Genomic DNA, 72,089 nt, shown 5'->3' with positions numbered 1-72,089 from the left:
AATTATCTTTCATGGCCGGTGGGGGATGCATAACAGGTTTATATACAACTAATACAGCAAAACCGATAAACACAAAGAAGAGGAGGATGAGAAAAGAAGCCAAGACTTCAGCACAGTGTCACCAGATAGCTGAGAGACAAGTGGGTGATAATTGTTGTGGGAGCCACGGGAGCAATATGCTCTTTGAGAGAAAGGTAACAAACCAGCAAAACAATATAGATGAATCACAGTGGAGGAGCTGCTGCTGCAGTTTACCTTCCACTGAGGCCCTATTAGAGTCAGCTCACAAGTTTTATGTTTCAGCCACAGACTTCTAGTTTACAAGTCCAGGCTTTAAATGAAATGTATTTTTAAACAAATCCCGGTTTTTGAAAGTTTTAGGTTTGTTGCTTTTTCTGTGAAAGATTAAGAATGTATCTTTGCTGTTACTTATCAAATATTCAATCATTGATCTCCAGAGATGAGATCATTTGACCTGACACATTCTCTAACAGAACAAGTTTCTTGCGAAGTTCAACAGCAGGACAGGATGTTATTGCTTAGAAGTTTACTAAAAAAATGTGGGAGACAATTGAGCTTAATCTCAATTAGGGCACGAAGGGCTGTCTGTCAACAAAAAAATGTCATTGTTCAGTGGCTTCATCCAGCGAGAGAGCAATGTTTTTGTAAGGTGACCTGGGCAACTATGCTCTGTCAACTGGTGTCAGGCTACAAGTGCAATATACCAGCTTGCCCGCAGGCTAAACCCCAAACGGGGCCCCTTGTGTCCCAAACAACGCAACCAAAGATAAGGCTCCAAGCCCTCTCCTTGTAAAATATTTCTGGTTGAAAGCGTCAGAAAAGGTGACACGGCCACGCTGACTAGACAGGAAACCGGTAAGCGGCCCTCTGTTTGGTATATTAGCAGATCACAGTTGAACTATAGAGCGAGAATGGTGTAAGCAAAGGCACTTGAAGGGGTATCCTTATCAGGTGGTGCGAACAAGAGTTTAATCATCTAAATAGATAATTCTCTAATGTTCAATTTTGTTCTTTTGTTCCTTCAGGACAGAAGTCGAGAACTCTCCTCTAATGGGACCCTGCACCACAGAGGAAGCTTTGTCTCTCGTCAAAGAAGAGGAAGTCCTCTGCTGTACGCCGTGCCCCTCAGAGAGCATGTTACAGACGACGCAGCATCTTTCATGTTCCAGTTAAGGGGAAGAGGGACAAGTGAACAACCCAACCTTTAACCCTCATGTGACTTTTCAAAGCATGTGGTGATTTGTCTAAAGTTAGAGCCTCAGAAACAATGACCCATCATTGATTGAGCAGAGCAGCAGGCAATAAATACATATTTATATTCTTGAATTTGGAATTGAGTAGATATTCAGGGGGTCTAATTAATTTCACTTGAACAATGCAAGTTTTTGCCTTTCAGAAACAAACCAGGCCATCCAGTTCAGTGGTTCTCAAAATGGGATGCAGGAAAAACTCATTAGGTTTCCCTTCACCTCCCTCTGCTGCGGTTGAGCTACAGCAGGTTAAGTGTCACTCAGAAATTAGCGTTCTCCTGGTAGAGCAGTGGACGCCACATCAGCTGCTACCATTTTTGTAACTACATTAAACAAACCCTCTGAAGGCCTCAATGATGCATGCAATCTTAATTTTTATTACAGCAATTTATTATACACTCCCCAAGCTTATGACAGCCCCGACTGTCATTAACAGATTAATTATAATTTCCCCCCGCGCTGAGAGATGAAGAGAAACGTGAACACAGGCACCCCTTAAAAACAATGAGAGTTGGGTAACCGTGTTTCATCATTCCGGTGGCTTTACCCTTCACCCTTACTGAAAGTAAATGAAATGAAGTAATCGGGGGTCTGGCTCCTGAGGTCCTCCCTGCAGCCGCTGTGCATAACAAAGCGATCAGACACAACTAATGCACTTCAAAGAGGAGAGTTTCATCAATTGATATTCCTTTATCATGTGACACGGAACTCGTTGTGGGCCTTTCGGTTTCACCTCTTTTGTGCCATTGTTAAAAAAAATATGGCACATGTAGTGCTAGTTTCCATGAAGCCTGACTCAAAGTTTTGGCAAAAGGTAAGTTCCCCTAGCTTGAAATGACTCCCTGCTATTTGCTGCTCCTCAACTGCACCAAAGTCCAGTTCAGTTGTTAACCGCCATGGCCACAGCAGACAGGGCATTTTTGTTCATGACTTAACAGCCTGAAACAATAAACACAATCCAACACTCATAAAACATTTCCCAGCTCTGCTTAGGCCTAGTTATAGTATCAACTCAGGTTTCAATTAGAGAAAGTTGTGTTTAGACTACAGAGAAGGTGTGAGCACACATACTGACACTGAATTGTATTCCAGAGACAAACTCTTCAACAGCCACAGAGAAACAAGCTGCTTGTCTACATTTGTGAAGAATATTACGTTTCAAAAACTCTAAAAATAACGCATAGCTTGTCAGAAAAGTTGGGAGTACAGGAACATGTCACAAGCAAACAACGATGCTAGGAACCAGCTAATATTAGTGGCTGATCTAATATGACAAGCTACTCAATGAATGTCTGTCTCCAGCAAATTAAAGCAAGAGGACAGAGATATGAGGTCAGAGTAAGTTTAGCTAATTTGTACTAAAAGCTGTAAGGCAAGACCATTAAAAAGATAGTTGGGCGTAAGGTAATAGCCCAATATTGGACAAAGGTGGGGATTTAAACTCATTAGATCACACTTAATCATCTCTAATGACCTTCACCTATAATTTGCACGTCATAAAAGTTCTTCCATCTTAGAATTCATCGTCTTGGGTTACACTGATGAATTTAAAAACACAGTAAGATTGAGAGAGAGTAAGGGTTGGTTTATGAACGGTTGTACATTATATAATGGTCATGGAAAATAGTGACATCTCAAACTCAACCGTTAGAAGCACAGAAGCCGCCTCACACAAATAACACAACGAAATATAAGAGGCATTATCCTACATCGTATGTTCGCTCAAACAGGGATGCCTGCAAGGTTTGAAGGCGAAGCTTTGCTCATAACAAACTGTGTCAATAAAATATGTACCACATCTTATTTTTCAGACAAACAGGATCATCACAAGAGACTTTGCACAGCTGGTTGTGGATGTTTTCTGAAATGTTACAAGCGTAACAACATGATGTATTTTCCATCCAAAGCCATAAATCTGCCACCTCTTTCAACTGTCACCAAGTCACACACTGTACAACTCATCACCAACACATTGATCACTGAGCGTGATAGTCTTATATTAAGCAACCACAAACAGAGTAACGGTGTAAACTATTTTACCTTAAAACAGGAGTTTCTAGTCACCTATTTATGTGCATAACCATTTTGTCATAATCCAGGCCTCTATGCTAATATCTAGACATGCACTCTGAGCTAAAAGAGAAGTTTTCTTCGTGAGATATTGAACATGTCCCACATATTACTTTAGTGATTCATGCAGTTTGAGGCAATAAAAACATGTTCTCAAGATAGTCAGGAGGAGTAAGTCAGAGACCAGTATCAACATATTTATTGTCATCATTTGTACAACAATTATAGAGAAGCAGTTGTTGTTGTCAATTTAATTGCAAAATTAATAAACTGTATGGTAAACAGTGTGCATAATGAGAATTTATACAAACATATACACATAGATGTTGTGGCCTAAAACAGTGAAAATATAGACCGGTAAAATGCAGTAGGCAAAGAAACATCAATCCAAAGATCAGGCCGTCAGTCAGGCAGACAGGACCAGAGCTACAGATGCAAAACAAGTGGAGATGTGCTCGTGTTCTGCAAGGCTGAATCGGGAAGAGGGAAACAGGTGAGTAGTTGGGTAGTGATGGTCAGGTGAGGGGAAATCTGGGAGTCACACATGCACAGAATTAACATTAGCAAATATTCGCCACCCACTCACTGCCATTTCATGCAAGCGAAGGAGTTAATAAAACATTTGCTGAAGCAAATTTGCATCGCTTGGGATTCCACTTTGTGGTTAACCCCACTTGGCGCTGCCCACACACAGTATATATCCTTGGCAGGCAACGGTCACTAGCCTACATGTGTGAAGGTGCCCTTACTGCAGGGCAGGAGGGAGTGGCTGGATCTGAAATGACAGGAGAGTTAGTATGGAGGCAAGGAAAAAACAAAGCGCACAACTGAATAAAAAACTATAAGAGCTGGAGACAATCTATTTAAGAAAATAAAGATTTTTTTTCAGAAAGACAGATGAAAGAAATGCTCAATTTCTTTTTGAGTCATAGACGCTCGGGGAAAAGTGGCTGGCCAGAAGATGAGGTCAGGATAGCAGGTAATAAGGTTAGTCTGTGTCAGTCTGTTCCAGGCTACTTTCTACATAAATTATATCTTACATCAGGTCTTTCACCCTCAGATGCACATTTGAGGCAGCAAGAGTGGTTCTTAGAAGTTGCATACAGTAATTCCTCAAAATGCATAATGCATTACAATGCAGCACTTCTAAAAACGAATATCCCTTGACTTTGAAAACTTCATAAAATGCTCCAGCCGTGTTTTCAAAGGCACTGATTGGGACTATAATATACTGGCTTTACTAATTGTTGTAGCAAGCCTAAATATACAATGCATGGAGCACCGTGTGAGTAATGCTACAAAGTACAATGTTCAATTTATGAGCTGCAAGACACAATAGTAAAGAGAGACACATTTCATAACATTTTAATTAAGACAAATGATCTGAGAGGGCACACCATCTCTTAGGTGACTCTCCCACATCACACGACAACCAGATGGACACAACCAATGAAGAGAGGAGACACTGAGAGGAGGAGGAAATGATGGCAACCAATAAATAATAACCCTTATCCCTGAAGAATTTTGGTTTAGCCTCTCTCCAGGTCTGTTTGTTTATCTCAACTACATTAAATAAATGACGAGCTGATGTTGCCGGAGAAGAGTGGACTGACGGGAGCAGGCCGAACTTGCCGGGGTGCAGCTAAGGCACGTCCTTCTCTTTTTGGAAATCATTGCATTTTGTTTATGTTGTGGCCTTTTAGTTGCAAATACAGGCGAAAGGCTTCATGGTAATTAAATCTAACCACCCAACCACAAAACATTTCACCAATACTATCCATGGTGTGGACAGGTGTTTATGTTATACACCAAGCACAAACAGAGCAACTTTATAATTCATTTTGAGTCACATTCCTAGTCTCCTGATGATTGTAAGTATAATTCACTTTCTTTTTAGCTCCGTTTTTGGTCTCTACCAACATAGCCAGGTAGTGTCGAAACCTTTCCACTTGTTAGCCTCTCTTAGAGTGGCAGGTTTAAGGCAGGTCAGATTATAAATGCATGAGGCATGGTATAGGTATGCTCACTGAGACAAAATATGATGCGGTGCTGCACAGATTCAGCATGAAGAAACAACTCTACATTAGTAGAAAGCCACATTCCTCCAACCGTCGACTAAAGAAGTCTAATGTCAGCACTTTGCGAGAATAAAATCACTAAATGTATGTTCCTGTCAGTTAGACCTGACTAGTTCTGTCAGTCACCATAAGCAAAAGAGCCATGAACACACTGCTCTGCTACATACCATTAGGAAAGGAGCAGACACATTTTCAAGAGTTCCTGGTTGTCAGCAACACATTTTTCATGAGCGAGCCTTTTGGACTTAATCCAGCCCTCAACATGCTGCTTCAGAACAAGAGGTCTGAGGATGTAACGCCATGTGGGATCCTTATGCTTTGTACAAGACAGCACAGCTGGAAGAAGGAAGAGCTAGAAGCCTTTTACAGCAGTAAGTAAACTAACTAACTTAGTAAAAACCCGCTCTTGAGAAAATGTAATTTAACATTATATATACCCGTTTTTTTAAGTAACATTCCATTTTAAATCAGCAAATCTTGGAAAAGATAGTGTATGTTGTGTATGCAGTCATTAGAGGCCGTGGTGAACAGAGGAGAGATTGATGGACTCGTGTGCAGTCTGTGCTGCCTGGTCATACTAAGGCAAGCTCCACAGTGTTTTCCCCAGGGCTAGCAAGACTATTGGTCGAAGTTCAGATATAACTTCATTTTCTATGTGGATGAAATGCACCTTGAGGGCAGAGGCAGTGGGTGGAAGAGAGGAAGGGGCTGTGCAGAAACTGTGTTTCCAGCTCACACAGATGCTCGGTGAGAGTCAGAGGCTAGGGCATAAAAGAAATCCATTGTGGCTGTGGAGCCTGACTGCTGACAGAAATTAAATTGTGTCCACAGACTTTTCATATAACAACCCAAGGTCTATGTCAATAGTGCCAGAGTCTCAGTACCATTACTGAGCAGGCAAACAAGCTTTTTTGTTTGTACTCCAAATGTCAACCTTTCAGTTTCCTTTATTTTTCTCTGTGAGCCATTTTTAATGAAGCAAAAACATCACAATTGTTGTTGAATAATTTCAGGACAATCAACATAATGGCTTTTGAGTAGTTAATAATAAATCTGCTTGTGTATGTGTTCTGTGTTTTTGGTTTGAACTGACATTTTTTATTAAAAAAATAGACCATGTCATATATTTCCATTATGACCACCAGATGCTATTGACAAATTATATAAATAGAAATATAATTAAATATGAAAATGTCACATTGCCATTGCTTAAAAGGGCCATTGTACAGCTATAGTTTTATACTGTTCCCATCTTTTTTGACTCTCTTACTTTTTCTGTAAAAACACAACCATTCACATCCAGCCTCATATTGTAGCTTTGATATAATACAGCAGACCACCAGTAGACCAGCACGCTATTTAGGTCAACTCCCTCAGAAAATATGCATATTTTTGTTATGTATCCCAATCCCACAACAATATCATGTTAACAGCTAGTTGTAGATATCTAAGCTAGCTAATTCAGTACTCACCTAAACTAACTTAAAACATACTAATGCCGAAAGTTTTCATTTTACTTGTATCGCCAAAAGTTAGTTTGAAAGATTGATAACACTCTCATACTGGTCTGCTAAATAACAACTTCATTGTCTTCAAAAGAATTGTCTATGATGAAATAACAATTAATATTGATTGCAAATTACAGTATTTATATTATATATTTAGAATTACCAAAAAAAGCTTCAGTTTTAAATATAAAATAAATGCACAACTGTTTTCATGATCAAGGCACTGAAACCACTGCGTCTCACTGAAGCTATATTTTTAAATATATCCAGACTGTGCAGGGATATCTTGATTCAACAAGACAAGATAGTCACAAAATGCCCACCTTAGTCTTCGTCTCTATTAAATCTTTGAAGATGGATACAGTGCTCAAACGAATATCAGATTGACAGATTGATACATGAGGATGCCGGACGTGTTGATCGTTGCAATCTGTATGAAACACAGGCCAGAGCAGCGAGAAGAAATTACTTATTTTTTTGATGCATGGATCCCGCTGTTGAGCCTAGTTCACCCAAAGTTCAGTTGAGCAGCAGGCTCTGCTTTGGTCCTTTTGAATGGATTCACTCTCCACTATCTCTCTGGCAGACCGAGGGTAATGGATGAGGTGCAAGGTTCCAACAAAAAGCACATCTGCATCCACACGATAAAGTGTCTCACAAAGGAGAGGCAGGTTTCTTTGAACAGGGACCTTCATGGAGTTTCCCACACATGGTCCTCATAAACAGTTGAAGTCCACAAAGTAACCAAAATGTTGGTACTTTAAAACCCTTTATGCACGGTGGAACCAGTTTTGGTTCCAGACTATGTTTTCCGTTTGAGTCGTCGTAGGAACCCCAAATTAATAACAATACTTGTGTTTATTGTATTTATTTGTTCATCAATGTCCTGGGAAACAATGTATATCTGCAAAAAAAACACTTTTAAAAGATATTGTGATCAAAACTATGAACATCCAGCACGATATGAGCAAGATTTCCCAAAAAAGGGAACACAGCATTTGGGTGTTCAAAGGAGTTTCAGTTAAAAAACTGTGTCGTTCGGTTAAAAAATTGAGTTTGCGTAAATACTTAAACTAAACGGTTACTTGAATTACGTTTCACACCAGATGTATCTTCTCACAAGGGTTGCGGTATTGTAGCGATTTAAATGAAGTTAAACAACGATGTGGTTCCAGAGATAATATGTTGTTGTTTTTTGTCTGATAATAGGCGCAGGGGGATTTTCGCACCCTGTTTTTAAAGGGATTTATTAAGATTAGGCTGTTGAAGATACACGCAACTACGGCTTTAAAAAAACAAAACACGGACGCATTCACGCATTCTCACAACTGACCAAACCGTTAAATGACATAATGATAATATCTGACCAAGAATATTGCAGTAGTGGTGTGGTCATTGGTGCAAACTGTTCTGAAATGTGTTTTCTCTTTGCCTTTGGTCCATTATTGAGCACATGCCATTGCTCAGGGTAGACACTATTGTGTAATTGACTGGCTGGCCCTGAGGCAACTGGAGATGTTAGGCATCTCTGTGGTCACACCTCAGTGCATCACAGTTGGCAAGGCTGGGCTTGCAACAAATCACACTTCACTGACAGCCACGCTCCTCTTTTGCTGCTCGCATCCTGCGGAACTGCAGCAACAGCAACAAATCGGCCTGGAAGCCAAGGGCAGCACATTTAAATATTACTCAGCAACACAAAATTAGTCCAACTCTATCTGCAAAAAAGGACCAACTAGTTCCGATCAGAGAACTGTGAGCACAGGGTGGAAGCGCTTACCCTGCCTCTAACCTTAGAAATGGCTGAGAAACCTCTGCTCCAGCAAATGGGAAGGTCTGGTGGGGGAAATGTATTGTCTGGGCACTCCTGAGAGAGAACAGATGGGGACCTGCTCCTGTCGTTGGGCCAACAGGACACTTGAACAGGCAGATTGCACATTCACATTTACGCCTCAGAACTAGAAACATTGCGCGCCAGCACTTTACAGCGTAACATGCATCAATGCATCCAGCATATAGGAGCTGATACACATCGTCAGTGCATTAATGTATAGTTTCCAATGAAAATGAAAACAAATCAAATTGAAATGGTTGTATAACGCATGCAAAATGATCTATATAAAATCAGTTATTCTATCTGGGACAGACAAGAGGCAAGACAGACACGAGCACAAACAATTGCGGGCCCCGTTCCTGGGGACACAAATGTATTCAGATTATGCCGAGTGGTCAGAGTGCATCCCAAAAATCCTCTATTTTGATTTTATCCCATCTATCATGATTCTCTTTGGCAAACACAATGCCATTGGATCCCAGAAGAATTATAGGGCAGCACTGCAGAAGACAAACAATTTACTGGCACTTTGCCTCACTGAACAGCACTGTCAGCCTGCCAGGAACCATCCATTTTAAACAATACATGTTTTAGTCACCAAGCTGCACATTTTCTTGGACACATAACTCACAGTATTCATGGAACCACTGAAGTTAAGCCAACTACTTAAGATAATAGAAGCTATTCCAACACTGGAAATGTGTACTCTCATCACTCTGATTCAATTGTATGCTTAAAGAAATATTAATATCTTGAAATGAGCAGGCTGGATGTTCTGGAAATACACCATCACCATCCACACCTCTATTCAATACTGTGTGCTCTAACCTACCTCACCTTTAAAAGGGAAGAGCAAATAAGATTCTTCTTGGCAGGCTTTTCTGCATTAACTCCCTCTTCTACCCGAGTGTAAATTAAGAGGGGAGCTAGTGCGGTGTGCAGCAGGAATGTGGGCCTGAGGCAGAGCCGAGCCGAGCAGCGGGATGCTCCAGGGGAGCCGGGGGCCACATTATGCTGCAGCAGGGCCAGAGAGCTCAGCGTCTGACAGCCCTGTGCCCTCGGTGGACACGCCAGGACCACTGCCACCGTATTCTCAGGACATTTACATTATTCAAAGATAAATGCATTGTCAATTTTGTGTCTCCCAGCACTAGATATGTGTGCCGCTTCACTCCTCCCGCAGCCAAAGGTGGGCTCACCTCCGCCCGCTGAAAGACACGCTACAAATGAAATCAAATGTCTTTCTCAATGGTGCAGAATTACTTAACCCTGCATGTTGCCACTGTGCTCTAGATTGTGATGCAGAGGGCTGTAGGTAAGGAGAACAATAGAAGTAGGAAATGTGTCTTTGCGTTTGGGTCGTTAGAGGATGTAAGATACACATTGTGGAGCAACACACAGAGATGTAACACTTTTCCTGCATGTAATTTTTACATAATGAAACACATCATCTCGTCGAAGCCAGAAATGAGCGCCATCTATTAAGTCGTATCAGCCTGGATGAAAGGAAGACTTGATAAGGTGCACTTGAAAAATCATCATACAATTTGACCTTAATAACAATGTACTCAAATCTAACCACGTTATATGCTTTGAGGAAATAAAATACCTTCACTAAAGGCTACTCAACTGTCCACTACTTGGAATGTGATACTCAGAAGAGCTGTTTTAGAAAGACTGAATTGTTTCCAACAGTAAGGCATTATGGATTCTCAATTTTGTAATACATTTGTATCAAGTTGTAAATCTATGCGAAATATGTCAGATTATATCTAAATGTGACAGTCATCTTTCTGAAAAGGTTAAAGTCAAACATGAGTTGTGGTGCAAGGTTACCTTTTAGGATTAGATACATAGTGTTTGAACTTTGTCTGCTCGGAGCCAAGTGGATACAATATAATATGTCTTGTGATATTATGTATATATATTATTGTCCACAAATCCAAAAGACCAAACACAACTAATTGAACCTACTGATGAGTTGTCCCTTTTTTGCATGATATATCTTCCTCTGTTGTTGTCCATAAACCATTAAAAAAGCATCTGTGTGGCACACTATTGCACGGGGTGATGTGCTTGCTTCATTGTCTTGTTCATGGGCACTCTAGTTTATTTAAATATTTCCCACATACACCGTGCCGCTGCTGTAATACTTGATTGAGCAAATGTGGATTAATTCACTGCTGAAATTAGTCCCCAACAAATGTGCAGTTTACTCCTGTTTTGAATAACATTTATTAAAACACAGAGTGCCCAGCTGTTTTAGGAAATGATTTAGCATTCATGAAAATTAAAGTATATGTTTGTCATAGTTATTTAAAGCTTTACATCTTCAGTTGGAACAAATGGACTTTGGGCTTATTGCCAGTGGAAGTTAGACATGTTTGAGAGACATACTAACACATTATTGGTTGTTTGTTTGTTTTTTCATGGGATTTATAAAAAAGAAGAAGTGAAATAGAAAACATCTCCTGCCTCATCCTTTGGATGTGCATGTTAATTAATGTTTCTGATATATTTTTTCTGTAATGAATTTCCATTTTAATAGGATATTATTTCTGCTGTCCCCAGTAAAGCATAAAGGTCCAATGTGTCAGACTGATAGAGACCTTCCTCAGAGTCAGAGGTCAGACCTCAAATGAAGCTAAGATCCAGTTTGCGTCCACTTTGAAGGAAAAGTTACGCAGGACAGGATGTGGGAATGATTTTAAAACTTCCCTCCATGGATGAATTGTTAACTTTAATACTAAAACTTATGAATATACTTATTCATTCAACAATCCATCTCTCATATCTAAAAGTCACAGACAATTTTACTGAAATAATGTGTCCGCGATTACAAATGAAAACCATACAGGATCATTCTTTATCCAGCAGACAGATTAAATTCCAAACCCTGTTACTGTAATAGGCACACTTGTAGCTTGCCATGAATTAGAGCTCTAATTATATTAGGTACTATTTTAAACAAAATAACACATTTCTTATGATCCATAGGTGTAATTTATAGCAAAGCCAGGTTCATTTTCCTGGGCAATCAATTTCGTGGTGTAGCAGAAGACTAATATAATTATGTAAAGCGCTGAGAGCTGAGTATCGCAGTCAGCACAGAAGGGTTTTTCGAAGATAAATGAAGATGCAATTTATTCACTCATAATTTCATACAGAAAATGCCCTGAAAGAAATCCATATGAGCATCAGAAAAGGGCAGAGGCACTAATACTTTTTGATATAGACTACCAGAGCATTGTAGTCAAGGCTCGGGTAATGTATGACTTACTTCAGGTTTCCTCACATCAGTGAGCTATCTTTCACACGAGGAAGGAGGAGAAGAGCCTTTTGGCCAAGCCCTCTAAATCATACCCCGAGGAGCGAGTCATTTATTACAGTTACAATTATATCAATATCACTAACACATAAGAGCTGCGATAAATCCACGCACATCAGTTCTCTGTGACAACATGTGTGATCAATGTAGGGAGGCTCCTCAGCTACAGTTATTCTCAGCAGTTTGGTTGCAGTTTTATGAATCAGAAAGCCTACATGCTTAACTGAAATATGTGTTCAAATATGAAATTGAGATTTTCAGTTTTTATTCATTCTCATCAATCTGTGTGGTTCCTCCTCATATTTTACATGCACTAACCCAGAAGCCTGCTGCTTTGTTTTGTTTTTTCTACTGAGTCTGCAAAACAAAGGACCACCTAGACTTCACTGGAAATGCATTTCAGCCAACAGCAGAGGCCAGTTACAGGAGAGTGGGAGCTGTCAGGGTAAAGATTCATTCTAAATGTGTTTGAGATGTAGATTGTGCAAAAATGGGGAGAAACGCTACATCAGTCAGTTGTTATTCAGTGAATGGGGTCAAGGGCTGCAGTCTTATTTACGGCTCTTCCCCATTAACAAAGCATTAGTTGGCCATTTAAAGATGCTTTTACTTTGCTCCGTGTGTGTGGACTGACTTTTCCCATGCAATATGCCCTCTTTAATAATACAGTACAGATGGACAGATGTATCCGCCTGCAACCAATACACAGATAATTAGTATTCACAGGTATGTGATGTAACCCTGCAGTATTTGTATAATCTGTTTCCTTTCAGAAGAAAAATGCAGTGTAGGCTTTATGAGTTGGCAAACAGCACAGATGCCTCCACCATGAACAGAGTGTGTGCTCCTTTGCTCATTCACCTACACACACACACTGTGCACTGAATTCCTAACGACAGCAGAGGCCAGAGGACACGAAGGACTTCTGACAATGGTGTCCTCTAACATTCACATCCTCTGTCAGTATTTGCAGATGGTCAGGGCTTGTGATAAAAATCTGTTGTCCTTCCTCGCTGCATCTGATACCAAAGATTTACTGAACATGAACACAAACAAGGAAACACATTACGTCCTGTCTGTCAGTTTAATGGACTGACACAAAAATTGTGTTTAAAGCAGTTTATATAAACCCTTTATATCAAATGTGCAATGTGTAGGTGCAGACTGCAAAAAGATGATACCTTCTTTACATAATACAACTAATGTATTGTATATATCTTGTAACTTAAATGAATAGATAAGGTGAGTGAATGAGCGGCAGGTGAAATAACAAACAATTTTAAGGCAAATGAAATTCTTTATTTGAGGAAAAATGTGTATTTTAGATATCAACATATTTTTCTTTTATCAATATACATGATGGGGTCACTAGCAATTTCATTTAGAAACGTTTACATCACATCATTTTATAACAACATAGGCCCTATATTTATATTATTAATAGCATCCTGTTATGCTTAGAAACATGAGGAAATTAAATGAAATACACAAAATGTGTTATTTAGTTTACATTCAAATTATTTTGTCATTCAGACTGAAAGAGACATACAACTATGTAAATAAATAAACAAGTGCATATATATATATATATATATATATATATATATATATATATATATATATATATATATATATATATATATATATATATATATATATGTACACGGGTCCAAAGCAATGTATAACTTTTCCATCATATAAAAGTGTCAAAATATGTCAAAGCAAATCTCCCTGAAACTGGATCCTGCAATATTAGGATGTTAAGCTATGTATCGTGTCTAAACTGATCTGACTGGACTATTAAAGTCAACAACATTAATACATCCTACACTTTACAGTAAGATTCCACAAATCCACACAGTTCGAGTTTTTCGTCACAGTTTGAGAGAGCAGCTGATTTCACCGACGAAACACAAACCGTCGCCTCATTACAGGAAATAAATGTGCTGTGATGAAAGCAAAGCCAACGCGAAGACCTGCAGCCTCCTTTCCTCTCACGTCCTCTGCTCCTCTGCACTCTTTGGGTCTGCGCACAAACTACCAGTCCTTCTAGTCTTCGTCAGATTTTGTTGCGATAGAAATCCTTTCTCTGTTCACTTCCGTCAGCTGCTTTGTTGTGCTGTTTCAGTCTTGATCCGATGTTAATCCACAGTGACGTCGCTCGGCAGGACGCGTTTAATAAAAGTTTAAGAACGAGACACTTTCCTACTCATCTCACTTTTTTTCCACGACGTTTCCACAACTCCTGCTGCCTCCTGTCTCTCGAGCCGGCGCGTGGAGAAAAAAAAAAGCCCTCTTGGGGATGGAGATGAAAGCTACTGGCTTGCACAGAGGAACCATCGCGATATGTTCTGTGCACACCAACTTTCTTCGAGGTCTGATTAAAGAATTGTCTGGTGTCGGTTCCTGCACACCATAAATGAATAAGAAGAGGCTGGGACGACACTTTTTTAAAAATCTACTTCAAACACTTTGAATAAAAGGTTGGCTCTCTGCCCATAATATTTAAGATTTTTAAAAAAACCTATCAAAGTGTTTTAATTAGATGACTGCATCCAGTTAGGATGTCCTGTGTGAAGATGAGCCAATGGCTGTTAACACCTCTTGTTCTCATTAATACTTCGCCTACTGTAGGGTTACTTCCCACATGTAAATATTAGCCTCCATTGAGGGGGCGTGGTCTGCTCTGCTTTTATCCAATCAGGAACGCCAAATGAGTTCCCATGTGCACTGCCTGCTCCAGCAAAGCTGCTCTTCTTTTACTTATTTATGACTGTGATATACTTATTAAATTGCAAGTAAAAACGTAAGCATAACTTCAAAGAAGTGCATATTGACAGCAACTGAACTGTCAAATCGTATTCTGTTTACCTAAAATACAGACAACAAAATAATCTGTAAATGAATGAATGAATATATACTTTATTAATCCCCAAGGGGATTTTTTTTTGTCGTCATCAGTAAAGAAACATGATTTCATAAAGTTTTCTAACCAGACACCACTAAAGCAGGGTTGTGCTTTTGTTTTGTTTTGTTTGTTGTTGCAGTGCAGCTCTAATCAAAGGAATTATGCTATTTCCAAATGGGGTGAAGCTTCCTTTCTGCATGCCACATTGTTGGTCAAACCATGTCCACAGTCACGATGGAGAGGTTAACATCTGAAACTCCAATTATTCCATTTGGTACTGCAGCAGTGAGACTTCGACTTGTATACATTATTTCCTTGTTTAATCGCCAATGGTGCCCTATATTTTCGACATCAGTAATATTTAATAGTTTATAGTTTAATACAAATCCATAATTTTTTTTTATTTTTTATTTTACACTTTTTTTTTGCCTTTTCACCACAGAAAGAACACATATATACTGAAATAAAAAAATACAGAATAATAACAACAACAAAAAAAGGGTCTGGTTTGCTCTGTCCTCTCAAAAGATTTTGAGAAATTATTTATTTGTCATATTAGTATTGTGAATCCTTCTATTCTCATACCAGAAATATATTTTATTATATTGATTAAATCATTTAATAAATAATAATGAATCGTGTTATTAGCCTCATATTCAGCAGTTTTTTGGGAGGGGAAACTGTTTTGTTGAATGTTCTAAATGCTATCATATTAAAACTACTAGGGTCTCAATAATTGACTAGCAGTGCAGAAGCTGCAGTGGGGGAGCTGGAAGAAGAAAGAACTCACCCAGGGTCAAAATGGCCGCCGTCCACTGAATACTGAGGTGAGTTGTAGCCTATTGTTGCAGCTCAGAGCCAAAACCCAGGAATACATTCATTATGAAATAAAATCAATTAAACCTCAAACTCATGTTGTTTAAGACTCTAGGATGACAGTTGTGTGCTGAGTCACATTCATATGAAACTTTGTGGGACCACTGGGACTCACTGATGATGTAATTTACTTTGATGGGCATTTAAATCAGAGATATCTCAGAGACTGTGAACCCACAAGGTTTTTATAAAACTCTCCCCCACCATTAACGATTGGGGCTTCTCGGTTTGAAATGTGTTACTTGGATTTGGAATGCAAATGCTTTGTTCAGGAGGAGGAGGGATCAGCAAGGAGTCTGAAAGCGACGAGTTTTTGATTAATGAGCTTTGAAATGGCTCTCCAGGAGCAATAAAGGATGAACTGCTCTCTCTACCTCTCTCTCTCTCTCTCTCTCTCTCTCTCTCTCTCTCTCTCTCTCTCCCACACAGGCACGTACAAACACACGCATATCCATGTTGTATCATTTCCAATGTCAAATTGTTTATTTTTGCTTTTATTGTCACCAATCTGCTCTGCCTTACCCATCACATGGGCACATATCTTTACTTCCTATCCGCCAAATTTATGAAACATTATTGTGACGATGTGTACCAATCAATTAGACAGCAGCGATTAGACTGTAGTCTAGGAAAATGGAGCTTATTCTCTTGTCCCAGCAGATAATCATGTGGCCGGGTCTAAAAAAATGATAAGTGACATGTGAGAAATGCAATAAGCCCATAGACTCACTTCCATCATAACAGTGAAACATCAATAACCTCCAGAGCCCTTTATCCTGCTGAAATGCACTTTGCATTGGAAGCATAGAGCCGTCTGATGAGTTTTAGATATCCTGGTGTCTAATTATTGATTCGGACTGTACAGTAGAGTTGTGGAGTCAATACGCCTCCTCGGTACTCTTACCTGACAGTTTCACTGGGAGGAATTAAAATAATTAGATACATTGGACGACCAGTGCTGCAGGGTGTTTAAAAAAATGCAATAAAAAATACAAGTTTGAGCACTTTATTTACAAAATGTTAAACACAATAAAATATAACATTTCAATATCATTAGGGTTTCATAAATTTATGGATATCCAACTGAATGGAATAACAATGGAAGACAAATAAAAAATAGTAATGGACTACACAAAATGACATGCTGGTGTGTATAATATTTCATACTTCGATAGTCTACGTTTTGCTTTAGGTTTGACACAAGATTAACCATGGACATATAGTGGAGTTTATACACTATCAGATGTCCCATTTATCCCAGATTTACAATTAGAAATGCTCTTCTTTCAACAATACACTGCGAGTCATAGCATTTTTTTCAAACCCTGTTTTGCCAACACTTCCAAGTGCACTGATCTGTCCAATCTTACAAAAAACTCCACACTTATAAATACTCGCATATGAACGATAAATAATGTGCAATACAAAAAGTAATTAAATAATAAATAGGCTATATGCTAATACAAAAGATTATGCAAAATAATACAAAATCAATAAATAGGATGCCGGTGAGGAGAATGAGATCCTACAAACCAACAAAGATTTCCCTACAAAAGTCCCCCTAAAGATGAGCGTCTACTTTTGAGATACAAGACTTACCTTCAAGTAACGGCATGAAATATTCAGTCAAAATGTGCGCATTGCACTTGAGAAAGAAACAAAACAAAGAGAAGGAACAACTGACAACCAGGCTAGTCTGCCTCTACGCATCCCCAAATATTCAACAGAAATGGACAACGCTGCATTATTCGGAAAATAATTACACAATAGCATTAATAGTAATATCAATAATACTGTAATAATACACACGACTCTCTTGGAGTGTAGTTATTAGACTAGTGAGGTAATAAAAAGAGCGCGACATAATTTTGGCACACATACACGCATTCGCACACACGCACACGCACACAGAAACCACATATTACAAATGCGTGAGTTTAGGCGCTTCCTGAATCCTTCCCTGAGACGCTTGGTGAGAGGTGAGGTCTGTGTATGTGGGATGGGGATCACAGGGTCCATGGTGGTGGTTCCCTGGGATCTGGGCGGCACAGCTGTAGTCCACGCTGGTGGACGAGGGGTGGGGAAGGTGGCCGAGGTTGAACATGGGGCCAGAGGCTGGCATGGAATCAACAAAATTCCCACCCACATAAACGGGGCTGCCTTGCAAATTGGCGTTGGCAAAGCTGCCGTTGCTCTGCATGCCGTGGTGCTCGTATTCGGAGCCCGGGTACCTCTTCTGTTGCGGGATGCAGCCACCCAAGGGTGCCGTGTACGCGGCCAACCCGTACATGTTTTGCTGGGGCTTGGCGAAGGACGGGGGCGAGGGCGCGTCATAGCTCAGGCTGTTCACGTTTTGAAGCTGGCCAGAGTATCCAATGTGATTTGGGCCACTCAGCGGCGGGCTTCTATCCGGGGAGTGTCCCAGGGGAGAGTGCGCGAGCCCTTTAGACTTCTGGTCCTTTTTGTATTTCATCCTCCTGTTTTGAAACCAGATCTTTATTTGACGCTCGGTGAGATTCAACAGATTTGCCATTTCCACTCTCCGAGGGCGACACAGATAGCGGTTAAAGTGAAACTCCTTCTCCAGCTCCACAAGTTGTGCGCTGGTGTAAGCAGTTCTGACTCGTTTGGAGGCTGGACCCGGTGGGCTCTTCTCGTCACTCAGTTCTCCACCTGTAAAGGAACCACAGCATCATCTTAGCCACTTTTCAGCCATGTTATCACCAATGCACCCATAAACAAGGCCCAGTCCACCCCTTACCCCCTTTCCCATAGACACACGCACCATCACCTGCACTGGTGCAGTTGCTGCCCTTCTTTGCGTTCTGCCGGGTCTCCTTCATCCAGGGGAAGATCTGCTTTGTGAGGGTTGGTGTGGCAGTACTGGAAGCGCTGCTGGAAGGGGATTTCTTCTTCTGGGGTGCAGAGCTGTTGGAGCTGGGAGAGGATGCAGACAGTGGAGGTGCCTGCTGCTCCACAACACTCGTAGCTTGGCTGCTGCTGTTGCTTTGACTGCTGCTTTGTCGCATGCAGTCTCCGTTCAGGTCACTGTCTTTGAGGGCTGGAGGCCGGACAGCAGGGGTCTGGGTGGGACACACCGAGCCCTGGTAGTCATTCTCAATGCTGGAAGCAGCGTAGGGCTGATGAGCGGGGCCGTAGTTGTAAGAGTCTGGTTTGGGGAAGGTGTAGCCTCCAAAAAGTCCAGAGTTATCGTAGTATGTTGCTTTCTGCATCTTGTGGATTCAAAGCCAATAAGCCAGTGCAACTCTATCCAGTGGCATGGATGTTGTGTATTCACGTGATAGGTGTTTCCCACCGTTGCTCCAGTCTGTGACCTACAAAGAGAATGATATCAGACTCATGGTTCATATGTGTAAGGCCCAAAACCCTTATAGCTGCAACGACCTTAACATAGTGTAATGTTTGAATTCACAGTAAACCATGAAAAGTACACTGCTAGGCCCAAGACTTGTGCTGCAGCAGCTATTGAATTATAAATTACAAACTGTCTCTAACTGAGAGACATCTCCCAGCCCCAGATTAATTACTGGCACAAAACAGTTAAAGTTTAACTTGCGATGAAAGGACCCTTTGAGGGGCTTTGGAGTCCCTCAGAAAAAAAGCTGAATCAGCATTTGACACACACATACACACAATACCCTTTTCACTCATCACAGGGCTTAACAAAGCCCGTCATGCATTGTTCCCTGCAGTAGAAATATATGGCCCACCAAAGCCGTGCATTTGGATCACACACACACACACATACACACACACACACACACACACACACACACACACACACACACACACACACACACACACGAGAAGCTACATGCTAACCTCCTGCACTGTGTGTTATTAATGTCAATAAAAAAACTGCAGGTAAGTAAGTAAGGGTGCGTGTGTGTGTGTGTGTGTGTGTGTGTGTGTGTGTGTGTGTGTGTGTGTGTGTGAGTGTGTGTGTGTGTGTGTGTGTGGGTGTGTGTGGGTGTGTGTGTGTGTGTGTGTGTGTGTGTGTGTGTGTGTGTGTGTGTGTGGGTGTGTGTGTGAGAGAGGTGAGTTAGAGAGAGTTGTTGGGGGACAGTTATGATATTTCATCCGCTTTTATGCCTTCACCCACACATGTTAGCATGGTTTGTTGGTTTTCTGCCTCTGACCCATTCAAGCAAAAATGTACCTTTAATTGTAGAAAAGAAAAAAAATATATATTTCTAAGAAAATGTATTAAATATTCAGGATATTTTTGATAGCATCAACATTTTTTTTCCAGAATTTAGCAGAGAAAGGCAAGCAAGCATTCACGTGCAGTGTAAATTGAAACACACATATCAAAGGGCCTGTACTGTATGTTGGTGGCTTCAGGAGGTGCAGCCTGCGCCGTGCATAACAATTGCACCTGTCAGTGTGGACCGCGGCACAATTTATGACCGCGAATGTTATGGTTGTAAATGGCCTCAGAGAGGAATGAAAAGCAAAACAGTCCTCAAGACTCGCAGCCCTCAGAAGTGTAAAACTAAGCGTAGGAGGAAGGCAAGGGAAAGAATTTCATACTCGGCGACTTCTCCCATACAGAGGCTCGGTTTATAAACGACGCCTCCATTCTGCAGCCATGCACCGAGGAGAGAGACTGGAGAGAGTTTGATGGTTAGAAAGAGGCGATTTGGCGTCAATGCATCGGTTAACGTGGGAGGAAATGGTGAAATTATCTTTGATTTTACGTTTTATAATTTGCATGTTTTTGAGTATAGCGTTCCAGAAGAATTTAAAACTAAATAATGTAGTTTTATATTTTAATGTTTTGTGGGGAAAAAAAATGTATTAACTGCGCTGTTGTTTTTTTTTGATCATGCGGCGTGGAATGGGGCAAATAATGACCCGGACAGGGAAGTTAAAGCCATCCCTCATGTCTGTGCTCGTGATTTAAGCCTCCTGTGAAACACTGTGAGCGTTAATATGTAGTCTAAGAACAAATCACCCTTTCACCTTGTTAGCAGTTGGACTGTGCTGTCCACTCCCTTCATTAAAGAAATGTTACTCACCGAAATCTGCACAAATCTCTTTTATATCCCTCACGCATTCATCACTGCTCCCACCTCGACCTGCAAGAGAAATTAAATAAATGTTTATTTACATTAGATTTAATCACACATATGAGCTTCAAATTCGAGGCATATAATACAGCCATATGTTATACAATAATAAATATGAAAATCATCAAACCTAGTATTTATTTTGTTTATACATTACATTATATTAATTTAATTATAACAACTCCAATTAAAAATACATTTTAATTCAAACAATTCCCGGACAATTAATAAATACATTTTTGACCTGTTTAATTTTGCCTGAATTGCTTCTCTAAAGACCACAGATTACTTTGTTTTTTCAAGTCTCCGCTTGAGAGTAAAAAAGTCCTACACGTGCACTTTTTACACAAAGAGCCAGCCCAAATATTTAGCAGTCATAAGCTTTTTTCAGGTGACCTTTGGGTCATTCGGCATTAAGTCAAAGTTTAATGAACAACTAGCAGTTTGGCTACAAGTAGACTCAACTCTTAACTAAATTCAAAGCAGCTTTTCAGCGGGCACTGCAACGGAGGAGAAGATGCTCGACCGACGGCTAGAAATCAGAAATTAAACCTTTGGAGATTTCAGTGGATAGTTTTTTTTACTGAGTGTGAAACCACCTCTGTCTGTTCCCCTGCTTGCACTGGAGGATATACTTCAAATACTATCATGGAGATTTCGGATTCCTTCGATGTGGAATATGTGTTAATGCTGGTCGATAATCGCCTCAAGTGCTTTTTGAGCACACTGGGCTACTAGTAGCAGACATGCTCCTCTTTTCAGACAGCAGTGTTCTTCGCCTACGCGCTGTTACGGTAAGTTTGGTCCACACAATGGGCCGGACTCAATGTGGAGTGTTATTATCCCAGCTACTCGCTTCTCCTGCAGCGGCTCAAACTCTGTTCACATCCAGTTAAACAGCCCTTGAGGGGCGTTTTATGATGGTTTGAAATGTGTGTTACATGCAATAATTAACTAGCAGTGTGATATTATTGTTGTTCCTGGAGAACGCTGCTGAAATAACACGGAATCACCAGTTGCAGCAGAAGGTTTCGCTTATAATGCTGCTTTTTGTTGTTATACATTCAGCAGCTGTTCTGCACAGACGCACAAGAGTATAACGATGAAGTGCACATCAATTACACCTTAATCCACTGTAGAAAAACAATTAATCTTTTAGAAGAATATGGGAAATAGTCAACTAAAATAAACGATAAGTACGTTTATATTGTGAGATGGGTCTAATTTAAATTCCCAAAACAAAAGAAACAAATATAAATAATCACATGAGTTCGAATTAACCGCATGCAAGTGAGCCAAAAAAAGCATCCAAATAGTATGAAAATTAAGCATTTGCCTGAATCCCGGTTCCCTATCCAGGCCGGTAATCCTTCAAAACATCCAATATGAATCCATGTATAATATAACGTTGTAGGTTAACAAAGCCATATCGTTGAAACCACATAAATCACGGCAAACGCCACTGTGACGATAAGACAACAAATTAATGTGATTTACGATCCAAGAGTCAAAAAGAAAAGTTCCTCTCCTACTTCTTCCCTCCGAGCCGGTTTTCATCCAAACGTGAAAGCAGCTGAAAAGCAGCTGGGCAGCTCGAGCTCAATCTATCGATAATTTCTGAACGCACTTTCTCGAAAAAGAAAGAAAATAAAAGAATCTGCCTTGGAGGAGAAGCGGTGGACTCCATATCCGCACGGTCACCGGCCAGAGCGACATTAACAAGCATCCCCTCCTTGAGTGGAATAAATCATATATACTTCCACGCATTATATTAACCCGTGGTTAAAGGTTGCTTTCTGCCATGCGATTGCTTACCTGCGAATCAATTCATCATAAAACAGCTTCCCTCTCAGTCTCAGTTGCTTTCCATGCAGTCTCTAGAATAAATCCTTCACCCTTTGTCTGTAGACAATGCTGTCCTAAACCTGATCTTGCTGTTTTTCAGACATTTCCATATACCAATGGAGACAGTATTCCCGAAAGAATGGAAGGACTCGCATTCAACTACCAATAAAAAGCGAACAAGGTATCCATATTCCAGAAGAAGAAAAAAATCCCTGGCAATCAATCACCCATTGAAATATACATGAATTCAGAAACGATATAGGCCTGAACACATTTAGAGCTAAGATTTGAATTTTTGGGGCTGTTTCGGAAGCTTTGTGATGACAAATAAAGGCGCTGCCTTAAGATACAAGCATATTTGTTCACGTGATTGTTCTCTTCCACCACCGAGCCTTATACCTCACCAATCCATTTTGATAAAGGGTGGCGTTTATTTCCTCATCAGAACTGTGAGAAAATGTTCCACTGCCTTTTTCTTTTCATCTCCATCGAATTACAACTCGCCTGCACTTCAGTATTTAAACTCACGCATTATATTATATGCTGTTGTTAAGGTATTAATAATATAATAATAAAGTTGTGGACATTCTCCTGCTCCATCATAGCCATGTTTACAGCATATAGTAAAGTGGGACGTTATTTTTAATTCATTTCTAAGCATTGTATATGTTACAGCAGCTTTGGAATTTCCAGCCTTTTGTAGATTTTCTCTTCACATTAAAACCTTCAAAGTGGGCCATAAACGCATCACAGTTAAGTATTTTAGTGAATATTACGATTCCTATACTATTCTACTCCCTCTCGATGTCCTAGTTTAGTCGCCCAGTTACTGATGTGGGACATGCATTTTTAAAATGATTTATGAAACAAACGACATGTGGGGATTTTCTTCCAGCTGGGGCTGGATTGTCTTCAAATAAACCACATTATCATCTTTTGTTTGCCTTCACACACAAAGAGTGAGAGAGACATGTCTTCTTCTACATTGTTTTCAATATCAATCACAGAGAGATTTTATTTTTTTTTAAATCGCAGGGTTTGATAAGCAATAAATACTCATATTGGAAACAACTCGAATGGAAGAGGACGATTTGGAGCCGCAGAGAGCGCCGGCTGTTCAGCTGTAGGTTCTCTTTGCTGAGAAGAAGAAGAAGAAGAAGCAAAAGAAGAAGAGGAGATGTAGGACTGGTAGCGTCGCAGCATATGTTCAGAGGGCAATAAAAGTGAAAGATTTACAGTTTTCGCCCGGCCCCCAACAGCCTCGAACCCTTTCAGGAATTACTAAGAATGATTTACAAGGCGGCAGAACTGTCAGCCTGCCCAAACTTCCACGACTTCTTAGAAATGAAAATCAAATCACCAACAACCAAAACAGCAGAAACACACCTCGGTCCTCTCAAGCAAGAAGGAAATATAACCTTTTATTCATCTTATGATGAACACTACTCATATATAAATCATGACATGTTCAGTTCGACTTCGCAATTTATAATTGCATCTATTGTAGCTTCTTTTTTTTGCACTAAAGTGGTATAAATCTGAATAAGACATTGAATAAAGAGTCGGGGGCCCTGTGGAGGGGCCACTCTGAGCTATGTCCGAAAGAACATTTATTCAGAGCGAGCATCCATAAATACACGTCACTGCCCTTTAGTTTTTACCATTTATCCTATCAATCCAGCAAGCACAACCGTTCTACCTTTTCTAATATATGATATGAAAAAGAAGACATGCGTACAGCGACAAACCACAGCATGCAATCCTGCTCGGAGCGCACAGATCAAAGGCAACAATTGATCAAATATCCCGACATTTGATATCGTCATTTACCAGCTATGGCAACATGAAAAAATGCTGAAATATTTACCTACCCAAGCATCCATCGGTTAGGATGTGTTGCTAAAGTGCGGGGCTACGGTGGCGCCGGGTATCGGATATTATTTTCTTGGGGGATCTCTTCAGTTTTCAAGTCTGATAGAGTCCTTGCGATTAATGACGACGTCGTGTTTCTAGGGGGACGTGCTGCATTAATTATTTAGACAATCACGTGGTCGAGAATAGAGAGCGGAGCGCTATAGTCTCTGGATTATATCTCTGAATGCAGACAGCGCACTTTAATATATCTTAGGGGGTTGTCTGGCTAGGAGAGGCTTCTGCGAAAAACAGCTGGAAATCAAATATGGCCGGATGGAGAGCAACGACGTTGTATTCCTGCACTGGGTGCAGTGTCATTGAAAATGGCACTGCCTTTGGCTCCCATTTATTGCTGTTGAGACATGTAGGTCAGTGTGGCTGCACACTGTACGTGGTAGTAGGCTGCTCGCACCTGATCATTGCTGAAGGGAACTGCGCTGTGATATGTTTAATAAATACACGTTTCACCAGCAAGTCATGACTCCTGATGATTTGATATTCAAATGATTTTAAATAATACATTAACTTTAATGTAATACATACACAGCCATTACAAGTGATGTGAAATAGTTATGTATTATGTAGTTTTCCAATAGTAATGCCCCCCCCCCCCCCCCCTCCCCTCCCCCACCCACGCGCACACCCCTCCCCCTCTCTCGCTCATCCTCTCTTCAGCATCTATGTGCAGATCATTTATGGCAGGATGGTGGATCGGTGGTATCACTTTGTCTCAGCTTCTCTCTGAGTCTATATGACACGTGCGTGTATTTTTTACACATACACAGAGATATACACGCCATGCGCGTGCCAGTTGGCCCGGGTGCGCTCCGCGGGGATGAGACAGTGGTCACTGGGGATGAAAACACAGCTGAGTGACTGAAGATTGTCTTTCCACATGTCCGTTTATGACCACTTTGTTTGTATCAGCACTGAATTTTGCACTGTGGAGGGTTGGAGGTCAGTGTAGCAGTGGGTCATATTCAATAAAGGCACAGCCCGTGAAGCACGAAGGGGGTTCATATCAAATCCACAGGCCTGGTAGCCTATTTCATAAAGTAGTGCACTGTGTGTGTGTGTGTGTGTGTGTGTGTGTGTGTGTGTGTGTGTGTGTGTGTGTGTGTGTGTGTGTGTGTGTGTGTGTGTGTCTGTGTGTGTGTGTGTGTGTGTGTGTGTGTGTGTGTGTGTGTGTGTGTGTGTGTGTGTGTTTACTTCATGATAAATGTGGCGTTATCTGGATTTGCCTCGGAAAAAAGTTGTTATTTCTCAGTTTGAATCAGGCAAGTGTATCTGTGTGGTTCTCTTCTGTGATAAAGACTGATATAAATCACCACTTTGCAATAAAGGCACGTCAAAAAACCTTCTCAGAACCCAACTGCATGCCATTTTCTTTGAATATCACCTTGAAAAGCTCCATAAGAGCCACGAGTATGCTGCAGCGCGTGAATCGCCCCTTTCGATAAGAGCTCGTAAGAGGAAAACTAAGACAAACTCGTTCTTTAACATGTTTTTTTTAAAAGATATTTATGCTCGTTAATTTCATGCTTAACCAGAGAAGATGCTACATTTGCCCATGCAGCGAACATTTGGTGCATTTGTGGATGTTTTTTTAAAGGGTGTTAAATGTCCATATGGCTCCACACGCGTGTTACCACCGAAGAAAACCTCTGTGCATCAAACGTGATCCTTTTGAAACGAATGACACTAAATAACCCCATACAAATAGATACATTAAATAAAATAAACTTTTGAGCAATGAGAAACATTATAAAATACCCGTGTGTCCGGAAAAATGCATCTAAATAATTCTCAAATGGAGATTCTGTTATATAAATCGCGACAAAGTGCTCTCTCTGCAGTTATTTAAATGCATATTCAGTAGAAATCTTTATTTTTCCAATATACTTTTCGCAATCTCAATGCACAATACAAGGTAAAAAGCATGTACAAAAATAAAACCAAACGATTGCATATTGACATGAGGAGACAAATACACAAATCAGAAGCTTTTTAAATAGGCCTGCTGTTAAAACACGTGTAAAAACTATGGGATTCACGCACTGACTTTTTTGCTTTGAATGCTTTGGCTTTTAAACTGTGGAAAACTCCTCCAAAAGCAAAGCGAGCAGGGGGAGAAAATGCTGCTTGTCCGGCGGGTCAGGGGTGCTGGGGTCAGTCCTCGCGGCTGAAATGTGTCCCTTGGATGAACCTGCCACTGCTGCTTTGTCGACCTTCGGTTGAAATACCTTTTCAAAGCCTCCCATCGCAAAGGATTCACAGAGAAGACCTCTTCGGACTGGGAGAGCTTCTGTGCTTCTTTTTGTGTGTGTGTGTCCGAAGACAATGACGGTATAAAACAAGAAACCTGTGTCTTGAGACGTGACGTGAAAGCCCCCCTCGGTTAGCTCGGTGCAAATGAAAAACTAGAAGATTCCCACATTAACTAAAGACTAAAACGTTGCATAAAGCCATGCTAATAATCCACAAGAGTTCCAACATATTTTAGATGAATTAAAGTTGAACGAATACTTTTTAATTAAAATTGTATGTGTGCTATACGAAAATGTACATGTTTTTTAAACAAATAAATAATTACGTAAACAAATCATATCAAAAATGAAATAAACAATTATACTCCTAAATATTCTGAATTTGATTTTTTTTTTTTTGTCCGATGAGAAACATCCACTATCAATTCGATGCCATGCAGGAAGAAATGGTCTTTCATATAAGTCTTTCAATGGCACGAGAGAGCCTCTGAAATTGTACACTGTTTACAAAGTGAGAGATTTATAAGGGCACTCCGAATAGTATGCACACAGGAATGTCTTGCGTTTGGCAATAATATTTAGGCTAACACATTTTCTAAGCTTTATTGTACAAAATAAGTTAAAACATACTAGTCACAAATAAACGTAGAACTGAGAGATCCAACGGGGTTTTTGCAACTCACGAACGAACGTAGTTGTGTTTGGCGTGCTCTGAGCAAACATTGGTTCAAGTATAGATGTATAAATTGTGCATTAAAAGTGAGGCTTGAATAGTAAGATAAACTGAAATAACCTTTGTGTGTGCGTGTAATTTGAACCAAGGGCTTTCCTGCTCTGAATAAAGATGTCAGTCTTTAAACCAACGTGAATCCACGTGGGCAGAGCTGCAACACTTTGTTTAAATCCATGAAATCAGCCGAGGTTGGCCATTAAATGTCCTCAGGTGGGTCACGTCCAACAAAAAAAAAAAAGAAGAAAAGTTTCTTTCGATGTTCTTTGTGTCTCTTCGAAGAAATTAAAACAATGAAGAACTTTCAAACCTCTCACTCTTACAAAGACTGATTGGTTTTCTGACTCTTGAGTCAACACTGCTGGGGTCTTTGTTAAATAAAAAAAAGGCTAAAAACAACATCAGTCCATGCAAAAGTCAGATGCAACCCCTGTCTTTTATATGTACAGTTTATTTCTAAAGGTGTGCCAGCTTCCTCCTCGCTTATAACGACGTAATATCAGTCTGGTTATCCTTCTGGATGCTTTGCAGATGGCTGGCTGGTGCGGATCTGCCCTTGGTGTTGGGTAGTTTGTGGTCTTTCTTCCATTTCATCCGTCTGTTTTGGAACCAGATTTTAATCTGCCTTTCGGAGAGACAAAGAGTGTGGGCAATCTCAATCCGTCGCCGCCTGGTCAGATACCTGTTAAAATGAAACTCCTTTTCCAGCTCCAAAACCTGCTGCCGGGTGTAAGCTGTTCTGGACCGTTTGGGCTCAGGTCCCGTGTAGTCCGGGTTCACTAGGAGAAAGAAAACAAACAGGAGGAAAAGTCACCAAATGTGGCCAATGCAGCATGCAGGGGGGAGAGAAAAAAAACAATACAACAAGAGGAGTCTCTCTTTACCCGGGGCGCTCAAACTTTGGGAGCATTCACGTGGAAGCGAGAGCAGAAAATAAGGAGTGATTTCTAACTGGATTCCAGCAGATTTAACCACCATTACAACCGGTCAATATGCGTTTTCCGGAGCTTACAGGCGCTCACCTAGCGGCCTATTTCCTGGGCTATAAAAATTTATGACTTGTGTAATTGGCGAGGCCTCTCAAAGACTCCCATAAATATTACACTGAATGATTTCTAAAGCACAGGTCTCAGCTGGTCCATAAGATAAGAATAAGCTGAAAACTCACCATTCGTGATGTGGACTTTCTTCATCCAGGGGTAAACTACTGCAGGCTGCTTGGACTGTATCCCATTCTGGCTCTTTGTGTTTTGCTGCTGTCCACAAGTCCGGGGTCCGGCCACTTGGACCGGGGGCCCCTGCTCAGTCTGTGTGCGTAAAGGGCTCGCGCGGCTGGATCTCTCCTGCACATGACCCCGTGGCTGCTCTGTGGAGTCCTGCACAGTGTTGCAGCTGAAGGGCTCCTCCGTGTAGTTTGGCCGTGGGTAGATCCCTGGATGCTGAAAGTCTGTGTCCTGCGTTGGACTGAAGTAGTCCGAGCCCTGCTCAGGTATATAGTTATTTTGCGAATATTCCTCGCAGGGAGGAAATTGGGGATCCACATACTTAGAGTTCACCATATACGAACTCATGGCCATTAATTTCTGAAGGTAGAAAATACTAATTTTTCTCGAGTTGTCTTTTTTTTCCTCCCTCCATAAAGCCCTCCTACTTGGTGTCAACTGAATAAAGTTAGCGAACCATGTGACCAGATCGGCCAATAGAGGTGATGCTGGTCCATAAACGGGTAAACATACAACTAAAAGCAGATTGTATATGACTTAAGATGCTCCACAATTAGACCCCGGATGCAAAAAAAACAAAACAAATACTGCACAGAAAAATCGACGTGTACATTTTGATAATAAAAAGACATGCTGGAAAAAGAAGAAAAAAACACAACCATAATTCCAACCTTATATTTAACTTTAAGCTGATATATTGTGAAGACACAGGAAACACTGACTGTCGGGTATTTTCTATCCTCACAAATATAAAAAAATATATCTGTTTCTAAGGACTAACTTGAAGGCATGGTGCTCAACAGAGAAACCAACAAAAGATACAAAAAGCCCCTCGGCATAAAAGCAGCGAATAATGACTGAGGACAAGTGATGGACACTGTCTTTGTCAAGGAGGGGTCATCGAAAAGTTACACGAATCTCATCACTTCATCTGCTCCCATCCCTTTGAAAAAAAAAAGCCGTCCCGGGCGCCTATTGGCCAGCAGCAGCAGCCTTTGGGAATCAATAATGCAGAGACACAAGCGACCAAAAAGGAGGAAGAAGCTACAGCTGGAATGTGCTGTGGGTTTCTTGAGTAAATCCATGTGGTATTTCATTCCAACACACATACATGAGTATGATTATGTTTGTTTTCATGTGAAACACGTTGCGTCAGATTTCCTTGACGTCTCTAGAGTTTCAGTGTGCCCTGAGCGCTTCTCGTGAAGTATGTGGTGTTGTCAGATAGACTCTCATTCATAAACCAACACTGTCACTGTAGCATCTGAGAGCACGCCGGGCAACACGCGCGTGCTAATATGATGGGAAAAAAGTCGTTTTGTCGAAGTTTTTTCATCGACCATATACTCCCCTAGGATCGAATCTGTGATTGTGGTTTTATCACACAAATTCGGTTCTACAGGGTATATATAGACGACGGCGAGCGACTCCACTGTTAGCAAACCACAGCACTTTATTTATGGGGATTCAGCCAAACAACATGAACGAGGCTAAGGAATAATCACAACCACATGAGGTGAAACCCTGTGAAGAAGTTCTAATACAGGCTATAATAATAAAAGTGTCGAAATATAACTATTTTTTCTCTCTCAGTAAACCAGCTTTTTCTTTTGTTTCGATGTTTTTCTTTAAATGTGTTCATTTGGTACAATCATCTCCTTGAGTTCAGATCAAAAGTCATGTCATAGGCAGCTTCTGTAAACAAATAATTCAAAAAAAGAAAGGACGAAAGAACACCGTATAGGCCTACAGGCTACCTCTATCCAGGGGCATTCCTGTCCATTTAAGCGCCATGACAAGCAAAAGACACTGATAATAATATGAGGCAGCATCTCAGGTCAGCTGTCTTCTTCCCTCCATCACAGCCCAAGTTCATGATTAGAAAAAAACACCTCCTTTAAATAACATAAATAACGTTTCACTTTAGTAAGCTGTCGCCTCATAATCAAAGATAAGCATTGGTCAGATAAGGCAATATAAGCTCATCAACAGATAACCATTAGGCTAGAAAGAGCAACTTATCACCACTGCCTTTAAAGATGAGACTGGAGGCCACGGAGGTCAAACAAAATCATTTACAAACTTATCCAAAAGTTCAATTATTTTCGGTCCTGCTGACAGCTCAAAGGGAGCAAAAGTTTACCAATTCCCCGCCATCCATTAATTAAACCGCATAGGCAGCTACTGCAAGATATCTTACAAATGAATTAAAGCTGACAATGATGGAGATGGGCTTGTTATTTTCCTAAAAGACCAGAATCAGCAAAAACAAGAAATAAATAAAATAAAATCCAAGCACACTAAATCAATATTGTACGAATGAATTGCATTAAAATATTTGGCCTATATCAACCAGAGAATGTATAATGTTATGGCACCTGCACGTGACGCTTTTTCCAAACATTTAGATTATTATTAAATATTTGTTTTGAATAGTAGGTCAAACGTGACACTGGGAACACGTGACACTTCTCGAAAGGCTTGATTAAAGATTGGGCCAGACATTCACGGATTGGGCCTTTTTCCTGGATGAAGTCGTTTTGTTTAATGTAATGTTTTGGTCACGATTCCAGCTGGATTCATGTTGACAAGTTGAAAGTTGCAATACAGGCCTTCAAAATGTGGGAATAAAACCGATAAAGGAAGAAATGAGAAATTAACTCATTTCTACATCTCTTAATACGAAGTAAAGATGATTGTTATATCGCAGATATTACATATTCGTTTCAACCACAGTTAAAATGTACATTTTAAAATCTTTGAAAGATCGTTCTTGCACTTTACATTTCAGGATTAGTGAGACAGCCTGACCTGTCTTTCACCTTCCCTGCTATCCTTCAGACGGGTCAAAGCCGAGAATCACAACAAAAGGATGATAAAGTCAGCGTTTTCTGGCAGCTTGTGTTAAACGAAAGGCTAACTAGTTCAGCTGGGCTGGTTTTTACTGACAATAACACGGTTTTGATACTAAAAAGTTACATTTTAAGCGATTAATAGCAAGAGAAAACATAAGGGCCCATTAATCTAATTTCCGGGTGAAGTAAGGGAGCCTTTGTTCAATGATTAAAGAACAGAAAACACTTACATTTCCTGTCAACTTTGTATTAAATATTATTTAACCATTATTAGGTAAGTGTACAATGATTGAAGAAATTGTTAATTTGAAGGCCCGCATAAGAAAAGCATTAAGGCCTACAGTGAATAAAGCAGCAGACACATAATGTGAAAATGAAAAATTACAATTCGTATATAAAACGTTTTAAAAAAAGTGTATTGTCCTTGAAATTGTTTCCCAGTGGAATCTTTACAAACTTTGGTGACAACAGGTTGATCTCTCCGCCTCCAAGTGAATACGAATCCGAAAGCGATCAAATAACTATAACATGGCAGTGAATCAGACCAACAACATGAATAACACCATCCGAAAAAGCATCGATTGCGTCTTAAGAGGTTTAAACCCAAACCCAGCTCAGTAATAAGATTAAACACGATTTCCTCCCAGCATTATAGCTCTCATGGTCGTCTGAGCGCGCACTGCTGCCGCTTTTAGAGGCAGGAAACAGCACAGAGCATATGCGCGTGACATCACACGCCCATACCGAGCATAATGATAAAACAGCTTACCACAGAGACCGTAACACATGGCACACCGCGGAACAAACACATCCATGTTGGAGGGAAAAACCGCCTGTTACGAGCTCCCTTCCAATTCCAGCTCCAATCCAAACCATCTGCACGCTCTTTCTAATACACAATGAGAATTATATTTTGGCTTGTCAAGTCCCGGGCCATAAAACAAACTTTAATGGCATCACGTGTTTCCTCACAGCCACTCACAACACTGCGCAGGCCCATAAATAATCCTCAAAGTTGCACTTACTCAATAACGGCGATTACACTGATGTGCACTGAGGAAAAGTCGGAGAAAGGAGGAAGCTGGGAGGTTGGATACTAACCGCCATATTAGAAATGGGAACAGAGGTGCACTGCGACAAAAAATAAAATACTTTATTTTATATTGTAGCTATTTGCGGGCCTACAAGTCAGGTGTACATTTCTTAAACAATCAACAAAGTCTGATGATGGGTCTCTGACTATTCATTTTAATAATCGTATGACCTTTTCTCCACTTATTTAAGTCAAGAATGTCATGTTGTATCGCTCCTTTACCGAAAATACCTACTTTTACAGTTTTACTGAAACCTCTTGACCTCTAAAGTGTGAACAAAAACCTGCATCACTGATGTGCTCAAGTACACTTTTCTCCCAAATGAACCTGACAATATGTCTGATGTCATTCATTCTTCCGGGCCAATCCCAGAGTGCAGAGCGCTTTGCTCCTCCTCTCCTCTCCCTGTGCTGCAGAAAGCTTCAGGGCTGATGCTGCTGAGGTTTGGACGGCTGCCACTGTGGGGCAGGTATGATAAATGGAGGGGCATCAAATCAGAGGCTTGTCACTTTTTACATGCATGTCGTCATAAAAAGTTATTTCCCTGACGATAATTTAAAGGGTAACCCCGGTGTGACCTGCGTGTTCGAGCTGCACTCACATATTCCCTGCTGTTAGTTGGCACGATGCTTTCTGTGGTGTAATGGCGTGCGTGCAGTTTTATGCATATCAATTAAGTCATTTATTTACAGCTCCGTCAACTTCCTTAAAGACCGTTTCCTTCATCATCAGCATCAGCAGCATTACCATCATGGGGAGGATGCCATGCACACACTGTCGTGACGCTCAATGATCTGCGTGAAAGTGCTTAAACAGTTCCATCGACTCAAGTGGTCTCTGGTTACAAAGCATCACTGTGCTGTCTAATAAACTAATGGCAATAAACAAGTGGTTTGCTGTAATTCACTGCATGGCTCTATAACAATCATTCACAGCTCCAAATGCAGCATCAAAGCAGCAGATCTCAGTTAATAATACGGGCCAAAACAAAGGCACGTTTTCTGACATACAATTCTCCAAAACCACTTTCAAAAAATGAAACCACATCACGTGACCACGTGTCTGGTCCAATCAGCGAGCGCGGGAACCTGCTCTCGAGAGACTGCTGAACGGGCGCAGAGAGGCTGACTGTTGGGCAACAGCGCCTTCTGCTGGCATTTTATCGGCTGCCCTCTTTTCCACAGCAACACATATTCAATTAAACTGGCAAGGAAGTTCCCCTCATCATGTGTGGGTCAAATGTGCAAGAACGAGGACGAAATTGCACTTTGCAAATGCTAATTAGTTTATTCCAATTGTCGTCTCTTAAAACAAGTTGGCTGAAGCAACTTGATTCGAGACTTTGACTTGATTGAATTCTTCAAACAAACAAAATTGAATTTGGTAGAATTAGAATCGACCAAAAATCAGTGTCCTTGATTTTTGAAACATAAATGTAGACTGAAACGAGTGCCAAGCAAATAAAGGACCCGGTATGCAGTGTATAGCTGTTATTACTTATGAAGCAGGTACAACTAAATACACTTGCTGTTCATGATTACGGTGATAATTTTTTTTTTCTAGTGGAAAACCAAACAAAGAAAAGAAAAGTAATACAAAAAGTCTTTAGCTTGCATGTAACTTGATATAAAGAAGCGTTTGTTTTCACACAATAATCCCAAAAAATATTATATTGTAACCACGTGTCCTCGGGATTTAAACAAGGGTGAAAAGGGAAAACCACATCCATTCATGGAAACTGTTTTTGTTTAAATGCGTGCAGAGCTTGCAGTCAGACATTGTCCTACACAATTATATATAACTATCCCAGAAATCATGTAAGCTTTATGCCCATTGTCAAATTGGAAAACCCCAGAGTGAAGCCATGTCTCATTTGCAGGATTCTACTTGTGCTCGTCTTCCAGGGTCCATTTTGCCGCATTGCAGTAGGGCTGTAAATACTTTCGCAGCTGCCTGTCAGCCAACAGTGAAATACTGTCTTTGTTCACGTTGGCCCCATCTCCAGGCAGCTGAAGACGCCTCTGAAAACTCTACTTCTTCTGCAGGCTTGCATATGTGGAATAGCAAGGCAGATTTCTTCTGTGTCGCATTTTTAGCAAGTGACCAGCATGTGGAAATATGTCAGATCAATGCAGATGTTCTGGCAGCTAAAGATATTCAAAATGATAGAGCTTTGGCTTCATAAATAGAGGAATATGTATTTTTTTTTTGTAAAGGCAATACGCTACTTCCAACTGAAAACGAAATGTACAATGTTTGGTTCCATAAGCTTTTCTCTAAATCGGGGGACTGAACTCAGTGATGAGCATCAACACATACTGGCACATCATCATCATCATCATCATCATCATCATCATCACTGACTTTAAACACGAGCTGTATTTCTGCAGAATAATATTGAATTTGAAGGTGTGAAAACATTTAATAATCTGGGTGTTCATTTCTTAAAATATTACTCTTTGATTCGTGCAGTATAACAGCAGGATACTCACATATTCCATCAATACTAACACTATTAGCCACATTTTCTGCATTTAAAGTTCATACAAATATTTGTTCCAACATGTGAAATAAACAAATAGCATGAGAGCCATAACCCTGCTGCTAATTTACATGAATATTGACATCGAAAGCTGTCAAACTTCACATGCAGACATATGAACGTTATTAATAAAGCCATTATTATCACACAGAAGGCTTACCTATAGCCGGGAGGTAATCCATGTTTATTCTGAGAGGTTTACCTATGCAGAGCATTTCGATAGAGCAGTGAAGAGCCAGTGCTGCTTGCTGTGTGCATGAAGAGGTCAGACGTGTAGAAAGTTGAAACGCTCCTCGTGTCATCCTGGAGAATGAGCAGCCCCGTGCTGCAAATATGTTGATCAGACGTTTACGAATGCAATATTTTAGAAAGCCGACCGTGGCGTATCGGTTGGAGCGCCATTGACGCTGAATGCAGTGGGAAAAAAAATCGCCTGGGAAATCAGGAAAAGAGCCATGAAGACGTTTGCCTCTCACACATGACCAGTGGCATCCAATGACAGGCGATGGAGGCACATAAAAAGGTCTATTGCCAAGTTGTAAATTGTCCTCTCACAAAAAGGAATTTCGACTGCAGCAGTTCTCTCCATCTTTGTGCATAATAGCAGAAGCCCCTCCACAAACAAGCGGGTTTCTACGTGCTTTTTGCTTCTATCACTCAACCAGAAAATAGTGCAAAAGAGCAATTAGTCTAGTTTTAGCTTCATCATAATACATAATACATCATATAATATAATACATAATTCGTTCATTAAAAAAAAGAGGAAGAAAATACTATGTAAAACTAGTCCATTTTATTTGGATATATGGAAAATCATGTTGACGCAATGTTTGATTTGCTCAAGATGAATAATTTGATATACGTTTATATTGGAAATGAGTGAGGTAGTTTTTTTGCGCATTAAAAGACGATATCAAGAGTATTTTTTTGTCTTTAATTTTTTCTTTTTCAGTTAGGGGTCTATATATATTCACCAAATGTTAACACAATTCACGTTATAAAACCAGCTGTCTTATTATGCCTACTTATAACTAATTTTGGTTTCTAAATTAAGAAAAATACATGTAAATTAAAAGTATGCTTTTTAAAAATGGTCTATCACATTGGCCTTAAGGCTGCTAAATTATTGTTCTATACGACGAAATATGTTTTGAATTGTGTGGCTAAATATTAAAACCTCCCAACACTTCCATGTTTACAATTCTGCAGCAAAAGAGAATTTCTTTCATCTCAGTCTTGTTCTTCTGGCATGCCAGACTCTACTGTGCGATTTATAGTCAGGCTCGGCCTCTAGTTTCCTTTGTGTGTGTGTGTGTGTGTGTGTGTGTGTGTGTGTGTGTGTGTGTGTGTGTGTGTGTGTGTGTGTGTGTGTGTGTGTGTGTGTGTGTGTGTGTGTGTGTGTGTGTGTGTGTGTGTGTTGCACAACTAGACTTGGACATTATTGTAACTCTAGACCAGTATATAGTCCATTGGGAAAAGGTCAGTCAGATCCGGATTATCATCGCTTTAGTTTCGGAGATGCAGGACTCATCCTGCTTTTTTCCTCGAGGTCCCTGCTGGTAAGAGAGTCGCCTCGTTGGTGGTGGACCAATGCACACTAAATGAATGATGGAGAGCCAAAGACTAATCTAGCTCCCTCACATTGTCCATTTCCTTTGATTAGGGAAAACCAATGGTGTCTGCCACGTCCGTTAGTCTAAGAGCTGTGCACATCAAATAGTTAAACGTGCACATAAAAACACAAACCCGTGTAGTTAGTTGGTTGGTAGTTATTTAGATATTATATATGTGGTGTCATAATAAAGGAAACAAGACTTCAGCATTACCCTCCACTGCTTTAGCTTTAAAATCCTGACCTATTGAAAAAAAGGAACCTATAAATACATGGGGTCATCGTGGATGGTGATGTTGAGGTGGTGTGCTATACTTTACACACAGCTGACACATTGTTAGGAATAATAAAGATGTGTCAACCATGTCTCACGTCTCACATTAGCAGGTCTGCAGGCTGCAGATTAATTTAGTCTTTGCTTGCTTCCGGTTTTCTCTTAGTATTATTATAATGTATCCAGTTTAAGAATTGAAAGTCAATAAGCGTCCTTTTATATCAGTTCTAGGTTAAGAAAGCATCCAAGCAAATCGTCCAGCTCAGATAATTCGCTATATGCGAGTTGAAATTTTGAATTAAGAAATTAAAACAACTGATTGTTCAGAAAGCGATGGAAAAAAAGTGTGACACGTGTTTAAAGATAGAGGTTCAAAATAGGTTTTGCTATAATGTGACGTCATTCACTAAATGTATGGTCTACTTTGATGACACAACATTTAGGCCGTATGTCTAATTCATAGGAAATTAACCCAAATACGCAGAGGCTGTTCTATGTTGTTGGTTTCACTGACCATTTCAGTGTTGTGATGATCTGAGGCGGTGAACAAAATCAAAATCGGTCATAAAAACTGACATTATCATAGTCTGCTTAATAATGACACGTGGGCACGTGACCAAAGGCTCTGCACGCACATAGCCCATGATCCAACGCCACATTGTTGCATCGATGTTTCATTATGTGGTCCTCCTCTTTATCTCCAGAACATCACACACACACACATACGCACACACACCACACACACACACACACACACACACACACACACACACACACACACACACACACACACACACACACACACACACACACACACACACACACACAAAGTTCAACTATTGTTTTTGTTCGTGGATAGGAGACAATATGGCGTAGATTTGACGTATTGGCTGTGGTGGGACTTAGTAGATTTACTCGAGTACAAGTACAAATGTGAGGTACTTGTAACATATACTGTATTTGATGTCATGCTGCTTTAGAGGGAAATATGTTTATTTTTACTCCATTTATCTGACAGCTTTGATTATTTTGCAGCATCAGGTTTTATAAGTTAAATCATATGTTTTGTAGCCAATATGTTAAATAAAGGAAACAATATATAAATACATAAAATACTTAAAATCAGCTCCACCTCGGCCAACTGCAACAGTAAAGTGCGAATTATATGCATCAGTAATAATGACAATAATACAAGGTAATTAGTAAAATAATCACAAGGATAATTTTTTAACATTATGACTACTTTTACTTTTGATGCATATTGGTTATGTTGCCTACTTATATTTCCTTCCAGGACATTCTCAATACGTTCTATACCACTGTCTAGGTTTGACAAGAGATATAATGAAGGTCACACACACACACACACACACACACACACACACACACACACACACACACACACACACACACACACACACACACACACACACACACACACCCTTAAACTTGTACACGTTTTATACTTTCACATGTGACTTTGAGGAACTGTTTTGGAAGAATACGAACATAAGTGTGTTCCCAATCGGTCAGAAACAGCTCATTTCCATATAGCTCCTATACTCCACACTCCAGCATTGCATGTATATATATACGAAGCAACACGGCCTCTGCTCTAACATGACTGTAGCTAATGACAAGAGTGAAGTTGAGTTTAGCTGACCCTCACTATATATAACGGCAAAGCTTATTGCGTGTGAACAGCGTATAGTCACGGAGTCATATATGTTGTTTAACAAAGAAGCTGAACGTCGTCATTGTGGGGTCAAGTTTCCTGTTTCCAGCCGTGCAGTCTTCAGTCCACTGGACTCCTCACATTGTCACATGTGACACACAATATGTATGTTTATATATATATATATATATATATATATATATATATATATATATATATATATATATATATATATATATATATATATATATATATATATAAACATACATATTGTGTGTCATATATATATATATATATATATATATATATATATATATATATATATATATATATATATATATATATGACAGAAACAATTTGAGCATTGTTAGGGGAAAATATCGGGCAGTGTTGCGGTTATGCTGCAGTCATTGACTAATTCGCTGCTACGACGTAACGTGTTAAATTAGATGAAAGGGGGATATGGCCATTGAATGGGAAATGTATGGAATGCATTTCCTAAAGTGGGCTGTAGCTGTAGCTTTTTCTTCTGTTAATTATGAGGAACTAAGACTGCTCCTTTGCTCTATATCTATTAAAATGGTCTCCTCTTTTGAGCAAATAGGACGTGTTGCTGAGATATTGGGTCTTTCCGATATGCAACTGTAAAAAGAAGAATGCTATTTTCGTCTAAAAAGGACGAAACGTTGTATGTTCTATTATCAGTGATTCAAAACTGGACTTTCAGATGGCATGTGCTGTCTTGCCAACATGCTCTAGCTGGAGATGAATTCTGCATCTGACTCTGAGACTAAAAGACCAATATCGCCCTCTAGCGCTCTCATTACTTTTGCAATGAAGCACTGGTCCAGCAGAGGTAAACAGAGTGTGTTTAGTTCTGCATAATTCAGGGATATCCATTAGCTTTAAAACAAATAGTGAATTTAAAAAGAATGTTATTAATTTGCTAAAATTTAAGAACAATTTAAAACAATTAAGATGTATTTACTTTCAAGTGGTATAGAAGAAGAAATTGTCTTTTATTAATCCCCCTTGGGGAAATTCTTCTCTGCATTTGACCCATCCTTACTTCTGATGTCAAATTAGGACACGTTGGTTTTACATGTCAATATAGAATAAGAAGGTTAAACAGCATCGGACACCAGTAAAGTGGCGTCGTTTCCCATCAGTGGGAAGTGCACTATAGGAATAAACGTGACCATTAAGCTGGGGGTGATTTCCTCTAAAACAATTCATCGACCAGACACCCTGGAAAAGTGTCTACATTCTGTTGGTCAGCAACAGACACGAATGCCCCAGAAAAAGGGGATTTCAAAGGAGAGTATAATTACTGGCCAGGGCCATAAACTCATTTAGGCCAGACGTCTAGCCGTTTCTATAGCTTTATTGGACCGCGTCTCTTCCTGCTTTAAAGTCATTATTCGTACAAGTTGGACAATAAATTGGAAATCCGCCGCAACACCTCTCGTCGTATCGTAAACACTTTATGACTTGTTCTTCTATACGTTTCAAATCCACAGTTGAAAGTTAAATTCAACATACAAAATGTAACCTTTAAAGAATTAAATAGCGATTTTAATCAAATAAATGTAATGTGTTGGCTGCAAGAAAAGTGTATACACAGTGGCACACTATAAGGGTTTAAATTGTGTATCCTATTTGTTCAAATTGTGCGGCTAAAAAACATTATAGTGCAGTCGTTTGAAAATAAAAAAGCTCGGGGGGATATTTTCGATATTTAAAAAAAGCTAATTGCGGAAAGGAAATAAACCAGAGAAACGTGTTAAATGCATTAAATGAAAAGACTAATGTGTTAGACTAAATGGAACATTTGCAAAAGCAAAATGCACGCCTTTGTTTTTCCTTCACACATATTAAGGCGACAATTTCAAGGTAGACGTCTCGGAGGGTTTAGTGACGCTGTATGTGTGCCAACCGACAACAGACAGCAGTCATGCAGCTGTGAAAATGTTTTATATACAACTCCAAATTCTTAACAACTACACGCATTACACAGACACGTTTCCTACTGACAAGGGAGGCTCAACAAATCTGACAAACTTGCTCTTGCGTTTCAGAGAAATGCAAAACAGAGGAAAATATCAGATGCATCAGTATTTGACGGATCCAGCAATATTACTACAGGGTCTAAAAAAAATGGCTACCGATGCTCCTAAAATGAATTTAATTGTTCAGATGGCTTCCTGTGTACAAATGTGTCAAAGGGCAGCGATTTCAAAGCAGCTCTCTGCCGCTCCTCTCTCTGTTCATCTTCTTCATCTTCATCCTCCTGTTCTGGAACCAGATCTTCACTTGTCTCTCGGTTAAGCTGAGTATGCGGGCCACTTCGTAGCGTCGGTCTCTTGTCAGATACATGTTGTAGAGGAACTCCTTCTCCAGCTCTAAAGTCTGATATTTGGTGTACGGGCATCGCTTCTTTCTCGTGGAGCGCGCGTGAATCCAGTTTGCTGCAGGGTTGTCTGAAACACAGATACAAGGAAATACACAGTTTTATCCTTTTAACCTGCACTATATTATTATCACATTGGGGTTTGCGAAGCTGTGAGGACACATGCTGTTTATAGGAAGTAAAAAGCAAAATGACAAATTGTTTAATTTGATAAACAAGCCACACATATTGCTATTTAAGGCCATATATGCTTTCTATTATTACTGGTAGGAAAGAACATAACATCATTATATATCCCTAAAGTCCAACTCGGGTAAAATCTCATTAAAAAGGAGCAACGTGTTTGTATTTGGGGTGTCCTGTGACATTCACATACACTTCAGGATCCTCTGTAATAATAGCAGGGCGGGTTTTTCCCCTTCCCGAGCCGAGCTATAGTAGCCTACGAGACACTTTTATAGGTTAGTAAAACCTCCATCTTCACTCCCAGCTCGCTCAGTTCTTACGGTTGTAAATCAGGTTCGGCTATTTCGTTTACTTACTTGGGTCAAGTTGTGGTTTCTCCTCTTTGGGCTCGCTGTGGATCGAAAGTTCACTTCCACTGAGCTCTTTGGTCGCTTTTTCCTGACACTCCGATACTCCACACGCGAACTCCCCGGCGAGCGGCCGAGCATCTGCCTCCAGCGCGCCGTCCTCTGCGGCTTTCGGCGGCAGGACCTCCGGTTTTGTTCCGTACGAGGAGCGGCTGCTGGAGTGAAATCCGGCGAACGAAACGTGGTTGGAGATGGGGTCCATCCAGGAGCGGACGCCCACATATCTGCCGTCCGAGGCGGGGAGATGCGGCTGGTGGTGGTGGTGGTGGTGCATGTACGGGTGGTAAATCCCCTGCGGGTGAACCGAGGACCAAGACGAGGAGAAAACGGCGGACTTTGGTGCAAAATGGCAAGAGGAGAAGTCGGCGTTGTCCCCGGCACCTGGCGGCCTCGGGGTCACCGTGTGCGGAGCCGGAATAAAGCGAGCCCCGTACGCGTCCTCCGGCTCCTGCCCCATGATAGCGTCCACATAGCAGTTACTGAGAGTGCCACTGGAAGACATTTTTGATCTCTTCCTACTCATATAATAAGGGTTGAACTGTTACGGGAAGCGTCCCTCTATGAACAATCATAGTATTTTTGCTGGCCTGCATCTACGGGGATTGGTTACATGGATCACGTGGTCATATTTACCAATACAGCGAGTAAATCAATCCCTGCCCTTGCTCTCTTTTCTCCGTCAGGTTTAATTTAGCTTTTCGTTTCACATATAATAAAAAAAGAATCATCAGAGGTGAATGAGGGAGGAAATCGCTCAGATGAATGCAAATATCTTGTTTTTTTGTGTGTTTTTCTTTTCTTTTCGTGCAACAATAAGCATCTGAAAAATGGGAATAAGACATATTCATCTACAAACAGTCTTAATGTTGGAGAAAACTCTCCTAATATCATCCTGATACCCCCAATGCTTGTAAAATGCTTTATAGACTTACAGAGTCCTCGTAAAATAGATGTAATAACATGTTGTAAAATAACAGAAGCCATTTCCGTTCACAATGCGGTGTATCCTTGCTTGTTATTCGGCGACTAAACATTTTTCTGGGTTAGCCTATATTTGAAACGCTAAACCGGAAACGGCAGTTGTGAAATTATTGTATTCATTCAAAGGAGGGTAATAATGTCTTTATGCATCAATAAATGTTTTATGAGGTGCGTGTGATTATACATGCCGTCAATAAAAGAAACAGAAAAACAGGCTTGGAGAAGTCCGTCTGTGTGTTGCTGTCTGAAAGGTGTGAGATCATTCTAAATATCTACACTTTTTTAGCAGAATTTAACATTTTAACTTCTTTAAAAAAAGAGAGAGTTAAGGTTGACCTTCAAAAGTGTTCAAGATCTAGGTCAGATCCGAAGACTGGATCAGACTGACAGTGGCATGTGATTTCATCACCGATAATCATAAAATAGTTATTCTGGACAATGAAAATGTATTCTCACTACAGTTAAAAGTTATTCTGGCCAATTAAAATACATCCAACGCTACTGGGGCCTGTGTGGCACAGAAGGAAGGAAGAGCCGAATCGTGTCAGTGAAACTGTGCTTGACCATAACAAAGCACGTCTTAGTGCTTGTATCCTGGTAGTTTAGTCAAAAAGTGAAGTGAGAATATAAATGTTTATTTCATTACATGACCTCCGCCTCTCTGCGTCGCTCTGCTGCACTGGTTGTGGGACATTTTGTGTTATCTTGGTTTGATTTTATGTTTTGTGCTTACTTTCACAAATATCAGTCTCTAGTTTTCAGTTTGTCTTCGGGGAGCTGGAATGCCATTAAAGACATGTAATAACAGGCAAACTATTGTTTAATAACAACTACAATCCGCATGTATTAAAATCCACGAACTACATGTTTGAATTTAAGCTTGTTGGTTCATCGTCTGCTGCAGTACAACAATGCAGTAATTTAGTCAACTTGAAAACGCATGTGAAACATTTTTGGAACACAAATTATTTTTTGCAGTAAAGTGCAACAGTCTCGTTTAGAAAATGTCTTATTTTTTCCTTTTTGAAGCAGTTTACAGCAAACTAATCGCTGCGTCAGTGCAACAATAGTGCATTTCGACAGTGATATCGCAATGTAGCTGAAGTAATAGTAGACAAGATACTTTAGATTGCACATTTAGAAAAGATAAACAAACACAAAACAAGATTGTTTGACAATTTATTGCAATATACATGCACACACATGCAATAAATTCACAGGTTGACATTGTTTTCCGCCATAGAAACATTTCACTGTTGAGCAAATTGCTAACTGTAAAACAAATGTTGCACTACACTACAATACATGTGCTCTCATGACTGAAAATAACAACTCTTTTCCAAACGCAACACACAAGAACACACACGTCTACTTGCTAAAGGGAAGACATCTATACTTCTCCAATAATTTAAGACCAAAAAGTGTTACCCTGTGATGGAATAAAACAAAATACACGACGAATTGGCTTATATATGGTCACAGTTTCGTTGAAATTACAGATAAACGTCTGATGCCACTGAAGCATCAAACTGAATGTGAGAGGAAATAAAAAGACAGCTATCCACGGACACATGCACGCGCTCACGAAAAGGTGAGGTTTGAGGTCAGTTCTCGGATGCGGTTTTCTCTGTTCATTTTCTTCAGCTTCATCCTGCGGTTCTGGAACCAGATCTTGACCTGCCTGTCGCTCAGGTTGACACCTCTGCTGATCTCTAGGCGGCGCTCTCGGGTCAGATACATATTGAAGAGGAACTCCTTCTCCAACTCCAAGGTCTGGTGCTTCGTGTAGGGACATCTTTTCTTTCTCCCACTTTTTGCATTTAACCAGTTGCTTGTCGGCGGGTTGCACGCTGCAAAAGATTCAAACCATTGACAGCGTTCAGTATTTCAGATTCAGCTTGGACCAACTCACCTGCTGCTTTGGATTTCACCTCTGGGAAATTACACATATTATAAATGTTTTCCCAGAATAAATAACATGCAGGGGATGTTATTAGTCACGTACTAGACACCGCTAATAAAATAGAAATAAAATGAAACCCCCAACCGATCAAACCACGCACAGAAACACATCTTTACACAGCTTGACATGAGATGAAAGACTATTCATTTTCATCACAGTTTTACATGTATTAACATGTTTGATTACATTGTTAAAATTATCAACTTTAAATTAAATAGCAAACACATGTTTGTCATGTTTTAAAGACATGAGACTCAAATATCCTGAATTACTGCAAATGCACCAATTTGAGCAGTTCCTGCAGTGATTACACTTCGCATTTATGCAACCAATATGGCCACGATTTCAGGTTCTGAACCCCGTGCAAGATGCCCAAATATAAGACAACAAAGTGAAATGTTTTTTTTTGATGCACCATACTATAATTTAAATATCTGAGGAAAGAGGGACACAGTCTGCATGCTGCATGGTGAAACCACTCTGTTGCCCATTACTGCAACCTGAGAAAGACTGTCATTAAACATTACGACTTTAGGGTTGTTTGTGTTTTATACTTGGTTTTATGATGCTGGAGCCTTCTCAGCACTGCAGCGACACGAGATAAAAGCTTTCATTGTAGCCAACCCACCTTTCCCTTCCTTCTGCTGCAGCTCCGGGCTGGACACAGAGCCGTCCATATTGCACTTTTTCTCCCCGAAGCTGGACTTGAGGTCCGGGCTTTCTACGGGGACCGGGGTCCTTGAGGTCTCGTGGTTTTGTGGGACGTCCTCGCTTTTCTTTTCCACCTCTGCGAAATGTGAAGGCGCCGATGAGGGCTGCGGTTTCGGGGTGACCCGGCTGAGCTGCGTCAGTGTTTGGGTTGGACTCGGCGGCGCAGGGCAGTAGCTTTCCTGATGTTTCCCATTCGCATAAGTTTGACTCAGTCTGAAATAGCCCGGAACCGGGATCTCAGGACCGTCGACCGGACACGATTCGGAAATAACGTTAGAATAAGCAGGGAGCTCTGTGGAGCTGACTTTGTGTACTCTCTTATCGGAGTACATGCAGCAGTTACTCTCTTCCTTTATGCTCTGTGAAAATGTACAGTTTGACATCTGGTTGGACGGCTGTATTCTGCAGGGTCTATTCGGATCAGTCCAGTTATCTATTTGAGGTATGTACGAGTGGACATTCATGCCCATATTTTGGTGGTTGACCTCTCCTCTTTTGCCGAAAGACGGCAGGAGTCCACAGGTTTGCATTCCGTAAGTTCCCATTTCTGAGCCAGACGGCATGTACATGTTGCTGCTGGAGTAAAAGCTGTCCGACCTGCAAGCCCCAATTAAAGAGTCCACTAAAAATGTGTTTGCCGCAGGAGAGCTGCTGGAAAAGGACATTTTGGGGGGTTAAGATCTTTAGAGGAGAGAGATGTCCTTTGTAAGATGACATATCTAGGAAAAACAATCTCCGCGTAAGTCAGGATGCCTCCCGACCACATGACAAGCCCACCAATGAGATTTGAAAATGGCCTTGAGACGCAGCCTCCTCTCCCTGCGCGCACACACACACACACACACACACACACACACACACACACACACACACACACACACACACACACGCACACACACACGCACACACTAGAACTACGGATGCAGACGTGGTCAACAGCGACACCTACAACACGGACTTGAAACTGGTTTACAGGCTGTGTTCAACCGAACTGAAACAATCACATTTAAGAAGAAGAAGACAAAAAAGAAGACTATTTGAGTTGCATCCGAAAATAGTCCACCTTCATGTGGATCGTAAGTGTGTAACAACTAAAACTCAATTAAATGTTTTCAATGAGTTAAATGCTTCAAAGGATATGCGTGTCTTTGTGTGAGAGACACGAGTGTGTAGTGTGTGTGTACAATGCTGCGTATATGGCGCATAAGTGACTGCAGACCATCTAAGAATGTAAACATCTCTACTAAGTGTATTTTTTTTCAATCAACCATTCATACACAGAGTCCATATATTTGCATAGTTTACAGTCTTGGATATGGTTAAATTACATTAAGAATGATAACAGCAATCACACACACACACACACACGTGCGCACACACACACACACACACACACACACACACACACACACACACACACACACACACACACACACATTGTTAAATATGCTGTTTGCTGTTTCAAGCTTTCATTATTATTATTTTTCCTATTGATATTTTTCTGTTTAACAGCACCAAACTATTCCATGTAAAACAGCCATTTAGGTTCCCTGCTATGTGTCAGCATGACAATAAAAGACCTGGAAGGTAAAATGTTGTCACCATTCACACATTTAAATTGAGAAGCTTCTAGAAGCTCTGTATGCATGAAGGTCAACATCATAACCCTGCAAAGATTTACGATTCAAATAAATTCCACTTAAAACGGATAGAAAACTGGTCCTTTATTATTTGCACAGATTATTAAGCACAATATATTGACATTTTTTCATAGGTATTATCGATCTTGAAAATAAACCCCTGGTGGTGTACAGCCTGGGGATTATTCTACTCAGGGCTCCATTGTTTTAGTCTGCAAGGAAGTCAAATACAAATGTGGTCAACAGTACCTGTTAAACTCAGTGGGGAAATAAAACAATTACGTGAAAATATCCACTGACCGAAAATATGAAGTTAGGCCACACATATCAACGACCCGACAGGTCGTTTGCAAATAAACAAAGCAGTGAATGCAGTTTAAAATAATGATATCTTTGGTATTTATGTGAAAATCTTTAAATAGTCCTAAAACGTATTTGACAGGTTGTGTAGATCCGCCTGGAAGGCTCTTGTATATTTACATTTGGTGGTAAATAAACAAATAGTAGATTATGCAAATAATGAACATCACAGGATTCACAAACAACAAAATAAAGACTCGTTTACCCAAATTTAATCAGTGAATAAGTGCATTACTTTCATACTACGATCGGTTATTTTAATGCAAGAAAAACAAAACATTTAGCCTAAGAGATTTATCTGAAAAAAATGCCACCATTTTGGTTTTAATAATCATAATTCAAATAATACAAATTGTTTTACTGATAACGTTGGTTTAGTTTGCATATCATGTGACGCACAAGGCTGCTTTTTTTAAATTAAATATATTCTTTGAGTATAATCAACAATTCATATAGCACAAAATGTAGACTGCACAAGTACCGTAAAAGTGGAAAACAAATTGGACCTCGGGTTATAATAACAACAATGACAATACTAATAGTAATAATAATAAAAGCAATATTAATACTAGTCTAAGGCAAACATTAGAAGACCCACTTATATTTCAAACATAACGGTATAGCATATACAAAGTAAAACGTATAGCTTGATGGAGTTAAAAATGACACCGATCAGGTTATTATCATTATCATCATCATTATTATTTTTATAGGTTCAGGTAAAAACGTCGTCCTTTTTTGCAGTAACTCTTCTTTTTTTCTAGAAGCAAATAGAGGCAGATAATGAATAATATAATTACGGTTATACAGGAAAGGTGAAGCACATTACGTCAATAATGCTAAATATGGAGTCTCGAGACACATTGCGATGGTGCGTAAAGTTGTGCGGCCTTCAGGTGACAAAGACACGGAGTAAAATGATATTCCTTTAGTTTGTCCTTTCACTTGAACATGACTTGTAAATGTACTTGCCGTCTGAAGACACGGGAGTTGCTCCGTTAAACTGTGCACTAAGTGAAATAAATAGTGTGTATTAATAAGATTAACTGGGCTCATTTTCTTAAAGAATCATAGCCTGTACTGTTAAATGGCTTGATACACAACAATAGGTGGTTTTGGACGTTAAAAAAACTAATAAAAAATACAGGCCTAATCGGTTGAATACACTAAACAATCCAGGCCACTGGGTGCAGTTGGAATTAAAACTAAAATGTAAACAAAACCTGCGTTGAACGGATTATTTCTCCACTGAATGATTTTTATGCAGTTAGAGGATATATTTGGCTGAATTCTGCATCTCCACTCTTAACCAGAGCTGCAAGTCTGCCCTCATGTGGATACACCGAGACTATCTACACAGTTGGTAGAGCACTTTCACTGTAGGAGACGACGACAACCCAATTAAACGCTTAATGAAACCACAGTTTTCTCACGCCTTTTGGGGATATAACCGTGGATGTGATGAACCATAAATGAAATAAACATTAAGCAGCTATTTTTGGTTTTCTGAAACAAGGGGCGCGATTGTTTCTGCATAAAGGGAAATAATCACATGAATGATCAACAAAGTGACTGTTTGTGTGGAATGAATACGTTTATTTACTCCGTTCCTTTGATTACAAAAAACAACAGATGTACAACACTGCTGAGGTAAAAGCAGCATGGGATCAAGTGGAACTGCACAAATAAGGAGACGTTTCACCTGCATCAAGTCGAGATGGAAACGCGCTTTTTCAACAACAATTAGAAATAGTTCACCTCTGCAGCAATTTTAGAGGCGTATATATATATATATATATATATATATATATATATATATATATATATATATATATATATATATATAAGCCACATGTCGCCTTTTGAGAATTCTAGAAAAGCAGATCAACTTGAAAATGACTTAACCTTTCATATGGCGGTCCTTTTTTTTTTTTTTTAGAATATCCTCCATTCTATCCCAGTCAGCTACCATTACGAGTGCCATGAGATGTCAACGGGAGCTAAATATGGACGGATGGGCAGACAACTCTTGACTTCTCTAGACATGTGTAGCTTTGAGACATGAAGGAGCATCAGAGCTCTTGTGGTCTGGGGGTTGGGACACCAAAGTGCAATAGCCCCCTATTTAGACATTTACAGCTTCGTTTATTATACTGTCTAGACGATTCAAGGTTTAGTAAACAATCCAGTGTTTGAAAGTAGAGGAAATAACGGGCCATACAGGCCTGCAAGCGCCACATCTCTCCATTGATGAATGTGGAGAAAAATCCCCCTTTGCTCGTGTTATGTTATGTATGTGGACTTGGTTAAGTTCATGTGACAAGTTTCGTGACTATGATACAACATGTGTCGTGTCTACTTTATTTCACACCACAACGTGCATTACATGCGTCTTATAAAACGGGACATTACACAAGGAAGAAGCCTATATATTTGATATAAATAATATGGAAAGCACAGCTCGCACTTTGTTGGGATATTTGTTGCCAATAAGACGAAACTATATGAACACAAATAAATAAATGCAGAAATCAAGAAAATATGGCATCTTGTTTGTTCTCCAAATGCTAGATTTATGAAAATAATAATAAAAAAACGTTTGAACAAGATGAAGGTTCAAATATGTCGAAGGTACCAGTCTTTAAAACACGTGTGTAGCTCCTATTGTACTCCTGTGTGCGTGCGTGTGCGTGTGTGTGCGTGTGTGTGTGTGTGTGTGTGCGTGTGTGTGTGTGTGTGTGTGTGTGTGTGTGTGTGTGTGTGTGTGTGTGTGTGTGTGTGTGTGTGTGTGTGTGTGTGTGCACAACTATGTCAGGTATCAGAATAAAGGATTCCCAGTGAAATACTGTAGACGGTCGCGGTTGAGCTTTTTCTCTTTCATCCTCCGGTTCTGAAACCAAATCTTCACCTGCCGATCGGACAGGTTTAACATCCGGGACAGCTGAAGCCGCTTCTCTTTGTTAATGTACACGTTGAAGAAAAACTCTCGTTCAAGTTCTCGTATCTGGTATTTAGTGTAAGGACACCTCTTCTTCCTGGATTTGGTGGATGAAGCTGCACAGCAGAAGACAACGGGAAACAAATTGAAGATCAAGTTGTAGAATGTAAACTACAATGCAGTTAACAGGTTGAAGGTCGCATTTATTTATATAATTATTCATTTCTGCACAAAGGCTCCTCTCAGTAAGACAAACACACAATGAGAGAAACAAAAACAGCGTTTTTTCCAATTAAAATTAACTGGACTGTAAAGAGCAGTGTATGCAGGTAAACTGCATTCCATAAAAGTGTTGTAATATCTGCATAACATTATCTATAAAACCAATTCAATAAACTTTTATAAAAAGATGTTCTTGATTGTCTCAATACAAATCACTTCCAGCCACACTGGCTTGTTATCAGACACAGGGCAGCCTTTAAAGTAGGGTTTGCTTAACCGTTGCCCATTGTAAATACCTTTACAACCGTAAACTAAATCTTATAGGGATATAAAAGCTTTTGCATGCGTATGAAGAGTCACATAACCCTGGACGGTCTCGGTGGGTGACACTGCAGTTCAGACACTCTATTGTGTAACTTGCACATTTTACGTCCGAGACAAAGAGGGAAACACTCACTCTGGTTGTTGTTCTTGTCGCCGCAGTTGGAGGATGAGTCCTCGTCGGCGCTCGCGCTCGGGTCAGCTTTGTCCTGCTCCAGTTTGGTTAAAGCCTGATTGTTATTTGCAGCATCTGTGGGAGCAGCAGAGTCTGTCTTTTGTTTGGGGAGCTCCGCGTTGGGCTTTTCCGAGTTAGGATTGTCCAAGAACTGGTCGAAGACTTGGGGGAGAACTCCATTCCGGCCGGCACCGTTGAAGAAATTGCACGACGAGCTCGTGCCACCGTGGTGACCGTACAAAGACTCGTTTTTGAATATCACATCCGCCCTGCTGCCGGAGGACTGGATCAAGTCCCGATGCATTATCTCGTCCGTTGAGTAGTAAGACGCGTAATTGCCCCTGTAGTGCCATTTGCTGGGATGGTCCAGTCCATAATCCCTGAACGCGACTTCTCGGACAGGTTGGACTTGGGCTATGTTGGGAGAATAGGGGAAATTAATCTGACACGAAGTAGTCTGCGGTAAAAAGGAGGAGACTGATGTAAAATCTGGCGTCGAAACGTAATAAGTACAGCTCGGTAAATACATATTTGACGCACAGCTGCGATCATCGTATTCCGTCATATCTCTTCTTCCCCGCTTCCTCTTTGCAACAGAGGAGAGGAATTGGCAGCTTGGCTGTGTTAAACTTTGTCCATCTATAGCACCACAGGCGCGTGGAAAGACCCCGCCAGGGAGAAGAAATCGGAAACGTAGGCAGACCTGCAATACATCTTGATCGATTCTTGAGGTAATTGTGTCATGTGATCCAGCTAAGGAATTACCATACATCAATATCAGTCATTAAAAAACTGACCGGAGAAACTCATGTGAGCGCATGCAAGAGAGGCTATTGGCTGCCTGGCTGCGGAGGCAACTCCTCTCCAGCCTTCTTGCCCTATAGCTCTAGGAAAAATTAATTTGTGAACCACCGCTGGAATATTTAATTGAAAGCTTTACAGCTCCATCGTCATTGTATAATGACATGTAATAATAGTCTGCACGCGCTCAAATATGCGCACTTTGGAGTACACAACGTGTGTTTATAGCAACAGTTAGGTTGGAAACGTTGAAGTTGAGTTCCCGGATTTAAAGCATTAGCTGCAGGAAAATGGCACCAAGGACACCGTGCACGCGCTGCACAGTCAGACCAGAAGCCTTTGTGATTCACAACCGACTCATTAAGTCACGTTTTATGCAAATACATTTGAGGGTTGATTGCGTGTAATCACTGCGCACCACGATGGTTGGAGGACATTTAAATACACAACAGGGAAATATTTGAAGTCATTGTCAGATGCGATTGTCTTGGCCTGCAGCATGGTGCAAGCAGGCACCACAAGAGAAATAACGAGACCACAAATTGACTGTGTTACACATTCTTGTATTCCACTGCGAAAGCATGCAAATAAACACATGTGACTCAACTTGGAACTATTTGTATAAGAATGGTACAATATGATATATCCTGCTTGCTTTTTCATTTGTTACAGCTTAATAAAAAAATGCAGATGAACGAGCGAGAAAACCGCCCAAACGTCCCACAATGCTACTGCAGAATGCAGGAAAGCCACAAAAACACAAGCTAAGTCCATCGCAAGCATGAATCACGGCGCACATTCAGCATGGCCAAGTCCAAAATAAGTGGCTTTGACCGTCTGTGGTCTAGGTGATGTCCACCAAGCATTCAGCAACAAGCCTCTGCACCCAAATCATTTTATTGCACGAAGGCAGCCATGCCTGCAGAGTTTAGGCCCCTCTTCGCTGAGATGTAAAAACCCTGGTGAACGGATACGCGTCTTCTAGCCTCCATTAATATTTGGGGGTTTTGCATTTGTGAGTATGATTTTATCTTCACACAAGAAAATAGAAGAGGAGAGGAGGAGAAAAATATTGAAAGACAATCAAGTACTTCATAGTTGTTCCAGGTCTAAATGCTGGACCTATAGAACACATAGTATCATGCAAATGGCGCGTCGTATATGTATAGCTGCAGAAGGCCAGTATTGTAGTCAGAGGAGAATTAGACTGTTCAGTACCTAAAGCCTGAAGGTCACGCGCAATGTGGAAATAGCTCTAAGGCGACTGGGTTTATTGTTATTGGGGTAAAATCAGCCCTGTGGTCCGGGGCTCTGGTTTGAAACCTTTACCACACTTCACGTTGAAAGCCCTCAGGCAGTTAACGCCATGCAAGCCAGACCAAGTTCGTATTTATTTATTTAAAAAAATAGGGTGAAAATATAACATTTCTTAAACTAATTTATCCGGAGGTTCAAGTTTGAAGATTGCAAATACATCATCAAATACATCACCAACAATCAACAGTATACTGCAGTCAAATGTTGAAACATTTAAATTATAGTTTTCAAACAACCTGTTGCTTGTCACGTGTGCTATATTTCGTTCATATTGTGGCTGTTATTGTCTCCAATTATCTGTTTGCTGTGAAGCATTTTGAAATGTGATACCATAAGTATCATTATTATTACTATTATTATTACTACTATTAGTATTACTACTATTATTATTCCACGATCTGTTTGCACTTTTGGATTAAAATACTGTGTGATTTTCTTTGCCTGACACTGCTTCGTTATGCGCTCAGCAAAAAACGTATTACTCACATATTCACCGCAATATTTTCACATTTCCATATAGTCCACACTCCATAAGTTACATTTAAAAGTTCTCAGGGCCCAAAATATTCAACTTAAATTGTCTACTATGTTACCAAATATGAATACAAAAATGTCCATGTTTAGTTTAACTAAGTTCTACATGCTGAAATTTCGCTTTTTGCTAATATTGTGGCAAGTAGCAATGCACAGCCAAAAAACGTATTATATTCACGTATTCACCTCAGTATGTAATCATTTCCATATAGTCCACACTCCGTAAGTTACATTTAAAAGTTCTCAGGGGCCAAAATATTCAACTTAAATTGTCTACTACTACAATGTTACCAAATATGAATTACAAAATGTCCATGTTTATTTAATTAAACTAATTTCTACATGCTGAGATTTCGCTTTTTGTTAATATTGTGGCAAGTAGCAACGCACAGGCACTATCCAACTAACTAACTAACTAACTAACTTGACCTTAACTTTGTTTGGACGCCCCCATTATCTGAAGTTGCTGTGTGACGCCGTCTGCTGCATTTGGCTGTAAAGCAATAAAGCAACCAATGCTGCAGGAAAACGTTGCGTATCGGACGCATAGAAAACATTGTGTAGCCGTTCAAGATAGTCTGAGCAATAAAAACTAATAGGTGAAACATGTGTGGGAACGACTTTATGCTGAGAACAAAATAAACACGACAAACCTCGAGATGGCACAACAGGCCCACAGCGTCTGAATGCAGATTGTGTGCAAAATAATATTGGTATTAGAGCAAGATTACGCCAATAAAAGAATACAAATGACACACTCAACCACAACAGCTCTACAAAATAAATGACCAAAAGAGAAAACAACTGTTATATGGAAGAACCATCTCTTCGCGTTTCATTTCAAATGAATAGTTTAAAATGTTACTCTTAGTTCCAGCCTTTGATATGACTGCAGTGGTGAATTATTGTTGCAGTGATGCGGTGATTGTGACGTGATAATGCAACGGGAGGGTCCATTATTAGATTCACTCATGTAATGTTTTATACATACTGGTTATGCTGCGAGTTGGTCTTTGATCGATGCCTTTAAACCTCTGACCACCTGTAACCTAAAGGTTTCAACGTTGTCTGAATGGGAAAACTACAGTGAAGTTTTTAGGTAAATAACAATTGATATGCACATCTCACACACACCCCAACAATACGCATGTAATATACGAGCCTGTTTGGTGCGTAAAGTGCAAATAAATGAATGATGATGCACATATTTAAATTATACTGCAAATCCATTTGGTCATATGCAGGTAAACTCCCTCTGTCATATGGAGGTGTGTGTGTGTGTGTGTGTGTGTGTGTGTGTGTGTGTGTGTGTGTGTGTGTGTGTGTGTGTGTGTGTGTGTGTGTGTGTGTCTGTGTCTGTGTTTGTGTCTGTGTCTGTGTTTGTGTGTGTGTGTGTGTGTGTGTGTGTGTGTGTGTGTGTGTGTGTGTGTGTGTGTGTGTGTGTGTGTGTGTGTGTGTGCGCGCAAATGCACGAGATTTGTCCACGCAGGCTAATTATGGCTGCGTCTATATTGTAAGAATATAAATGCTAAACAAAAACTAATATTGAATAAAATGCACATATATTAGTAAAGAAATAGTATTTGAGATTATTGTATACTGAATTTACAACAAATACGGTGGATGATTCAGAAATAATAATTGTAAAGCAGTCGGGGATTTTGTTCTGCCGAGCTGAAAATAGTGTATTTATATTATATAACCTCTGAAGCTGCTTGAGAGAAGTAAATACATTTACTGCAGGGAAAGCTGAATGAAGACTATGACATGTAAGTTAAAGTGAGTAGAGGGTTGTTTCAAGATTAAACCTTAATATATTAAGTGTTTTTGTACAGCCTAAATGAAACCAACAAGTTCCTTCGTGCAAACATCATCGATTTATAACGCGAGGAGTATTCCGTGTATATAAGTGAACAGAAGAACAGAACACGCATATGCTGTCTTTCCATCACAGGCAGCCAAAAAAACAACATCTCCAAAGTAAATCCTCTCCAGTGCTAATTTTAAGTCAAAAATGTTGCAGACTATTGCTACATTAGATTCAAATTACAGGTACATATAATTTGATCAATAGGTCCTGAATTAACATGATTACGGAGGCTTAATAAACGTGAAGCCTTGACCATTCAATTTCTATTGCAAACCAAGAATACATATATATACGGGTACAAACAACATAACCTAACACTGTCTAAAACATCATGATTCACAAGATGCACAATAACTCGTCTTCCGGTCATTTCAAAATGATCTTTATTTACAAATGTATGTATATCTGCATGTTGCGTCCATTTTACAAAACATATGTCTGTGCGTAAAACTGATCGCTGGTCTAATGTGTATTCTTACAAATAATGCGTTTTATTCAACATTCCATTCAATCTGACAGAATGCTTCATAAATGATGTATTTAAAAAAGACAGGAGCAAAGCAAAAGTCATTCCGAATTAATGATCTGTAATTGTGCAGGAGCCATTTGCAACACAAAACCAGGTCTGACGACAAAAACAAATCACTATTATATTAGTACAGTTATAAAGCAGATTAAATCAACACCATCAAAATGTTTCGTATCAACAAATATGCTTTTTTGTGAACTGGAAGTAAACACATTTTTGCGCTAAATTCTTTTCACTTTGAATGTGGATGCGGCCATATAGAACAAAACCGACGTTACTTTGCTCATTTCATCAGCTTTACAATTAGTTGGAGGGGAACTCAGGCATGTAATCTAGTAACAACAATTAGGAAATAGCCATGCAATCACAATATATCTCGTAATACTGACTTGTTAATCTTTTATCTGTCCGTAAACATGAACTTGACCGTTTGCTTCCACATTAGGCCCCCACCACACCACAGACGGACCATCATATAAAATACACAAACACAGACCAATATACTTCCTTAAATATGCAAACGGTTTGGTTTTGATATCATTTTGAGCTCGGTGGGAAACAATTTAAAAGAGAATCATGATCCGCAGCTTCAAGCCAATCAGGAGCCAAATGGGGCCTACTGCGCATCTGGAGAATCTCAATATCTAAACGACCAATTTAGTACAACAAGGATATTTTAGTCTGCACTGCGCTTTCATTATGAATATCACTTAACTTGGGACTACACAATTGCAGCATCTAATGTGACAGGAATATCTTCTTCTTTTTTTTTTACATATCTATAAATACAAGTCCACGCCACAAACCGAACGGTGTGCACATGTGCTGCAACATTCATAGTACAACACATATTCCGAGTCATGATCAAGTCCAAAGGTCATCAGTACGCAGAGAAAGCATGCTCGCGCATCATCAGTCGTTTCTTCTTCATCCTTCGGTTCTGAAACCATATTTTCACTTGCTGGTCGCTCAAGTCCAGTCTTTCTGACAACTCTTTCCGTTTCTGTCTGTTGATGAATTCATTCATCATAAACTCATTCTCAAGTTCAGCCAGCTGTAGCTTCGTGTAAGGTTTTCTCTTCTTCCTGGTTTTCACTTGTGACGAGCACCATGGGGCAGCTGCAGGGAGCAGAGGTAGAAACAAGTTTTATACTTTAAATTAACACCAACCTCAGGAGCAGGGATGTAGACTGAGGGGAATTAACTGCACCCAATGGTACTATTGCTCATATCTTACGAAAGTAAAACAAAAAATGGGTTAACACATTAAATATTAGAGGGCTCGCCTATACATACATATGACTAATATTACCAAGAATACCAGACATAGCAGCCTATATACAGATGTTGAAACAGACCACAGATACTGACCATTACAATGATAATGTCAAGCATCAACTAGCTCCCTTATAACAATACGCTATTCGCAAGTTGAATATTCTTCATGATGTGACAGGAATATCAAGATATAATCACCAGAACATAAGACAACGACGTGAAGCACAGATCTATAGTTCTTGCTGTGTTAATGAAATATAAATATACATCCGGATACTTAACCTTCTGCGAAAGACGTCCTGGAGCATGTGTGACTAGATGATGGGTGAATGGGGTTCTGCTCCCGTTTGGTGTCGTTTACATTCAGCGGATCCACTGACTCCGGATCGAGCTGGGCCGCGGAACCGTGAGAGCGGCTGTCCAGGTCCGAGTAGCCGCGGTCACTGGCGGCCCCGTGCTCCCCGGCGTAGACCTCATCCCGCCTGGCAGACTCCTCCGTCTTGTGGTTTGAGACCTGGAAGCATCGGGCCGACTCCTCCAGATGCGCCTTGGCGTGGCCGCTGGAAGAGTTCGTATTTATAGACACCGAGTTGGACAGAAACGGCGGACAGTAGCCTCCAAAGGCGCGACCCTGAGGTGGTACTGTTGGTCCAGACGTGCACGCACTTGAGGAAGTCCATGGGAGCGTGCACACATCTCTCCTATTGTAAGGGATCTGGTGCAGCCCGGGTATGTGGGCTCCATTACCCCGCAAGTTGGAGAAATACAGCGACTCAGGGGAAGTAAAATTCAGCAAAGAACCAACATAGCCGGGATTTAAAGGATTCCGCTCACACATTTCCATGGAGCTTTCCTCAGACGCTTCTCACGCGTTCTTAGCAACTCCTGAAGAATAAAGGGTAGGTAATTGTTGATTTGTTAATACAACGTCACGTGATATGCAAAATATGTTGTTCCGCCCCACCCTTGCTCCCAGAACTGCGAAGCAAAAATACTCCATGAGGATATATTTTGGTATTGAGTGGGTGGGGGATGAAGTTAGATTGGAATCATATAGTCGAGAATATCATATGAATTTTTGGCTTATGATAAGTAAAGTGTCAGGGGCTCGTATTTCAAAAGCACATGCGCGGGGTCTGTTTTGGTATCATTGTGCTGAGATTAAGAATAGCAAGGTGACTGTGTGGATTGACCCATGTGGTACACGGGTAATGCAGAACCGCATACATGAAATACTCCTATAGTGCAACATTATGGAAATTATACTGAATACTTTTTGGGATGAAGGCTATTATTCAAAATGTGTTCTCGCATTGATAGAAAACAGTCCATCAAAACACAGTACAGACGAAAAAATATTCAGAATAAGTAATAAAAGTCCCTTTTCCCCGCATGCAATCAACAAGCCATTGCATTGTGTTATATACATTTTAGCCTTCGATGTGATGCTTTTCTTGTGGTCACTCCCTTGTAAACAATGTCGCATTCATTCGTGCTGCTGTGTTGTTATAGGGACTGAACACAACGTGTGAAACAGCAGGATATATATTCGCATTTTGAAAATTCTCACCGGCCTTTACAGAAACTCGAATTAATTGTAAAATATTTGTCTGCGTTTTCCATCAGAGGTTTCTATACAGGCTACCTCATTGTCTCTATTTGCCAGACCACATCTTAAATGAACTGCATCTAGGCTTCTTGAAGCAGTTTAGGTTGATAGTGCATGTCTTTAAATGGAACTTTATTTGTTTTTACCCGTGTGAGAAAAAAATGACCATTACGACATAAAAAGCTTCTGCGTGCCGCCCTACTGTACAATTACGACCTCTAGCAATGTTAACTCCCGAAAATAAGCATCACAAATGATATTATCCCCTTGCAAAAATGATTACACTATTGTTTACAATTAAAACAGGCATGTACATGTTAAATGTTAAATACTGCGTAAATGTTGTATTCCAAGTCCAAGTGCATTTCACTAAAGCACTTGGTGTACTATCAACTATTGTCAGTGCTGCTCAAAAGAAATATATCCATACGGTCCTCCTATGGGGATTTAACGTTTAACTGTACTTGTTTGATTCATAATCACCACTTTTATTTCTATAGTATTCACATTATAGTGTGTGTGTGTGTGTGTGTGTGTGTGTGTGTGTGTGTGTGTGTGTGTGTGTGTGTGTGTGTGTGTGTGTGTGTGTGTGTGTGTGTGTGTGTGTGTGTGTGTGTGTTGGGGGTGGGGAGTTCAAAAATACACTGACATTGAAGACTTGGAGCAGTTGTTTTTTCATTATAAAGGATCCCATAGTGGGGGAAAGCGCGTCTGGGGGATTGTTTTGATCACAAGTTCAGAGACAATCAAGTAATTTTATTATAAAAATACATCTGTAGATTAGATTCTTAATAACTACCGTGTCCGGTCGGACTGGATAATTTTAGCTATTTGCATAGAGTTAATACTTCCAAATACAGTTCACTGAGATTTATAATATACAGGGTTTAATTAAAGCAGGCAACTTTCTCAATATGACTAATCGTGGGTGTAGTGGCGGCTGTAATCCAATAGGTGGCAGTACACGTTCGTATTTGGCCTTCATCCTGCCATGCTGTCTTTGCTCTTTTCATTGTTTGTCAGTTGCTTAATTCTGCAATTAAACATCAGCACTGTCAGTCATCGCTGGAGTTATGAATATGTATTGCTCGTGTGCGGGACCATATGAATGCAGTGTGTGCCTTCATTAACATCAGAAGTCAAGGTAGGAAAAGTGCAAACATGAACGTGCATTTGTTGCAAATCTTTGTTCCTATATGTTTGTTGTAAATGTATGTTCCTATAATATGTTTAAATCAAGAAAAAAGAACCTACAACAGCTGGCAAAAAATGTTGAATAGCGACATTCATGCATAAAAAAGCGACTTAAAATTGTAATGTCAAAACACAATGCAACAAAAAGTAAAGATATGGATATTACAAAACTGACTGCAATATCTCTAGAGTGAACGCTTATGTTATTTTTAAAGGCTTTTTAGATAGTTGTTCATTTTGTCCATCACATTTTAAGCATATTCAAAAGTTGGCTAAGTGTGTTTTCAACATCAGGCCTAAATCTCTAAATCGCATTTGCCCCCATGAAGGAAAAACCAGTAAGAATAGTTAAAATTAAATTAAAAGCTAATTGTATATATCACATCAGGAAACGTGTGAACAAACTAATCCCAACTGAATGAAAATAAATATACAATAGTTTAATCTTTAACTTGTTGATGGACCGCCTGCTTGCACATTTTCACTTAAATCCGTTCACTTAAATTTACTATATTGAAGTAAGGCAACAGGCAACAGTCAGACAAAGGAAGACGGGCTCAACAATTACAAAATGAGGGGAAGCTTTAGTGTTCGGGTTGGTGTCGTTTACTGCTCTTCGTCCTTCACGTTTAGTGTCAGGAGCCATATTGAGGACTCAGTCTGGCTGACGTCCATCCCTTTGGAGGAAGCGCTCCGCCGTCTATTGTCCTTGGTAATAAACTTGCGGCTTCCCTCGTTCAAGTTCTTTGGGCTGAGCAATTGCATCTTGAATCTTCCTTGTATTGAATATGAGCCAAGAGAAATTCCATGCAATATACTCGACAGGGCGCTGCAGACGAGCAGGTTACAAGAAGAAGAAAAACTATTTCCAATTGTTTTCTAATGATGTCCATTTGACGGCTTCATAAGGTTCACACGTGTGGAATATGTTTTAATTTCTCGACTATTAAGCAGTTATTTCAAATGTCGAAACGGGGAGAACAAAACAAGTTTGGCTGAGGATAAAGCGGACAAACAAATGGTGTTAAAAGAAACTGAATCATTTCAAATTAAAATACACATTTGGTGGTTATGTTATCTGGAGAAATGTGAACGTATACAGGCATATGAATTAGATCCACGACTGGAAGTTTCCAGCTGGCCTAATGAGTTTGGTCAAAGTAAATAACCGAGATGACATTTGGGACACACTTCAAATAATAATAGCCTCAGCGACTGATGCACTTGATGGAAAATGTCGGTAAAATAGCCCAAATGTAGAAAACCAATTCAAACCAACGTAACACATGTTGCACTGGTCACTTATTATGAATCAAACTGAACTCGCACCAACGCCTATGAAACACATTATCGACAAGGTCATGTTTTAAAAATAACCACAACTATGCAACAATGTGGAAGGGTTCCAATAAGGTACCAATACATTAATAAACTATTCGAGAGCAAGTACAAATCAGTTTAAATCGAATAATGAGTTAGTTGTTACTAGCCTGTAATAGACAATATGTTTACTCTAGTGATATTTGTTATAAGGAACCCTTTAAAACGTCCTGCTGCTGAATGACAAGAAGCTTTTATACTTATTCCCGTTTCATCATCTGCAGTTATTTTGACTGAAAGTTAATTCTACTTATATTATAATAGAATAATATTGCTGATAATGCAATATTATACTGAGTATAAGTGACTTGACAATAATTCGTGCTCAACTAACAGTTGGTGTCGCCATCAGAGTTTTTACTCTGTTAGTTTCATAAAGATATGACTGAGAAATTAGGAAACTGACGAAAGTTATTTTAAAGATAAAGATAAACATGAATGTTCGTTTCAACAAAGTTTACTAACTGTTTTTTTTGGAAAAATATTGTCGCCTTTTAGGCTACTATTAATAATACTAGTAATAATGCGTTTATATTGAGTGAACAGCATCTCGCTATTGCCAGAATAATGATATTACGTCTTTGCGCTGTCTAATGTCTCTGATTTGACTCCATGATGTGAAGCAGTCGGTAAAGACGTGTATTCCATCAATAACGATGCTGGCAGAAGAAAACAGGTATTGTATTTCTTTCTGTGATTCACTTGTTTAAGTCCTAATGTTTCGGATTTGACTCAATGATGTGAAGCAATCGATAAAGACGTTTATTTCATCGATGGTAGAAGAAAACAAGTATTGTATGCCTTCCTGTGATTTACACATTTTAAAGTCTTCATGTTTAAGGCTGAATGGGATTAGGGCAGCAGTTAGTTAGTTTGGTCTCCGTCCTGTTATTTGGTTTCTTTGCATTCACAACAAGTCGCCTCAAGATGGCGCTCTCACGTAAGGAAATAATCTAAGCAGCGACAGCACTTGCAGAAACACTGTAGGAGCATAAAGCAACAGCTTCATATAGCAACTGACGCTTACTCTTTTACACAGACTTAAAATAGGGAGAAGCATATTCTTCAGCAGCACTAATTACTTACAGCTACATCAAGTAGCTGTGTGCTGATTGGTTCGAGCTCTGGTATGTTTCCTTTCACTGCCAGTCCTCTATCAATATAGGATTCTACCAAAAAATGATTGGGGAAATGAAACTAAAATAGGTAACATGTATGGTGTGCTCTCACTTCAACAATATTTCCACAAGCAGGGGACACAACTCCACATGTGTCATCATTATTATAGATGTATTAGAAATGCATCCTATAATGAGTGACTGCAGGGATCATGACACAGACCAGTGCCTAATTGTGTACAATTAATGCAAAACATTTGCTCTTCAACTATACTGTGTATTTAACAGTTGAACATATATTTACATATGCGTGGAACCACAGCTCATTGGACATACAGCAAAAGGCATACATGTGTTTCAGTAGTTATTTGACTCATTTTGGATAGAGCTCATGGTGTTGTTTATGTGAGTGATCTCCATATTTGCCATTTAATGTCCTGTTGACAGATATACTAGTCTAGTGCATTGATTACTGTTTGGACTATGTGTATTAGCAATTAGACAGTGGCCTTTCTTTAAAGTAAAGCGTACTTTCAAAGGAGCAGAGTGGCAGCAAATACCAAATAGTTACTTTAGAAGTGTTCAGAAAAACAAACAGAGGAGGCAGACTTGACATGCTTTGATCGCTCTCTTTGTTTGTGTGTCCACTTCCGGCTAACAGGTTAAACTAAGTAAAGCATCACACCTGGATTTCCTGGTCAGGCTACAAGTAAAAACATATTGTGTAACATATCTGCATTTTGTTTTGTATGTAAATCCATTAGGATTGAGCAGAGATAATGTGGCTTCTCTTCATGTGGTTTGGCAATCTGATGCGTAAAGACCTGTTCACTGAGTCCCAGCTCTGTTTTTAAGCAATGGTTTAGTTGTGGTTGTTCATGTCTGAACACACAGAACAATTAGCCTGCAAAACATGCGCTGCACCACATTGATATGACTCTGCCAAGTAGTCCAGTTTCAGTTTACCTCAATGTCTGCCCAAGATCACTTTGTCATTTTATCCTGGTAGAGATTTGTGTGAAATTGTCAAAATTAGCATATGTTCATCCATGAGGGCAAGTGGACAACCTGTGCCAAATTTGAAGAAATTCTCTCCAGACAACCACGGGCCGGAATGCGCTTTTAAGGTGCAGGAAACCTGCTTTTTCAACTTCTTGTACGACTCACTTAGTATTAACACACTTTCACAGCTTCATCACACGAGCACCTCGTTTATATCATCAAGTGATAATCAAGAGAAAGTATACAGATTATGCATCAAGAGTCAAATATGTCAAATATACTCCACAATTATTTTACATTCTGGCTACAGCTGATGTTTCATGTGCAGATGAGTTTTGGTATGAGAATGGTAAAGGAGTGCTCACATGTGCCCTACTGGTTGCATTGTGTTAGGGATTGGAAGAGCTTGGGTGGAGTAATTCCTCTGGAGTCAAGTTCAAGGGGTCAACAGATTAAAACAGTTTTTACACAAAGCAATCCTGAAATTTACAAAAATAAAAGCACTGGGAGAGATTTCTGAAACTCTAGCAGGTGTTAAACCGCTGCCAGTTAATTTGTTGTTTCCACATTAAAAACTTTTTTTTTTTAAGCTAGCTAGATGCGAGATGATCAGCTGTAATGATATGGGGAGTAAATGTTTTACAATGGCATGGTAAATGGTTGGCTGTTACATATCCTTGCTAAAACAAACAAACAATGCTTCATCAAGTCAAACGCATGTGTGAGATTTTTCATAAATATAAATCATATGGATGATGAATACATCACAAGCAATAAAAACAAAGGATTTACATTTTGGAAACCTGAATATGGACCACATTGACATTGTCAAACACCTGCAGCATTTGAACATTCTTATCCATATTTGAGCGGTTTTAAACTCATCATTACATTTTCACAAATAATGTCCAAGAATGTCAGCAGCTGAATTGGCTGTTTTGCTTCCTGCAATACATTTCAAGGGATCCCAGGCTGAAGGGATGTCTGTTGGTTCTGCGTCACCCTGAGAGAGGGAGCCAACATGTGCCTTAAGATGCAGTTCCTCTAATGACCACTAGACGCTGCATCCTAACTGACTGCTTTGAGGTGGCTGAGAAATCTCCCCAACTTCTCATTGGAAACACAGTCAAGGTAGTCGCACATCTTCTGATAGATAACAGACATGTCCCATTAAGGAAAGGAAAGCGAATAAAATGAAATATTGATGGCTGAATTCCTTTTAGTTGCTTCAGTTTCAGATGCTGGCACACTTGAATCAAACATGGCAACTGTAATGGGTTTAGTAACACCTGCTTATCTGCTGATGTCTTTGAAATCGTTATGTTAAAAGACACTGCACACCCGTGTGTCTGGTAAACACAGGTGATTTTAATAATTTGTCTGATAAGACTACTTAGGACTGGGGGTGTCCTCAACTCTCCTGTTGGCGTTGTTGCACATGTTGAGGTCGGACAACTTCACTCTTACAGGTAGATGGATGCCACTCACCTGAGCAGAGATTGAATTGACTAATTAATTGAAAATGTGCACAGCCTTTTAAGCTTAAAGATGAATGTGTTCAGGGCTTTCTGCTCAATCGACAGTTATTCCAGCCCAACAAAGTCAGTCATGGTTGCTGCTCGTCCCACTTCAGCCCAATACAGTCCCTCCTGTTTGTCCAGATTTGGATTTTAATTCTGATCTTATGCTTCATTTACAACTGCTGTTATGCAATACTACCATGTTTTAAATGTGGTTATTAACATACCTATTGCTCATTTCTGCTTTGCTGCTTCATATTGTTTTGCATGGAAAAATACACTGCAGTGGACATTTGAGCCTTTATTGCTACATTAGTGTATCTATGTTATACTTTGTTTTGAGAAAGCTGATTGTGTTGCTGTTCTTGCAACTTTGGTATGTTTCAGAACCCGTCCATTGGGTGAAGAACATTGTGTCAAAAGACTGCAGTTAAAAATCAGCCTGCTGGCTAACAGTCACTTATGTAAATTATAATTAATGTGCATTGTCAAAATGAATCAATAAACTGAATGTATGACCATCCTTTTTTATTTGCACTTCCTTGTGAACCTGTCTAGTGTGTTTCATATTCATTTTTACAAATGTCAGTAAAGAATAATTGTATTTTTTATGAATAGGGAACAGTGTTCATTTTCAATTAGAGTTAATCATTATGAGTGTTTAAGACATGACTTTCAAGACAATTAATTTAATTTTGCCTCATGACAGAATTGCAAATTACTATTTTATTACCACAGGAAAAAAATGTTAAATTCCTGAATCTACTTCCTTTTAACCTTAATTCTCAGGATTGTGTTGATATAATATTTGCACACTGGTGGATCCACAGTGAACTGTAGATTAAGTTAACTGAAGTGGAAATCTGAAAATGACCAACGGAAATGCTGGGAAACCCTGTGTGACCTCTGCACAATTCAAAGTTGCCATCACACTCAAACTTTAGATTCATATCATTGTACCCCAAATGTCCTTAACATATGTGTACAGGCAAGGATCCATTCAGAGGGTGCTGTTGTCTATCAGTGAACGTGTACATGTCAGATGAAGAGCATAAGAAACATGGATCTGTGCCATGAATCTGCCTCTAAAGACGAGCTTAAAAGAAACTCATACATATTTAAGACTTTATGTCCAAGAATATGTGAAGCAGATGTTATATGGGGAAAGACCCTCTCTCTAAAATGCCATGTAAAAATATGCACTTGGTTTTTTTAAAGAAAATTGCAATTTTGAAAAGTGAATATTTAATAGCTTGAGGAACAATCAAAGCTGGGAGAGAGAAAAAAAAATAGATTAGTGCCATTTGGTCTCTTATGGCCCAAAATCTAACTTAACCTCTTCCACCCCACCCCTATTTTGGAGGAAAAACGCCTTAAGTGACGTACCAAAATTAAAATGGCTGTAGCTTCTGAACCACTTTGACTATTTGCACCAATGAGGTATTGCCAGAAAGAAAACCCCCTAAAGTATCTTGTGAAAGTGTCAGAAAACCTGACCTTAAGAGTAAATTGCAAAGATCCATTTCAAATGATTTTAGGATTATACAATTCAGAAGTGTCTGCAGTGTAAAACAATCTTAAGGTAAACTCATCATAGAAAGATTCATTAGCTGCACAACATGTATGCAAATGACCTAATTATATAAAATGTAAATTCCCAAAGCTCGTAGATCGCAAACTCCAGTGTCTTAATTGAGTACAAAGCAGTTTTTTATTAAAATATGAAATTAAATATTGTGTTCACTAATGAAGCGATGGGTTCATTTAACTACATTTCATTTATTAATTGGTCTTATCCTGCTAGTAAAACATGATTGTCTTAAGATTAAAACATGATTTTGCACAAAAGCAGTTTTTTTAAACATATGACTAAGTGGGCATAATAATGATATGTTAGTCCAATATTGAAGTTGATATTGAAATTCTCATCCTGAAGCCTTATATTTGTTAGTATTTAGTGTCATATTCTGCATTATCCCAGAGGCTAGACATACTTTGTTCTGAATTGAATCCCATTACATTGCTCACCATTTCATAGAAATAAGACACAAAGTGTGAGGTTAGTAATGTGGCTCTTTGGCGCTTTGCAGCTTCCAGCTTCTCAAAAACTATTTATATGACCTATTAATTGCCTTATACACTATAATCTTGCCTGTAAATGTGCACAGGGTGCTCAGCAGAGACACAAGTCAGGGTATTAGGTAAACTCATAGACTGCATATGGTAAACTAGCCCTCAGTTCCCAGTCAACACCTCATATCAATGACGGTCATTCATATTAATCCCTGCAGGAGGCGCCAGAGGACGCACAGAGGATGATCTGACGCCTTTAGTCATTTCACATCGAGAACTATAGGAGTCCAAGCATGGTGTTATGTCTTTACTCGAGTTTCCGGCATAGAGTTAATATGATGCATACATGTTATTTTCCTGTAAATACACAGACTGCAATGCCCAGTAAAGGTTCTGACTGGAGGAAATTACTTCAAACCGATAAGAGATTATGTTCAAAACATGAAATATTAAGTATACGCTTTTAAATAGTAGTAGTTCGTTAAGATTCAACATTAGAGAAAATGGAAATAAACAAAGAAAATGTGAATAATAATCTGTAACGAAATGTAATTTAAACTAACAGTGACGATTGATTGTTAAATCATTAAAAAAAAGAAGATTGCATGTGTTTTTAAGCAAGCTACAACAAACAAACAAAGATACATGCATAATATATATATATACAGCGTGTGCTGTTATCGGTACTAATGCAACCATTATCACCACATCAAAGAGTGTCTTTGACGAACTGTGTAAAAAAACAGGAAAAATATGAAATGTGCAAAAAGAATGCAATAAAAAAAACAGACACAAATAATGCTCTTAATATCTCATCTCACACTTTCACGTTAATCCTAATGCACTTCACATTCGGATTAAAGTCGCAGAATAGTGTAACAAAACTAAAATAGAAAAGAATTAAGGAGAATAAATAAAAAAGAACAACTATTGCAGAAGGGGAGGGTGAAAAGAGAGGAGGGGAAACAATAGAGAATCAAAGCATAATAATATTCCTAAATGAAGAGGGAAATGTTGCACCGCTCATTTTATTAATCAGACTGTCAATTTCACCCAAGAGGCCAAACCCCAGAGCAATCTAAAACAGACTCAGAGATCAACCCAGGGACAAGCACCTCGCGCCTCACTCCTCTCTTCCTCTCACTTGGATATTATTCGTCTGACCGAAGGCCGCCTCCATCATCAAGTGACAGCCCTCTCCTATTTATTTGCTTATAAACCTGTTACAATAAATGATCATTGGAGCAACGTCAGCCGAGCATTTTAACAACGAACAGCAACCACTTTTGATGAATGACATTTGTGCAGCTTGTGAGGAGGATGCACGGCTCGTTTTGAGCAGTCGCTCGTCGATTGCATTCAGATTCTTTTCATTTTTTGCGTCTTGCTTATAAAAAGGTTTAGAGACAGTTATTTAGAGACAGTTGCTGAGTTGCATGCAGATTTAAGCTCCGACACAACTCATTGGTGCTCCAGCCCTCCTGGACAAGTGCTGTGTGGTGCGTGTGTGTGTGTCTGTGTGTGTGTGTCTGTGTGTGTGTGTGTGTGTGTGTGTGTGGGGGGGGGTGCGTGTGTCTGTGTTTTTTTTTTTTTTTCTCTCTCTCGTCTTGCACGGCTTAATGATGGAGAGGATAAGAAAAGAGATGATATTGATGGAGAGAGGTCTGCACAGTCCTGTCGCAGGCAAGAGACTCGCAGACACGCCTGGAAATTCAGTGCTGGAGGCCCTGGAAAACTCTCAGCACAGCGGACGGCTGAGCCCCAGAATAACTTCGGCTTCTCTCCATGGAAATCTTGGGGACATCCCGACGAAAAGCAAATTTGAAATTGACAGTCTTTACGGCGCGCACCACAACAGTGACAATACTTCTTCGGCGGAGATTTCTTCGTCAGAAAGCAGGAAGAAAATGAGCCTTTACTCCGAAGTTTCGCCAGATTCTGATATTAACAGTGATGTGGAGGTGGGATGCCCATCGCACCGATCCCCGAGCCAGCACAAGGAAAACAACAAAGGTAGCCTCATATTTCATTTTTCTCCATATTTATGTTTTTTCATTATTTCTGCAGTTGTATTTTGATGTTCATATGGCGGATAATAACCGCGCTTATTATTCTGTCTCCATCCTAAAAACGAATTGAAGCTAAATAAAAGTAGTATCAATATTAAGCCTGTCATTTGTAGAACTTTCTTTTTCTATTATTATTATTCATAACAATAATAAATACAAATGCAATGTAATATTAATCAAAAACAATATTTAGCATTTGACTATTGGCACACATTTTATTTCAACCTTAAAAGTATTATAATAACTGCCATTAAATTGTCAAATATAGCCTATACAGCAAGCCCACACACGTTTATTATTTCAGTATAATCGGTAACAATATGCTTAAAAATGTGCTTCTTTCCAAATATTTTTTTAGGTTTTTCAGATTCTGGATCAAGCTCGAATTCCCTACAGAATATGAACGGTAATTCATCGGGAGGATCAAACAATTCAAATAGCGACCAAGTGAGAAGATATCGGACTGCTTTCACCAGGGAACAGATCGGAAGACTGGAAAAAGAGTTTTACCGGGAAAATTACGTTTCGAGACCGAGAAGATGTGAATTAGCCGCAGCGCTGAATCTGCCCGAGACTACGATCAAGGTACAGATTAATCTTCATTAATATTGTGTGTGCATGTGTTTGTGCAGAGAAAACAATGCTGTGGGTACAACTGAATAATTGTCATAATACTGCAGTGGAAAATAACATCATAACAATTATTTGTGCTCATGGAATGTGGTGAAATATTGTGATTTTAACCTGTAAACAAAATAAAGCGTGTATGTAGTCACCCCATGGGTGCTAATCAATTCAACCGGTGTAGGTACTTTATAACCTCACCATTTAAAATAATTAAATCCCAAATAAAAACAATATTTTAACTGTTATTTTTATTTTGTAGATTTTAACTGATTCTTGTTAAACGTTGAGAGCATTTATAGGATATTTAGTCGTGTCTGAGCACGCGCTGAAGCACTCTTCATGTCTAAATGTAGAGCTCGAAAACAACATGGCAGCTTCAATATGTGCCTTGTGTTGCCTCTGTGTGCAGGTGTGGTTCCAGAACAGGCGGATGAAGGATAAAAGGCAGCGTCTGGCGATGTCCTGGCCCCATCCAGCAGACCCCAGTTTCTACACCTACATGATGACGCACGCGGCCGCGACAGGAAGTCTCCCGTACCCCTTCCACTCGCACATGCCTCTCCACTACTACCCGCACGTCGGCGTCTCGGCAGCAGCCGCCGCCGCCGCGGCCGCGGCCGCCTCCAGCGCCGCCTCGTCACCTTTCGCCTCCTCCATCCGGCCCCTCGATACCTTCCGGGCCCTGTCCCACCCCTACTCGCGTCCAGAGCTCCTGTGCGGCTTCCGGCACCCGGGACTCTACCAGTCGCCCGCAGGCCTCAACAGCTCCGCGGCGGCATCGGCGGCGGCTGCGGCCGCGGCCGCGGCGGTCGGCTCTCCGTCAGCCGCCGGGCCCTGCTCGTGCCTCAGCTGCCACAGCAGCCAGGCGGCGAGCGCGCTGGGCAGGAGCGCCAGCGCGGACTTTATCTGCACAGCTTCGGGGCAAAGATCCGAGAGTGGATTTCTGCCGTATTCTGCTGCTGTTCTCAGCAAGACCTCAGTCCCGTCCCCAGACCCACGAGAAGAAACCTCACTTAACAGATAACTCATCATGCAGCCTACACGACCGTTTCCTATTCTGCTCTAGTCCTATTAAGGGGATAGGCCTACTTTAAACTTCACACCTGTGTAAAGAATTCGTCTAGGCAGCATTGTAAACACACACACACACACACACACACACACACACACACACACACACACACACACACACACACACACACACACACACACACACACACACACACGTTTAGATTAATTTCTACAAGTCTGTTTCAAGTCCAACTGGCTATTTATAACGAAAAACACATAAATAGTATCGCACCGAAAATTTTGCAACTCACAAACAACCTTTTATAAAAGCTTGTACTCTTGTGTTGTGACAGTAGAGCATTTTTCTATGCTGGTTTAATTTATACATATTTGGGAGAAAAAAAAACCCGATCATGCAGTGTGTTCATTCTGTCCCATACCTCAATCAATGTGCCGTTTTAAATGTATTTAGGCTATTTATTTCTAGAAATCGAAACCAACCACTGTAACTGAGTCACGTTCATATAGGCCTCTTTCTGCGGTTCAAAAGTCAATATTCAGCGCGAGGAACCCATCTTACCTTGAGTCCCCTGGTTTTTAAGATTCAAACGTAAGCTAATTATGCTTACTATGTTTAGATAGCAGAAGGTCCTACTTCTCTGCCCAGCAGCATCGTTCTTCACTAGGCCTAATAGACTGAGGTTTTTGGCAGGTACAGCTTCTCCAGCACCGAGCCTCTGTACTGTGGGGACCCCTCTAATCAGCTAGAAGGGTGCATATCATTCTGCACCGCGTCTTTCATGTCAATTTTTATGTTAATAATGAGAGGATCATGACAAAAATTGC

General features: G+C 40.0%; 7 protein-coding genes across 7 annotated transcripts; 1 reads left to right on the top strand and 6 right to left on the bottom strand.

Annotated features, from left to right (window-relative positions):
• Positions 1–17,794: 17,794 nt before the first annotated feature.
• On the bottom strand, positions 17,795–19,106 carry hoxd3a (homeobox D3a; the record flags this gene model as incomplete). Its single annotated transcript, XM_079231057.1, has 2 exons — positions 17,795–18,546; positions 18,665–19,106. 2 exons carry the CDS (start codon positions 19,104–19,106, stop codon positions 17,795–17,797), a joined length of 1,194 nt encoding a protein of 397 aa, XP_079087183.1.
• Positions 19,107–28,174: 9,068 nt separating this feature from the next.
• Positions 28,175–29,358, bottom strand: hoxd4a (homeobox D4a). Its single transcript, XM_079231273.1, has 2 exons — positions 28,891–29,358; positions 28,175–28,501 (listed from the first exon to the last, which is right to left on the bottom strand). Exons 1-2 carry the CDS (start codon positions 29,297–29,299, stop codon positions 28,206–28,208), a joined length of 705 nt encoding a protein of 234 aa, XP_079087399.1. The 5' UTR covers positions 29,300–29,358; the 3' UTR covers positions 28,175–28,205.
• Positions 29,359–40,965: 11,607 nt separating this feature from the next.
• Positions 40,966–42,570, bottom strand: hoxd9a (homeobox D9a). Its single transcript, XM_079230835.1, has 2 exons — positions 41,950–42,570; positions 40,966–41,477 (listed from the first exon to the last, which is right to left on the bottom strand). Exons 1-2 carry the CDS (start codon positions 42,521–42,523, stop codon positions 41,233–41,235), a joined length of 819 nt encoding a protein of 272 aa, XP_079086961.1. The 5' UTR covers positions 42,524–42,570; the 3' UTR covers positions 40,966–41,232.
• A 1,609-nt stretch (positions 42,571–44,179) lies between these two features.
• hoxd10a (homeobox D10a) lies at positions 44,180–46,335 on the bottom strand. Its single transcript, XM_079230663.1, has 2 exons — positions 45,573–46,335; positions 44,180–44,831 (listed from the first exon to the last, which is right to left on the bottom strand). The coding sequence occupies exons 1-2, from the start codon at positions 46,318–46,320 to the stop codon at positions 44,563–44,565; spliced, it is 1,017 nt and encodes a 338-aa protein (XP_079086789.1). The 5' UTR covers positions 46,321–46,335; the 3' UTR covers positions 44,180–44,562.
• Positions 46,336–50,319: 3,984 nt separating this feature from the next.
• hoxd11a (homeobox D11a) lies at positions 50,320–52,083 on the bottom strand (the record flags this gene model as incomplete). Its single annotated transcript, XM_079231221.1, has 2 exons — positions 50,320–50,709; positions 51,273–52,083. The coding sequence occupies 2 exons, from the start codon at positions 52,081–52,083 to the stop codon at positions 50,474–50,476; spliced, it is 1,047 nt and encodes a 348-aa protein (XP_079087347.1). The 3' UTR covers positions 50,320–50,473.
• A 4,126-nt stretch (positions 52,084–56,209) lies between these two features.
• Positions 56,210–58,484, bottom strand: hoxd12a (homeobox D12a; the record flags this gene model as incomplete). The annotated part of the gene is made up of 2 exons (XM_079231231.1): positions 56,210–57,481; positions 57,923–58,484. The coding sequence occupies 2 exons, from the start codon at positions 58,482–58,484 to the stop codon at positions 57,243–57,245; spliced, it is 801 nt and encodes a 266-aa protein (XP_079087357.1). The 3' UTR covers positions 56,210–57,242.
• A 10,671-nt stretch (positions 58,485–69,155) lies between these two features.
• On the top strand, positions 69,156–71,256 carry evx2 (even-skipped homeobox 2; the record flags this gene model as incomplete). Its single annotated transcript, XM_079230676.1, has 3 exons — positions 69,156–69,549; positions 69,964–70,190; positions 70,642–71,256. 3 exons carry the CDS (start codon positions 69,156–69,158, stop codon positions 71,254–71,256), a joined length of 1,236 nt encoding a protein of 411 aa, XP_079086802.1.
• Positions 71,257–72,089: the final 833 nt, after the last annotated feature.

Source organism: Taurulus bubalis (genome assembly GCF_910589615.1).
Source record: "Taurulus bubalis genome assembly, chromosome: 15".
Lineage (NCBI taxonomy): Eukaryota > Metazoa > Chordata > Actinopteri > Perciformes > Cottidae > Taurulus > Taurulus bubalis.
The sequence above is the reverse complement of the archived record's forward strand: the minus strand, read 5'-3'. Positions and strand labels throughout refer to the sequence as shown.

Bases quoted from the DNA above. Each gene is read 5' to 3' on its own strand.
- hoxd4a (XM_079231273.1), bottom strand. From the start codon at position 29,299: ATGGCCATGAGTTCGTATATGGTGAACTCTAAGTATGTGGATCCCCAA. The intron at 28,502-28,890 runs GTGAGTTTTCAG...TCTTTCTCCTAG, and splicing joins GAAAGTCCACATCACGAATG to TGAACCCGGACTACACGGGA.
- hoxd10a (XM_079230663.1), bottom strand. From the start codon at position 46,320: ATGTCCTTTTCCAGCAGCTCTCCTGCGGCAAACACATTTTTAGTGGAC. The intron at 44,832-45,572 runs GTGGGTTGGCTA...AATCTTTTGCAG, and splicing joins GCAGCAGAAGGAAGGGAAAG to CGTGCAACCCGCCGACAAGC.
- hoxd9a (XM_079230835.1), bottom strand. From the start codon at position 42,523: ATGAGTAGGAAGAGATCAAAAATGTCTTCCAGTGGCACTCTCAGTAAC. The intron at 41,478-41,949 runs GTAAGTAAACGA...TCTGTGTTTCAG, and splicing joins GAAACCACAACTTGACCCAA to ACAACCCTGCAGCAAACTGG.